Raw genomic sequence first — 60,948 nt, forward strand, 5'->3', positions numbered from 1 at the left:
TTGGTTAAAAAGATAACATAATCTTACAATAACCAGTGAAGAAATTATATACAAGACTCATCCTAACACATGAAGTAGAAACACCTGGTTCTGTTGCTCATGGAACCAGAGCTCACTGATTTATGCTAAAGTGTTTAGTATTGTATACTCTATCCACAAAAACACATAGCTTACATATAAACAAATTATTTTAAACAACCTAGACTTCCATAATGCAAAAATAAACTTGTAAATTAATGAAAAGAGAATCTTGAACCCACTCAATTCTGAAAAACAATTGGTCAACTATTAAAAACACTCTTTTGGACATATAAAGTTTCAACCTATAAAATATATCCACAACGGATATGTATTTTAAATCAGTAACACTGAGTATGTAAGAGAAAACTTTGAGAATAAATTATAATCATTATAACGTTTAAAAAAAGGATTTCAATTACTATTCACGTAAGTGATGAAAAGAAATATATTTGTGATTATATTATATTATGATGGCTTCACATACATGTCTTTAAACACATGTACAACACATGTACACATTTTCAAAAGTATAAGAAACAGTCAAAATTCCGTTGACAGGCAGATTCTCAGCAAAATGACAAACTTTGTCAGTCACTGTAAACAAAAGCAGTGTCATCTGGAGGGGTAAATAAAGCTTAGAGACCTAGGAAGCATCATAAAATAGATGCCTTCTGATAAAAATGAATGAATACATAAATGGAACTACTTTGATTTCCATTACAACATAACATCTCAATGCATATGGTAGAGTCTGGCTTTCTGTTGGATTTCTGACCTCACTTTGTCCTCTGACCTCCCTCATTCTTACATACCTGGGTGCATGGTGGTGGCTCCTACTTGTTTCTTCTCATCTGAAGGCTCTTGTCTTTGCTCCAGAAATGTGACCAGGTATGGCTTAGAGAAAGCAAGACCTGTTTGTGGGAAAAAGGCATAAGATTGATTGTGTGCTATTCACCTGGGAAATAACATGTCTATTCCAGGATTCTGCTATTGTGGGCATGGGGAGGATATACTGAACATCATTTCCTTCATTTATGAGAAAAAATATTAAAAATTAAGGATATAAGGCCCTGGGTTCGGTCCCCAGTTCCGAAAAAAAAAAAAAGAACAAAAAAAAAAAAAATTAAGGATATGCCTTGTGCTTGTGAACATTACCACCAGAGTAAAGGATACTTCTAAGAAACAGCCAGGTTAAAAACACAAAAAGGAAAAACAATTATCTTAGTTACATCAACAATCTCCTAAGTTCTCCCTGGATGAAGGCCCATAAACCTCACTGTTGGAAAATACAAGCTCCCATGAAATTTTTTATGAAATAAATTTAATATTCACCTTGAATTAAGAATTCACTATGAGCCAGGCCTGGTGGCACTTAATACTGGCACTTGAGAGGCAGAGGCAGAAGGGTCTCTGAATTCAAGCCAGTCTGGTCTACAAAGAGACAGCCAAGATGGCAAAGAGAGAGCCTGGCTCAAAGTACAAAATAAACAACAACAAACCCATACACATATGAAGTGGGTTGGCCTAATGTTGTTTGTATTTTAATGTTACTTTGGGGTCCCCAAGACGGGTTGTCCCAGAAAGTCTGCACGTAAGATGCTGAGTGACCCTGGCCACAAGTGACTTCTAATGGGTAAGTAAAGATGCTAACAGTCAACAGCTGGGTATAAGAGACATGGATGGGGTTTAAGTTTCTCAGGCTTGTGGGGAGAGGTGGACCAGAAGGAAGAAGAACATGCAGGAGAGGTGGCAGCAGAAGCTACCATGGGTTAAGGGTCAAGAGAGCATGGCCCTGAGGGCTGCCCAGTTAAGAGTTAGGAACAGCCCAGATGGAATATCCTAAATAATAAGTAATAACTTGGGGCTATCGATAGGATAGTGGATTCTAACAGCATGGAGGGTAGGCAGCTGCCCAGCTACGGTGCTGCTTAGAGCTTATTACAAATATAAAGGCTATGCGTGTGCCTTTCATTGGGGAACTCAATATCCAAAGGCAGGGATTTTTAGATACTTTATACAATACACACATACACACACACACACACACACAAGAATTTACTGACGGAAGTGATCCTTACCCAGGAACACAAGGTTGCTATAATTCTCCAGCATCACATCTCTGTACAGATTCCATTGAGCAGGGTCCAGACATTCCCACTCCTCTGCAGAGAAATCAATGGCTACATCCCTGAATGACAGCATTTCCTGAAATAAGGACAATCAATATCAGATTATAATAGTAACTAACAATATAAATACCAATAAGCATGTTGTACCTATGAATACATTCTGAGGAAGTATAGCAATAACAACATTTTGTTAATATTTAAAATAACTAGGTATCACTCTCATTCTTTCACTTCTCCTTTTCTACCATGTGTTTATCTTTCTTAAGCATGTATTCATGTGTTTACCATATTCATAATGCAGCCTTTGAAATCCTGACAACTTTATCTGCTGAATTTTAAGAATTATAATTTGTGATTCTAATTACTATTCTCCCTTATTTAATTATTTTTACATTTTAGTGTTGGATTGCTTTCATCTCATTAAAAAAAGTTCTCAAATGGTCAATGACAGCAGTACATTATTCCTTTTGTTCCATAGCTAGATAATAGAAAATCACAGATTTACATGTTTAAAGGGGTATTCTGCTATAGGTAGACTCATCATTGTCTTTATATCAACTTTTAAATGGTCATTTCCTTGAACACTTAATGTTATTAAGTTTAAAAAGTCCACAGTTCTTCGGTCAGGTGTTGTAATGCATGTCTTTAATTTCAGAACTTGGGAGGCAGAGGCAGGTGATCTCTATGAGTTCCAGGTGAACCTGATTTATACAGCAAGTTCTAGGGCAGCCAGCACCACATAGAACCTGTCTCACAACAAACAAACAAAAAAAACCCAACAACAACAACAAAAAAACCCAACCAAGCCAAATATGTCTTCTAATCTTCTATGATATGTACTACAAAATGGTGACTTATACTTACCATTCTGGGCAACATTTACTATTAAGCTTCTTCTATTTAACTGTATAAGAGCACTGACTGACCAATATTTTCGGCCTCCCTTTCCTGATGGGCAAAAATCATTATTTCTCCAACTTCTGTAAGTTAAAATTCTTAAGACTCAACCTATGTTTGAGGTCATGTGATTTTTTATCTTTCTGTATCTGAAATAATAATTTTCACTCTCTTCTATATTGACCCAAGTTGTAGCATTTCATTGTTTTGTGTGACTGAAAGATTATAAACATGTGCACCACAAATGTCATTGTCAAAAAATCAAGTAAATTATAGAATTTAGATTTCAGCCACACTTGGACAAACTCAAAATTATAGAAAAAGAAATATAAAGTAAAATTTAAGCACTTATACCAAAAGAATTCTGAGATTAGTTTTGCAACTGAAATGAGTACAGGGAAGCTCAAGGGTCAAGAAAACAAATATAGTAAAATAATATTTACCCTTGCTGTGGCACTAGTGATGGTAGAAAGAAACCACAGAAAAGCTTTAGAAAGTCTATGTGGCTCTGACAACAGAAAATGGGCAACTGTGCAGAGCCTGCATCACATGAGGATGGCACTTTTGTTCTTTTTAATGACATTTGTTTAATGACATGACAGCACTTAGACAAGTGTTTAAGAATAAGAATGAGATAGTTGATTCCTCATTTCCAGTTACTTATAATTTTTTTTAGATTGACTTGTCAACATTCTCTTAATAATTCCCCTTTATAAATTCCCTGCATGGATGCCATGTATCTTCATACATACAAGCTACACTTAGTGATTCAGGAAAAGCCATGATCCTTTGCTTTTCTTAAGTGAGCCTGCAAGGCAGAGTTGGGAAGATAGCCTCCAATTTCCTAGCTCCTTTCTCAGGATGTTAATCCTGCAGGGTGATGGCTCTTCTAGTCACCTGCCAGAGCTCTCTGGATTCTCGAATGAAAGACACAGATGCTAGTTATGCTAGCCAAAAAATCCTGTTTACAATGTCCTATACCTAGGCTAAAGGAAGCCTGTCCCCAGTTGGCTCTGATTGGGAAATAAAGTTGCCAATGCCCAGTGGTAGGACAGAATGAAAGAGGTACGACTTTTAGGATTCCTGGGCAAGAAATGCAGGGGAGAAGAAGACGGATTCTGTTATGAGAGTGGGTAGGGCAGACCATGCCATAACAAGGAAGCAGAGAGATTAACGTTAAGAGTCTGCCGATATATAAGAACCCGGGAAAGTGGCTCCAGGGGCCACTCCCCCGATTGGGTCTGAGGTAGCAGAGATGAAATATAGATTTAAAAAAATGTTAACTAAGGAATACCAGAGGGGAGTGTGTGCTAGCCATGGGAAGGTTTGGAAGTGTCCAGCCATTGAGCTAATAAGGCATATTAAAAATAGCACTGCGTATGTGTGTCTTTAATTCTAGAATCCAGAGAGCTCCTACAGGTGGTAAAGAGGTGCCATTACCCACTGAGAGCCAGAGCGGATTAACAATTCACCGCTACAGAAAGGCTTCTAATTTCTTACAAGACATTTGAAGGTCCTATACATTCTAACTCAAGATGGGTGGTCACTGTTATTCCCAAAGGCCAAATAAAAATAAGTACTATAAGGAATACAGATAGGAAACATGGATCAGACAAAGGAAAAACAAAACATCCCAAAGATGCCTACCCATGTTAATAATCTAAAGAATTCAAACAACTAAATAAAAAGGCACGATAATCACTCCATATGTAACAAGAATATCGGAAACCACCATGCAATAAACTATGAGAAGCACAGTGACACAGCTGAAAATGCCATATTGAATGGCAAATAACAAAGGAGCTCCAAACACTAGAAAAAGTCTGGCAGGAGGAAGGATGCCTCAGCAAAGAGGAAGCTGCCAGAAAAGCATGAAAAAAAGACACTAAGAACATGGAAGACCTGTGGGGAGACTCAGCAGGTAAAGGTGCTTGGAGTGCACTGTAAGGACCTCAAGTGGGTCCCTAGTAACAAGGTACAGTGTTTCTTAAACTCTGCCCCTACATAAGCATAGCATGATATGTGGTCCTACATATACAAACAGATTCAATAAGGAAAGAAAATAATATAAAGAAGAAAGTAAAAGAAAGGACTGGGGGGGGGGGGGACGACCCTGAAGAGATCCTGTAAAGTATTTATGGAACACTCTACATAGAATAAAAAAAGAGGACAAAATCAGAATGGTGTTACATGTTTGTAATCTTAGTTCTTGGATGGTATAGGCAGGGATACCAGGTGTTCAAGGGCAGCCTCATCTGCATAGGGAGTTTAAAGCTAGTCTGTGAGATACGAAGAGGTCTCTTTAAAAAAAAAAAAAAAAGCAAATAAAAAAGGAAAAAAATTACATTTTAAGAAATGTGGTATTTAAACTTACACTGTGTAAAATAAGTGATGGAAACTAAAACTTCCAACAAATGCCAGTCTAGGTAACACTGAAGAAATTCAAGAAGACGAAGCAAGCTGTGCATGCAAGAGTTCTGGCTTTCCGCCAGGGCAGCCATCTTCCAGTAACTCACCAAGATGACGAACACAAAAGGAAAGAGGAGAGGTACTCGGTATATGTTCTCTAGACCTATTAGGAAACATGGAGTTGTTCCTTTGGCCACATACATGCGAATCTACAAGAAAGGTGATATTGTAGACATCAAGGGAATGGGCACTATTCAAAAAGGAATGCCGCATTAAGTGTTACCACGGCAAAACCGGAAGAGTCTACAATGTCACCCAGCATGCCGTGGGTATCATTGTAAACAAGCAAGTTAAAAGCAAGATTCTGGCCAAGAGGATCAATGTGCAGACTGAGCACATCAAGCACTCAAAGAGCAGAGACGGCTTCCTGAAGCAGGTGAAGGACAATGATCAGAAGAAAAAGGAAGCCAAAGGGAAGGGCACCTGGGTTCAGCTGAAGCGCCCACTTTGTGAGGACTAACGGAAAGGAGCCTGAGCTGCTGGAGCCCATTCCATACAAATTCATGGCCTAATGTATACAAAGGAAATAAAGGACCTGGACTGCAAAGTGTTTTCCTTAGGTTGAAGTGTGGTGTCTTCTCCCTGAAAGAAAATGTTAAAGCAAAGTTTCATTGTCTTTGCTGTTCAGATTTTACTAATTGTTCTTCTAAATGATATTGCTTAGTGTGCAGAAAATATATTCTTGATTAGAAAATAGTAAAAAAAAAAAAAAAAAAGAAAAGAAAAGAGTTCTAACAGGAGCAGGAAAACAACAGCTCCTTTACCCAGGAGGTGTGTCTGTAAAATCCTTAACAGTTTACCTCAGCAGAGATAGCAGGGAAGCTGAGGGATGTTGTGTCACACAGGGTGGAAGGAAAAGAACAAGAAAAGCATGGATACACAGACCAAGTTGGTCCCTAACAGACCTGGAGAGCAGAGAAGTCAACAGAACAAAAACCGGAGCCTGTGGGAGAGTTGGAATGAGGAGAAACTTATGCATTACAAACAGTCAAAGCAGCAGAGGGAAACTGCAAGGAGGAGGATGTCAGCAGACAGACTTGCAAGTCACTAGTAGAATGATAAAAAGTCGCTAAACCCAGTCCCCCACCAACTCCCTCCCTTGCAGGGTTTTTTTTTTTTTTTTTTGAGGCAAGGTCTTAAAATGGACCTGGAGGTCATGGAACTCATAATGTAGATGAGGCTGGCCTACCTTTTCCTTCCAAGTGTTGGGGTTAAAGACACATGCCACCTGACCCAGTCACTCTGAAGAAAGTAGACTCTGGTAAAAGCATCTTTATAACGTGAGAGACAAGAAACACATTTTCTACTTTCTTTACCTGTGAGATGGCATAGGCCAGGTTGTGAAATTTAACTTCCCTTCTTTTGAATGGAGGCTGGTCCTAGACACAAGCCTGGACCAATAGAATAGAGAAAAGTAGAAGTCCGAGAACTCTTGCACACCATGAATGTGTCCCTAAAAGACATTCCTTTGTTGAAACCGAACAGTCCTGACTAGCAGGAGCTTATGGGGAAGTAAAAGCTAGGTGCAAATAGAAGACTGGATTCCCAATTAGCTTCTAGCTACTAGTGACTCCCTTTTGGACACAGAATATCTATGGATTAAAGAACATGTTGCCTTGGGGGCTGGAGAGATGGCTCAGCGGTTAAGAGCACCCGACTGCTCTTCCAGAGGTCATGAGTTCAATTCCCAGCAACCACATGGTGGCTCACAACCATCTGTAAAGAGATCTGATGCCCTCTTCTGGTGTATCTGAAGACAGCTACAGTGTACTTATATATAATAAATAAATAAATCTTTAAAAAAAAAAAAAAAAAAAAGAACATGTTGCCTTAAAACCACAACAAAGTGTGAGAAAGTAGCCAACCCACAGGTCTCTGGCCCAGCTTTTGACCCCACATGGATGTCATAACATGCAGCAATCAGTAATTCTTGTTTTTAGCCAACACATCTTATAATAATATAACTTAAGAGTGCCTATTTGGAACATTGGACATGGTAGGGGAGACCATAAGTGTTATTTACTTGCAAACTAATATGCTTCTAAAATATGTATTCCAAGTAAACAACACATGTTTTGCTCTGTATGTTCAATTTACAAATCTACCAGTGGTTTTAAATATTCAGTACAATGTTACTACTTGTTCCTAAAGAAATATTAAGTGCAGCCCATCCTGTAAACAGCTGAGGCTGAGAAGCTCATCCGTTTAATTTTTATTTAGCCACCTCATAGAAGATAATAGTTGTATGTCTTTGAAAAAGTCTGCCAAACCATCTGACTCATACTTTTCAACTCAAAATATGTCACTGCATTTGAGAACAACTACAGATAGACTCAAGAATGGAAATATTTATAAACCAAAAGGAGAAAATGCTAAAAATCTGTGCTTCATGTTTTTCACTCTTTGCATGTTTCTGTCTCCCATTCAAGTCTACACATATAACTTCTGTATCTTCTCTCCATGTTACCCAACATATGTCTCACAGATCACCAGAAAATGAACATCATCATCCCACAAAGTTTCCTTTTGGAGTTTTCCCAAGAACAACATGTCTAACACAACAATGGTCACTATATGTGAGTTTCTAAAATGAGTAACTCCTTCCCTCTTATCTTTACTTGCACAAACATTAGAATACAAACAAAAGAGCCTTATAGGAAAAGGCAAAACTGCACATCATGGGAGTCTGAATTCCTCACCCAAAGAGGAAGAAGAAACTCACTTTAGCAGCTTACTGGTTGAATGTGACCCACAGAGAACGCAGTTGTCATTATCCACATGCAGAGCTACAATGATGTTCAGGCTAAGTATAAGAAAATGTTCCACACACAGTTGAACCTGTTGTGCAAATCCTGGGCAAGTCATCCAAGCTCCATAGACAGACAGAGGAGTGTAAACACTGGAAGGCTACATTGATTGCAGTAGAAAACTGGGAAATGATGGATGTCTCAGATGGCATGGAAAGGAGCAGATTGGAAGACTCCAGGAAAGAACAGAAGAACGCACTACGAAGTCATAACAGAAATGAACTGAAATTAACAAAAGCACGTTAGTGAAAAAATATTAAATTCCAGGCCAAACAGTCAAAAGAACTTCTCCACCACATGTAGAAATTTTGAAAATCAGCAAAGTGTCGGTTGGATGGGTTTCTGTCTGGTTGCTGGTGCTAAGTCAGATGACAGGGGCCATAAAATGTATTTAGCGTATCCATAAACTACTATTTTAAAATATTTTTCACAAGGCTCATTTCACCTAGGCTGACCTTAAACTTTCTAAGCAGAGTGAAACTGTGAACTCCCGATTTCCTACTTCTACCTCCCAAATTTCCAATGGCAGGGTTACACCTCAGAATATGCTGCAATTGCAGGTGCGCTTACTTAAAATTATGCCTACATGAAGGGTCTGCACATTGTAAGGGAGCATGCTCCTGCATCTATGCATTGTAAGAGCTTTGATGCATAAGGCAATGAAAACAGTGATGTTCCTACAGATTGGCGACATTTACTGGGAAGTATCTGTATTTTAATTATAGTTACAAAATCCACAGAAAATTCTGATACATGAGCATGGTGGTCATACAAGACTTAAGAGAAAAAAAAAATGCAGTGAAATTAACGAGACCCAATGTCTGTTCACCTTAACTGACTTCGATATTGTTCGAGTGGCTATTCTAGGAAAGCTTAATAACACTTGTTTTTTTTTTTTTTTTTTTTAATACCATGTTTTGTTTGTGACAGGTGTTTTGTGTAGCCCTGGCTGTCCTGTAACTTGCTCTGTAGATCAGGTTGGCCTCAAACTTGGGGATCCACATGTCTCTGCCTCCCCAGTGCTGTGATTAAAGGTGTTTATCACCACCACCATTGCTAAAAACACCAAGTTCCTCATGAGTAGACTTTTTAATGCCATAAGTCAGTTTCTAGCACATAAACACTTGGTTTGACTGACGTGTAACAAATTAGGCACACAAAAGACTGAGCAGCCTACCCTGTACAAACTACAGGACCCCGAGTGAACCGAAGCTCTTCAAATTCATCTTTTACTTTAAAAAAATTTTTGTTTTTGTTTATTTTGTTTATTTACATTTCAAATGTTATCCCCCTTCCCGGTTTCCCCTCCAACCCCCACCTCCCATCCCACACTCCCTCCCCCCATCTTTTACTCTTTTGACACAGTATAAATACTGGGATAAAGAGTTCAAGAAGAACTGTTTAAGGAGAATCATGGAATGCAGATACCACATCTAGTGACAGTCAGTTTTAGATGTTCTACACAGTAGACAATGACAGACTAAAAGCATGGATTAGAGAGTTTTGTAAGCATTCTGTCAGGTATGCGGAGCTATTTCTCTTTCCCAGAGAAACTCAAGCACCTTTGTCTGTTTACTGTCAATTCCTAGATACACTTGTAGCTTCATTACCATCTCGTAAGAATTAATGACATCATAATTCCCAATGGAATTGGATGAGTTATTATTCTTTAGTACAGTATAGGATCAGTAATTTCTTGTTGTGCAAAACTAGAGTTTTTTTCTTTAGAGAATCATTCTAGGTCTACATGGGAGTGTTAGGCTGAGGATTCAGGTCACAGAGGTGATCATGAAGTATTCCTATTTAAAACAGCAGTTCATAAATCTAACTGTGCTCCAAAGAAAACGAGACTATCAGCTCACACATCAATCTCCCTCGCAAAACTCTGGGTTCTTAGAAACTAGTAACTTTATAAACTTCTATCAACGCAAACTAAAAGTACTAGATCGACTATAAAGCACAGGAGGGATCGTACCTCCACTTGGTCTAGGTGTCCTGAGAAAACTGACAACAGCAAGGAAGGTGTGGGCCAACTAGTCCACAGCCAATCTGTAATGTGTGAGCCCACCATCACCTCCAGGTGCAGGCTGTGAGCTGACACGCTTGGCCGAGCAATCCTGGATTTTCCACACTTCCTGATTCCTGTCCTAACAATCCAGCCCCTATAACAGAAGCTCAGTGTGGACCAAGGCAGCCTCCTGTGCTCACAGAGCATTCACTTCCAGCACCAACCGCACGACCTCTCCCAGGCCCCAACAGGCTTCCAGGCGCTGTGGCCCAGCCTAGAACAGCAGGTCTCCACCAAGTCTGTTCTTCCCGCCTCGGGGCCAGCCCTCCTCCGCTTCCTCAGAGCTGGACCCGCCCAGGGTCCCTGCAACCTGCATGGGTGCGTGGCACCCTGGACCAACCTCCATGTCAGCGATGCAACCCGAATGCGGAGCAGGACCAGAGAATCGCCCAACTTTGCGAGAAAATGCACTAATGCAGACGCAATGCGGAAGTGCCGTTTTCACAATGGCTCCTTGTGAAGCGTTACAGCGGAAGACTACACTTCCCACAGGTCTGTGCGACGAGGCGCCAGGAACTCAAGCTGGTGACTTGCTTGTTTCCTGTGTATCGCCCCCTCTGCAGGTGAGGATGGATGGGAGCTCGAGCTGCCCCTGCCTTGGGACAGGCATAGGGAATTGGGCTGCTTTAAAACTCCCGGATTCAGAGAAAGGACTGGAAGAGCTTGAAGGGGCTCGAGACCACATATGAACAACAATGCCAAGCAACCAGAGCTTTCAGGGATTAAGCCACTACCCAAAGACTATACATGGACTGACCCTGGGCTCCAACCTCATAGGTAGCAATGAATAGCCTAGTAAGGGCACCAGTGGAAGGGGAAGCCCTTGGTCCTGCCAAGACTGAACCCCCAGTGAACGTGATTGTTGTGGGGAGGGTGGAATGGGGGTAGAATGGGGAGGGGAAGCCCATATAGAAGGGGAGGGGGACGGGTTAGGGGGATGTTGGCCCAGAAACCGGGAAGGGGAATAACAATCAAAATGTAAATAAGAAATAATCAAGTTAATAAAGATGAAAAAAAAAAAACCAAAAAAAAATCAGACCATATACAGAAACATATACATTTGGTGTCCTATATTTGTATTATATACTCTAAACATACACATATCTCACAGGAGAAAGTCATCATATGGGAAGAGGTACTTCTCAACAGAATAAACACAATCACAAATAAAAAAAAAAAACACTGAAAATGCAGATTCTGATATAGAGGCTCTGGCTGAGGTCTGATTTTCGAGCATGTACAGAGTTCGGTAATGACAGCACATGATGGACCTCAGTTTAAGCAGCCAATGGAGACAACAAGGAAGGAATTACAAGCATTTTAAAAATCCCAGCAAGTATAGACATAACTTTGAATGTTTAAAATACAGTAGATGTCACTCTTACACTGTGATTTCTTCTTCCCTTGCTCTTATTTTTTTCTCATACAGGTATTCATGTATTTGGTATATTCCAAAAGCAAGCTTTGTGATATCTGTGTATAGTAGTACCCATTGCATTACCTAAATACATCCCAGTGGCAGTGGCATTCCTTGCTACCACCCCAATGCTCTGAGTTCCTGAATGAAACACAGACACACACACACACACACACACACACACACACACACACACACACACTGTCTGGGCCACTCCCTACCCTCCATCTACCTCTCTCCAATATTCCTGAGTTATTACTTACAAAATCCTATACTCTCTCTTTGCCGCTGTGGACCCAGTCAGGCATGCCTTTTGGGCTGCTATCCCCTAGCTATTACATGATGGCTATGCTCTCTGTCTTGCAGCTTCTCAGGCATCTTTCCTCTCCTCCTTCTCCCAGTATAGTGGATCACTTCTCCTTCTGCTGTCCCTAGCCTGGGAGTCCTAAAAGTCCCACTTCTTTTTGCCTTGCCCAGCCATTGGCTGCCAGCAACTTTATTTACCAATCAGAACTAACTGGGGACAGTCCCTCAGTGTCTTTCATGTGGAAGTGCAAACTCTCATGAAAATAATTTTGGGGCCCCAACTTAACCCAATATAAGCAGCATTAGCACTGCATCTGTGCCTTTGTCTGCCAAGTCCCAAAATTTTAATTTGTGATGCTACTTACGAGTCTGTGTTATTTTAAAATTTCTACATTATAGTTTTTTAATCATCACATCACATAAAAGTCCCAAATAATCTATGAAAGCAGTAATGTTACTTTTTCTATCTATGATTAAATGACAAAAGCTCTGAAATTTTATATATTAATGAGGTATTTTGAAACAATTGTTAAAGGTATAGTTTTCAAAATCTTCTTATCTGTTTCAATATATTTGCTCATCTTTTTTTTCTTTCTTTTTTTTTTTTTCGGAGCTGAGGACCAAACCCAGGGCTTTGCGCTTTCTAGGCAAGCGCTCTACCACTGAGCTAAATCCCCAACCCCGTATTTGCTCATCTTATCATTTTTTTTTCTGCTTAAAATGTCCAAAATCCTGTCTTCTGGGCTTCTGAAATAGATAGCACATAATAATTATCCACAGTTAACATTCTGGACCACAGTAAACAAGCTTCTTTCTATCTACCTATAGTGGGGTATACAGTGATCATCAGTTCTTCAGGTCTTCTCTTCTAATAGAAGTGATTGGGGTGAGAACGCATTCTATATCCTCCAATTTCCTAGTTTATTCTTCAGGATATAAATAGTGGGACAGATATCCAACTTCTGTCTGATTTCAGACTCGATCAAGGAATTGACTTCTGATTTGCCTCCCTTAGGGAGCTAATTGGAAGGGAAGACCATTATAGTTTGAACGGTATGGTCAAGACCATTGAAAAAGGCTGCAACAGTGTAGAGATGTTCCTATAATACATTTGAGAAATCTTAGATATTTTAGCCTAGAACACTCACTGTTATTCCCAAAGCTCCCAAATCACAAAGCAATATAAAACGTATAAATAGGAAACATGGGCCAGACAAAGGGAAAAACACCCCCTCCACATACACACATCCCCAAAACAAAACACACAAAAGCCAGAATATTCCAAAGATGCACTGAACCTCTGTTAATGTTAATGACTTAAGAATTCAGACAACTAAACAAAAAGTTAAGATAATAACTGTATATGTAATCAAGATCAGAAATCAATAAAGTACAAAAGTATAAGGATGGGGCTGAAAATTCCATACTAAGTAGAAAAACAAACAAATATCCTACCACCAAGTTTGGTCCTGCAGAAGGGAGCCTTGACAAAGATGAAGACTGACAGAAGTTAAAATTAGCATGAAGGCCACCCTGGCAATAAGTACAGAGACAATTTTTGTTGGTGCTGTTGTTACATCAGTTATCAGTTGGAGGTCCTTTGTTTATCCTAGCTTGATGCCTGGCTTAGTGGCCAAAGATGTCTCTCATACCTAGGACTCATAAAAATCAAACCAAATCAAATCAAATCAAATGCAGTGAGGAAGAAGACAGAGACATGTGGACTACCATGCCACCCACAGCCCATGGCAGCACTAGTTCATAGACAGCTGCTTGCCACCATGCCATGCAGCACAGATGGAGGTTGTCACCCAGGGGCCCCACTCACGTGGCCAGCCTAGAGCAGGCGTCAACACAGTGTGCACGTAAAAGAGAGATATATGGTCTTCAACTTAAAGAATTTGAAGAAAATAATGGACACCAAAATTTGAACAAAAGACAGTCCAGAAACCTCTGAAGATAGTTAAGCTTAACAATGGGTTAAGTTAGCTGTTTAAGCTAAAATTCTGATAGACACAGGAGAACAATGGCTCCTGACCCAGGAGCTTCTGTACAATGTTCACTAGATTATCATAGTAGAAACAGCAGTCCAGAGAGCTGAGGGATTACACATCACACACAATAGATCAAAAAGAACAGGGATTGCAAAGATTATATGGATTCATTTCTAATTGTGAGTTGCCAATAATATGCCAGTGCAAATTAAAGAAATTTTAAAAAGCACTGCCTTTTGGAGTCTTTTAACCAAGAATGCATCTGGATTCGATCCTTCTACTTCATGTTCTTCGTGTCTTCTGTCATCTGTCTGTCATATGTGTTAACAGCATAAAAAGCATCACATGGGTGAAGGAATGGAGTACTGTATGGAACCTTTTAGCAGAGTTTTACAAGTGATTAAATTACTTGCATCAACGGATTCCAGCAGACCCAGATAACCAACATAATTGTTTATCAACCAAAATCCATAAATTATGCTTTCAGTGCTTATGATAGATTCCAAGAAGTTGCCTTGAAATTCTGTATTTGCTGCTTTCAGCATATGATACACATGCATTGTTCTGGGTCAGAAACATGGTGAAGTACATGAAAGAGCAGAATGAAGATGGAAACATTATTCTACAAGAGACTAGAGCATAACCGCAATGGAGAATTAGCTGTGAAGATTACCCCTGAATGCTTCCAGCACAGACTACCATTTTTAACTGTTCTGTATGGGAAGTGTCTGATGTGCCTAGACCTCTCTCTTCCTTGTGCAATGTCTGTGTGTGGACAGCAGAAGGCCTGCCATCAGGACATTGTTTAGTGGGGTTTTAACTGAAGCAATTAAAGGCAACATTTCAAGGGTACTTAAGACTGGCAATTTTTCATTTTACCTGGAAAAGTATAAATGCTTTCTGGTCAAGAGCAAATTATAATTCATTAAAACTCAGAATTCTCACTAATTCTCTAATAGAGAGTCCAAGTTTTTCCCATTGAATGGAGGCCTGTCCTAAAGACAATCTATCTGTAAGAGATGCAAACAGATGGCTGAATTCCCAATAATCTCCCAAATATTGGTAACCCTCCATGTCAGCCTTGGGCTATCTATCAAATACAAAACACTGTTGCTGTAAAATTATAAAAACCTTCTTTTGTCCTCACTAGATCTGACACCTTAGTGCCCTATGACATCTTAGGTATTTTCATCTCAGGCAGTAAAGCATCTCACCCACTTTGCTCCATCCCATATCACACTGCGGATGGCTACTCTCTGAGCCTGGCAACAATCTCTCTACCCATCTAATCCCCAAGGCAGGTTGCCACCATACCAGACATACACATCCAAATTCCTTGGCGGTTCAGTGTCTCTAGCCACCACATACTTTCTTGAACTCAATTAAATCACCACATGAAAGAACAATCAAAACAATAACCTCTGATCCAATTGATAATATATAATTGCCCACCTAGATATGCAAAGTCCTGTACACATCTGTCCCTTAAGAATAGTCATAACAACCTGCAAATGTGCAGAGAGGAATCTTAACATCTGCCTCCATGTTCTCTTGGTCTCCCCTCCTGTCTCCTCCTCCTCTCTAAAACTTTTCTCCCACTCATCCTTCCTTCTCATCCAATGATAGGCCTCCTCCTATCTTGTACCTGCCTTTACCTGCACAATGACATCATCCTACAGAATACAGTGCCATAAAAATACACTCTTCTCTGAGAGCAGCACATAATCCTCCTCTGATTTTCAGGATATAGCAGTGTGAGAAGATGGTCATGTACCTTTAGATGTCTCAGGAACTGAAAGTTCAGAGACGGAAATGTCTCACACCATCATGATCCTGATGAGTTCAACAGCTGTGATGAATTCAACTGCTGCATCCATTATTTCCCAGCAGAGAGGAGAGAAATTAATTGCAGCTATTAAGAACATGACTGTTCCAAAAAAGTCTTTTCCCCCTTTTGGGAAAGTTTTGTTTAGCATGATTCAGAATAATAGTGACTCTTTTAGAAAGGTGGATAAGTTCCAACAAGTTGAACAAACTTATCAAGAGTTAACTAGAAGGAAAAGAGAAATTAACATTGAGCAAGAAATGAAAGAAATTATAGAATGGTCACAAACGTTTCCATATTATTCTGAGGGGCCATAAATATAGAGTTTAAATTTTATTAAAACAAAGGTAAATGTTGAATGGATATCTGGTGCCCACAAGTCTGGCAGTATAACTGCAGTTTTCTAAACTATTGTTTGCGGCTGAGAATTGTTTCCTAGACTCTACGTTCAGCTTTCCTCCTTGCAAGGGACATTTGGTGAGGTGATGAATAAGAACTGGATGATTGCCAATTATGATGTTCTTGTTCTAACTGCTTAAATCTATGCCAAGAAGTAAAGCTTTTCGCAGCAGCACACACCTCGAGTTTGTGTCTGTCTGTTGCCCCGAATCCTTTCTCTACCTGAAATCCAAGCCTTGGTCCCTCTGCTGACACACTCCCTTGGGTGGTCTGCAGCAATCAATGAACTTTAAATTTTTGGGGAGTGGTTGTTGCTCAAGACAAGATTCAAAGGCAATATCCTTTTCAATATTTGGGACATCAAGTTATATCCTAAACAAATTGTGGCACAGAAAATTCAAATAAAAAAAGGACATTTTACTTACTTTAAATGATTTTCAAAAGTTTTTAGGAGATGTTATTTGACTAAAACCTCATCTTAAGCTTACCACAGGAGAACTTAAACCTCTGTTTGATATTCTTAAGGGGATGCAAATTTTAATGCCCCTTGAAAATTAACTATTGAGGGACAAATAGTTTTGCAGAAAGTAGAGGAAGCTATTAGTCAACACCAGATACATTATATAGATTATGATTAATTGTTGGCTGTTTGCACCCAAAGTAGTCTTTTGGCAAAAGACCATTGGTGTAGATTCATCTTTCTTCTCCAAAGAAAGTTTTAACACCTTATTATGAAGCTGTTACTATGTTAATACAAAATTATAGGATGGAATCATGAAAGTATTTTGGGAAAGAACCTGCTGAAATATTTATCGCTTATTCCAAACAGCAATTAAATTGGTTATTGCAAGAATACTGGTACTTGGCCTATTGTATTTGCAAAATTGATAATCATTATCCAAAAGAGAAGATGTTACAATTTTCCTTTATGCATGCTTTTGTATTTTCTGTAAATTTACACATGCAACCCACAGAGAATGCTCTTACTGTATTTACAGATGGCTCATCTAAGGGGGGGACAATATATATCATTGGATCACAAGTTTATTCTCTTGAATTTCCCCCTGCTTCAGCACAAATTATTGAATTATGTGCTGTAGCCACTGCTTCTTGAAATGTTGGAAAGTCAGGCTTTCAATTTGTATAGTGATAACTAATATATAACTTATGGTTTTCAATTGCTTGAAATTGTTTCTGTTTTAGATACTACTAATTCTCAGATTTTGCAATTATTTACATAAATACAACCTAATTTAAGAGGATATACTGTTTCTTCACTTTACAGGACATTTAAGAGCTCATACTGGATGGCCCAGACCCCTTAGTGAGGGCAATGCCACAGCAGATTTGTATCCCAGGAGGTTATAAGCTTTACACAGGAACAATTAGCCAAACATTCTTATTCTTTACACCATCAAAATAGTTGTAGCTTGAGACAACAAACAGGCATTTCTAGACAATGTGCAAGTTAAATTGTAAAGACTTGTCCTGAATGTCCTCAATTTCTTCTTGTACCATATAATGGTGTTAATCCTTGAGAACTTATATCTAATCAATTATGGCAAATGGATGTTAACCATATTTCTGGCTTGGGGAAATTAAAATATTTACTTGTCCAGGATCTTCTAGCTTTCATAGTCTCTTTAATAAGTCTGGTATAATTGTGATAGGTCTGCCTTTATATGTTATTTGACCTTTTTCCCTTACTGCTCTCAATATTCTTTCCTTGTTTTCTGTATTTGGTGTTTTGACTATTATGTGGCAGGAGGTGTTTCTTTTCTGGTCCAATCTATTTGGATTTCTGTAGGCTTCTTATATGTTTATGGGCATCTGTTTCTTTAGGTTAGGGAAGATTTTTACTATAATTTTGTTGAAGAAATTTACTGACCCTTTAAGTTGGGAATCTTTAGTCTCTTCTTGGGTTTGATCTTTTTGTTGTGCCTCAATTTCCTGGATGTTTTGGGTTAGGAGCTTTTTGCGTTTTGCATTTTCTTTGATGTTTGTGCCAATGTTTTCTATGGTATCTTCTGCCCCTGAGGTTCTTCCTTCTATCTCTTGTATTCCATTGGTAATACTTTCATCTATGACTCCTGATCTCTTTCTTACGTTTTCTATCTCCAGGGTTGTTTCCCTTTGTGCTTTCTTTATTGTTTCTATTGCCATTTTTAGATCCTGGATGATTTTGTTCAAATCCTTCACCTGTTTGTTTGCGTTTTCCTATAATTCTTTAAGTGATTTTTTATGGTTCCTCTTTAAGTTCTTCTACCTGTTTACCTGTGTTCTCCTGAATTTCTTTAAGGGAATTATTTATATCCTTCTTAAAGTCCTCTAACCTCATAATGAGATATGGTTTTAAATCAAAATCTTGCTTTTACAGTGTGTTGGGGGTATCCAGGGCTTGCTGTGGTGGGGGAACTGAGTTCTGATGATGCTAAGTGGCCTTGGTTTCTGTTGCTTAGGTTATTGTCCTTGCCTCTTGCCATCTGCTTATCTCTTGTGTTATCTGGTTTTTCTGCCTCTGTCAGTGGCTTGACCCTCCTGTAGGCCTGTGTGTCAGCACTGCTGGAGACCAGCTTTCTCCTGGCAGGACCTGGTTACAGAGAACTGTGGCATAGGGTCAGCTCCAGGCACAGGCGGAAACTGGAAGGATCCTGTCCCAGACTGCTCCTTAGTTTCTATGTCCTGAACGCTCTAGTGGGGTTTCTTTTGGGCCAGGAATGTGAGCAGAAGTAGTGGTCTCACCTGTGCTCTCAGGATTGTCTGCACTTCTGAGAATCCAGCTCTATCCTGGCTGGATCAGCTCCCTCTTCTTGCTTTCATAGTCTCTGTTGAGAAGACTGGTGTAATTCTAATAGGCCTACCTTTATATGTTATTTCGTCTTTCCCTTGCAGCTTTTAATATTCTTTCTTTGTTCTGTGGGTTTAGTGTTTTGACTATTGCGTGATGAGAGGATTTTCTTTTCTGGTCCCACTTATTTGGTGTTCTATAGGCTTCTTGTACCTTTATAGCTGTCTCTTTTTTGAGGTTGGGGAAGTTTTCATCTATGATTTTGTTGAACATGTTTTTGGGTCCTTTGAGTTGGGAATCTTTGTTCTCCTCTATTCCAATTATTCTTAGATTTGGTCTTTTCATTGTGTCCTGAATTTCCTGGATGTTTCAGGTTAGGAGTTTTTTGCTTTTTTTTTTTTTTGAATTTTCTTTGACAGTTGTATCAATTTCTTCTAAGGTATCTTCTATACCTGATATTCTCTCTGCTATCTCTTGAATTTCTGTTGGTGATACTTACATCTGTAATTCCTGACCTCTTTCCTAGATTTTCCATTTCCAGGTTTGCCTCCATTTGTGTTTTCTTTATTGTTTTTACTTCCACTTTTAGGTCTTGGACCACTTTATGCTATTCCTTCACCTGTTTAATTGTATTTTCCTGTATGTCTTTAAGGAATTTGTTTCCTCTTTAATGGCTTCTATCTGCTTACCTGCATTTTCCTGTGTTTCTTTCAGTGAGTTATTTATGTCCTCCTTAAAGGACTCTTATCTTCATGAGATAGGATTGTAGGTGAGCTTCCAGATTTTCAGGTCTGTTGATATATTCAGGGCTTGCTGTGGTGTGAGAACTGGGTTCTTTTTTTTTTTTTTTTCAGAGCTGGGGACCGAACCCAGGGCCTTGCGCTTGCTAGGCAAGCGCTCTACCACTAACCTAAATCCCCAACCCCGAGAACTGGGTTCTTAATGATGACCATGTATACTGGCTTCTGTGGCTTATGACCTTACTCTTGTCCCTCACCATCCGGTTATCCCCGGTGTTTACTGGTCTGGGTGACTTTGTCTGGAGTTTGCCTCTTTTGTCACTGGGTTGCTACAGGTCTCCTGGTAGACCTGCTGCACTAGCTATAGCAGATCTACTGTGGTGCCTTCCAATTGGAGGGTCTTCAGGGAGGCAAAGCAGCTGCTGATTAGTTGCCCAGGCTGCAGTAGATCTCCTAAGAGAGCTTCAGATTGTTGCCTCTTCAAAGGAGCAGTCAAACTGTTATCCTGAGAGGATTTTCTTTTCTGGTCCCACTTATTTGGTGTTCTATAGGCTTCTTGTACCTTTATAGCTGTCTCTCTCTTGTTATGTGTGAAGCTGTTTTCCAGGAGGGCCTATGTAATGTGGTTTCTGTTTCCGTTTGCAGTAGAACTCTAGCGAGGCTTTCAGTCTTTTGAGTCAGTTGCCCTGTATGCCACAGAGCCCCAGGGAGGTCTTCAGATTGTGGACCTGGCAGAATGGGAGTGGTATTTGGTGGGTGGGATGGGGGTCGGGGGATGGTGATTCCCTGAGTGCACTGGGTTCCCAGCGGCAGCTGTAGGACTTCAGGAGGCTTCTTACCAAATACCAGCATATAGCCTCTTCCAGGGGAGTAGACTAGTTAGCCATCTTTCCCAGCAGAAAGGACCAGGCAGAAGCTCATCTAAACAGCATTAATGGATGAAAGTTCATCTTTTTATTGATGTGCACAAAATCTGCTCAGTAGGGTGGGTTTACGCCCAGGGATTACTATATTAATTGAATAATGAGAGAAAAGGTATATCAGCTACAGGAAGCAATCCTGAGATGAAGTCTCACTGGGACCTTGCCTCGTAGAGCTCATCTATCACAGACAATGCAAAAATGGTGGGCCACCTTCAGGAATGTCACCTGGTAGCCTTTAGCCTCTCCTAGATCAGCTCCTGACACTGAGAATGTCAGATGGTTTTCAGGAACATCAGAAATCTGTTAATATGGTATTCAAAATGTATTAATTTTTGACAATGAGAAATGTCAGCTTACTAGTATGGCAGCACCTCAATACTGCTTCAAATAAGGTGAAGATCATTGAAAAACCTTTCTATGGAATTTGCTGCAAATGTGGCAAACTGTCAATGGGCATGAAACTGCCCTTGCCTCAGTTGCTCACCATATGTCCTCTAAGCTGTGGACCTGCTGGTCACAAAGAAAGTTGAATATCAAACTGCCAGGACAAAGTAAAGAAGTTCTATTTGTTGCCTCACAGAAAAATCTGTCAGATATTATGGGCCAGCATAATGAAGAAATAAATATGCCAACATTACAGAAGACTTTTGGGTAACTGACTGGCGACCAGAAGTCCCTAATATTTCTAGCTATGGAAGCTGTTTGATCTGTACTTCCTATTTATTCAGGAAATATTTATCTCTCCCAAGTTTCTGATAGAGAAGACTAGACAGTTGTAGTATCAAAGTTGTTTAGGATTTAAGAAAATGCTTTAAAGTTTAGAAATGTGTTTTCAGTTAATGCAAGTTATGATAGAAGCCGATTTAGGTACAGAACTTTAGACTCAAGTAGATAGGATAGTACTTTCTCCAAGGTTAATAAACAGTGTGAATGTAATTCTAAGCATACAGTGTGTTTCTTTTTTTTTTAATTATTTATTATGTATACATCATACAGCTTTCTGCCTGCATGTATGTCTTTGCAGGCCAGAAGAGGTCATTGGATCCCATTACAGATGGTTGTGAGCCACCATGTGGTTGCTGGGAATTGAACTCAGGACCTCTGGAAGAGCAGACAGTGCTCTTAACCCCTGAGCCATCTCTCCAGCCCCAGTGTGTTTCTTATTGATGTTAGCATGGAGCCTTTTATTTAGACAGAAAGTGGGAAAGCTGCAGAATATTTTATCACATTTTTGAGCTCCACGATTGTGAACAGGAAAAAAAAAAAAAAAAACTTGATGTGTGGTTCAGTCCTAACATAGGCAATTGTCTACTATGATATCTTATGCAGTGTTCTAGTGCTATGAAGAGACACCAAACCAGGATAACTCTTATAAAACATTTATTGGGCTTGTTTACAGTTTCAGAAGTTTTGTACATTATCATTATTGTAGGGAGCATGCTAGGGAACATGATGCTCGAGAAGTAGCTGAGAATTTTACATTTTGATCCGTAGTCAGTAAGAAGAGGGAGACACTGGGTCTGAGCTTTTGAAACCTTAAATACAACCCCAGTGATACACTTACTCCAATGATGCCACAGTGCTTAATCCTTTTAAAGAAGTGTTCCTGCCTGATGACTAAGCATTCAAATCTCTGAGCCCTTGGGGTCTTACTCCAACCACCACACATGTAAGAAAGTAAAGGCGACAGGAGCTTAAAGCAGGTAGTCATGTTCCATCCACAGTCAGGAAGCAGGAGATTGCAGGGTTTCTTATACTGCAGTTATTTCCAGCACGTGCTTCTAAATCACCAGATCTTCTGATGTCAAATAAACTAAACAGAAAGTGCAAATCAACAATCAGTCTTGCTTCTCACATGATGCTAGAACTCATGGAGTTAACAAAATTTAAGCATTACTTCTTGACCTCTGTTTAAAACACAGATATAATTCAGTTTGTATGTATACGTGGGAGCCCATGTATGGAGGTCAGAGAACAATCTGTAGAGGTAATTTCCTCTATTTTGTAAGTATTTGGAATAGTAACATGGGTATGAGTCTTGTTGTCTTTTAACTTTGTTCCCAAACTTATCATGCTAGCCATAGTCAGAGCTTTAATCCCCATTTCTTCCCCTTTCCCCAACATTACTCTTCTCTCATAAGTAAAATAGGCTACAACTCGAAAGGTCCACAAAGTATTCAACAATTAAAACACTATGAAAGGCCACAGTCCATGTGTCATGTGAGACTAAGGGTAATCTCTTATGTGTGATCTCTTACAACATAAAAATGAGTGACTACATTTCCAACACAATTGTATAATTGAAGTGTTCTGATTCTAAAACAGAAGAAACAAGACAGCAAGAAAGGATCAGCCCAAAATCCAGAAGAAAAAAGTCTGATAGCTGTACTTTTGACAGGATTATGTGAATGATTCCAAAGGCTTTATTTCCTCAATCTTATATGGTTTCTATTTACCATGAAGGTTTCCACAAATATTAGTGTCTGAAGAAGTATTAAAATATTCTGAATATTTAAACATTTGTATTATTTCACTATAGTTCAAACTACCTTGTGCTGAGAAATATAAGAAAGTTTATTAAAGGATTTGCAACATTTTTCACACGTGGAATTTTAGTCTCTATGAATTAAGATGTTTTACATGCTCCTTAGTAAGTACAAAAGACCTTGGAATATTTTTCATACTTGTGTGCTTTCTCTCACACAGGAATTCTTGAATGTTGCTTAAGACCAGAAGACTGTTAATAGTTTTGGCTGCATTCTCCACAACTATGTTTCTCTCCAGTAGGAATTATCCCATGTTTGGACCATGCTATAGAACTTCTAACATATTTGCCACATTCTTTAGATTTATATGGTTTCTCTGCAGAATTGATTCTTTGATGATACTTAATGTTTTTGTTGAGCATTTCAACATATTCTTTGCATTTGTAAATGTCACCACATTATGAGTTACTTTGTGTAGACATGGGTATGAATTTTTAGAGGATAATCAACATTCCTCACATTTGTATGGTTTCCAATGAGTAAAAAGAATCTGGCTAGTTCTAAAAGAGTTGACTTACACTTCACAATTGTCAGGTTTCTCACCTGTGTGAATTTTCTTGTGTTCAGAAAGTAATTATAGACAACAGAAGATCAGGATACATACTTCATATTTGCAGGGTTTCTCTCTCGAGTGACTTCTCTTGTGGTTTAAAAATAATGTTGTACAATGGAAATTCTTGCCACATACTTCACACTTGTAGGGTTTTTCTCCTGTATGAATTTTCTTGTATACACTGAAAGTGATGGTGAAATTCAAGGCCTTTCAACATACTTAACACACTTCTCTCTTGTGTGAATTTTCTTTTCTTGGCACCAAGCAACATACATCAATATTTTTAAAGATATATTTATTTTATGTATGTGACTGTTCTATCTGCATGTACATACCAGAAGAGGGAATCAGATCCCATTATAGATGATTGTGAGCCACAATGTAGTTACTGGGAATTGAGCTCAGAATCTCTGGAAGAGCAACTAGTGCCCTTAACCCTTGAGACATCTCTCTAGCCCCATGAATTTTCTTATGCTTAGAAAGTCTTGATGGATAATGGAAGGCTTTGCCACATACTTCACACTTGTAGGGTTTCTTTCCTGTATGAATTATCTTGTGTTTAGAAAGTAATGATGGATAATGGAAGGCCTTGCCACAAACTTCACACTTGTAGGGTTTTTCTCCTGTATGAATTATCTTGTGATGAGAAAGTTTTGATGGAACATGGAAGGCCTTGCCACATACTTCACATTTGTATGGATTCTCTCCTGTGTGAGTTCTCTTATGTTCAGAAAGTGATGATGGAAAACGGAAGACATTTCCGCATATGTCACACTTGTATGGTTTCTCTCCTGTATGAATTTTCTTGTGGTTGGAAAGTTTTGAAGGATAATGGAAGGCCTTGCCACATACATCACATTTGTGGGGTTTTTCTCCTGTATGAATCATCTTGTGTTTGGAGAGTAATGATGGATAATAGAAGGCCTTGCCACATAGGTCACAATTGTAGGGTTTTTCTCGAGTATGACTTATCTTATGTTTAGAAAGTAATGATGGAAAATGGAAGGCCTTGCCACATTCTTCACACTTGTAGGGTTTCTTTCCTGTATGAATTCTCTTGTGTTTAGATAGTGATGACGAAAAGCGGAAGGCCTTCTCACATACTTCACACTTGTATGGCTTCTCTCCTGTATGAATTCTCCTATGTTTAGATAGTGATGATGACACATGGAAGCCCTTGCCACATACTTCACACTGGTATGGTTTTTCTCCTGTATGAATGATCTTGTGTTTAGAAAGTAATGATGGATAATAGAAGGCCTTCCCACATTCTTCACACTTGTAGGGTTTTTCTCCAGTATGAATTCCCTTGTGTACTAATAATAATGATACAAAGTGGAAGGCCTTTCCACATACTTCACACTTGTATGGTTTTACTCTTGTATGAATCTTCTTATGTTTAGAAAGTCTTGAAGGATAATCGAAGGCCTTTCCACATACTTCACACTTGTATGGTTTCTCTCTTGTATGATTTTTCTTATGTTTAGGAAGTCTTGAAGGATAAACAAAGGCCATGCTACATATTTCACTATTACAGTGACTCTCACCTAGATGAATTCTCTTGTGTTTAGAAAGTAATAATGGAATACAGAAGACCTTTCCACAAACTTCACAACTGTAGGCTTTTTCTACTTTATGAATTCTCTTGTGTTTAGAAAGTGATGATGGTGAACAGAAGGCCTTTCCACAGACTTCACACTTGTATGGTTTTTCTCCTGTATGCATTTTTGTATGGCTAGAAAGTCTTGATGGATAATAGAATGCTTTGTCACATATGTCACACTTGTAGGGTTTTTTTCCTGTATGAATTATCTTGTGTTTAGAAAGTAATGATGAATAATGAAAGGCCTTGCCACATATTTCACACTTGTAGGGTTTTTCTCCTGTATGAATTATCTTATGATGAGAAAGTTTTGATGCAACATGGAATGCCTGGCCACATACTTCACACTTGTAGGGTTTTTCTCCTGTATGAATTATCTTGTGTTTAGAAAGTAACGATGGATAATGAAAGGCCTTGCCACAAACGTCACACTTGTAGGGTTTTTCTCCTGTATGAATTTTCTTGTGTGCAGATAGTGATGACGGAAAGCGGAAGGCCTTTCCACATTCTTTACACTTGTATGGTTTCTCTCCTGTGTGAATTCTCTTGTGTTTAGATAGTGATGGTGGAAAACAGAAGGCCTTTCCACATACTTCACACTGGTATGGTTTCTCTCCTGTATGAATTCTCTTATGGTTGGAAAGTCTTGATGGATAATAGAAGGCCTTGCCACATACATCACACTTGTACAGTTTTTCTCCTGTATGAACTGTTCTGTGTTTAGAAAGTAATGATGCAACATGGAAGGCCTTGCCACATACTTCACACTTGTAGGGCTTCTCTCCTGTACAAATTTTATGTTTAGAAAGTCTTGAAGGATAAACAAAAGCTTTACCACATACTTCACTGTTATAGTAATTATCTCCTGTATGAATTCTCCTGTGTTTAGAAAGCGATGACAGAGAGCGGAAGGCCTTTCCACAGGCTTCACACTTGTATGGTTTCTCTTCTGTATGCATTTTTGAATGGGTAGAAAGTCTTGATGGATAATCGAAAGCCTTGCCACATACTTCACACTTGTAGGGATTTTCTTCTCTGTGAATTATCTGGTGCTTAGAAAGTAGTGATAAAAAGCGGAAGGCCTTTCCACATACTTCACACTTGTATGGTTTCTCTTCTGAATGAATTTTCCTATGGTTGGAAAGTCTTGATGGATAATGGAAGGCCTTGCCACATATATCACACTTGTATGGTTTTTCTCCTCTATGAATTATTTTGTGTTTAGAAAGAAATGAAGAAATGTGGAAGGCCTTGCCACATACTTCACACTTGTAGGGTTTCTCTCCTGTATGAATTCGCTTGTGTTTAGAGAGTATTGATGGATAATGGAAGGCCTTGCCACATACTTCACATTTGTAGGGTTTTTCTCCAGTATGAATTCTCTTGTGTACCAAAAGTAACGATGGAAAGTGGAAGGCCTTGCCACACACTTCACACTTGTATGGTTTGTCTCCTGAATGAATTTTTTTATGTCTGGAAAGTCTTGAAGGATGTTGGAAGGCCTTGCCACACACATCACACTTATAGGGATTCTCTCCTGTATGAATTATCTTGTGTTTCGAAAGTAATAACGGGATGCAGAAGGCCTTTCCACAAACTTCACATTTGTAAGGTTTTTCTACTGTATGAATTGTTTTCTCTTCAGGAAGTAATGATGGAATATGGGTGTACTTGGTACATTCTTCACACTTGTAGCCCTTCACTCCTAAATCAATTATCTGGTGATTTTGAAACACTTTCGTCCACTCAAAGACTTTGCCACATTCTTTGCAGGTACAGCATTTTTCCACTGTGGAGGAAGGGTTGAGAAATGAATAAAAGTAGAGCAAAATTCTGTAAACTTACAATGCTTCTGTTTAAAAACCAACATATTCTCATACCTGCACTGGTCTCTATAAATGATAAGCTACAGTCAATTTTTAATACCTGCATTCAATGAAGCCTAATTTAAAACACAGAAGTCAAAATTACATAGTGATCCATTGAAAAAAGAATACCATAAAACACAGAACAGGGGAAAAAGGAATATTAATCAAAGTCACATATAAAAGGAAAACATAAAATTAAGTAAGAAAACCCATTATGTAAATACAAATCAGCCCCTTACACAAATACAGAAATCTTATGACTAGATAAAACCAAAGTATAAAAAATTCAAACTGTGAAAACACCAAAATAAACAATATTTCTATATTTTATATATGTAATATTTTATATGAATATTATATACATATATGTAGTACTGTAGAGTTTGGATTTCAAAGTTACAAATAATAATTCAAGGGTTCAAGAAAGAAGTTCACCCATAGCTCCCTGCTCCCAAACCCGTGGGAGAGAGAGCTCACCACCCGGACAGGTGGGCACTACTGAGACTGCAAAGTGGGAGGGACCACCAATACTGCCCACCCCTGCCCACATCACTGGCCCAAGAGGAAACTGTATAGGGCCTCTGGGAAGCTGAAGATAAGGGCACTCCAGCGGCAGGTCCGCTGCGGTCCAGACACCTGCCAGACCTGAAGGGACCCGGTCAACAGCTCCCTGCACCCAAATCCCCTGAGAGGGAGAGCTAAACCTTCAGAGGGGCAGACATGCCTGGGAAGCCAGAAGAGACTACAATCTGCCCACATTTCTGACTCTAGAGGAAAACACCTAATGCCCTCTGGAACCCTGGTGCATGGGGGCCCCAGGAAAAAGCTGCGCATGCCCTCCTGGTTGCTGCCCGCACAGAGAGCTCAAAAGCAGTGCCCCAGGAGCAACTTCAGCCGCAGGACCACTGGTGAGACCAACTTTTATGCTCCTAGACCCTGCCTGGTGGACTCAGGACACATGCCCACAGGAACAGCTGAAGACCAGTAGACAGGAAAGATTACACACCTGAAAGCAGAACACTCTGGTCCCATAACTGGCAGAAAGAAAACAGGAAAACAGGTCTACAGCACTCCTGACACACAGGCCTATAGGACGGTCTAGCCACTGTCAGAAAGAGCAGAACAAGGTAACACCAGAGACAATCTGATGGTGAGAGGCAAGCTCAGGAACCCAAGCAACAGAAACCAAGACTACATGGTATCATCAGAGCCCAATTCTCCCACCAAAGCAAACACTGAATATCCAAACATACCAGAAAAGCAAGATCTTGATCTTAAACCACATTAGATCATGATGTTGGAGGACTTCAAGAAAGACATAAAGAACTCCCTTAGGAAAATGCAGGAAAACATAAATAAACAAGTATAAGCCTATAGAGAGGAATCACAAAAATCCCTGAAAGAATTCCAGGAAAACACAACCAAACAGGTGAAGGAATTAAAAATGGAAATAGAAGCAATAAAGAAAGCACAAAGGGAGACAACCCTGGACATAGAAAACCAAAGGAAGAGACAAGGAGCCATAGATACAAGCATCACCAACAGAATACAAGAGATAGAAGAGAGAATCACAGGAGCAGAAGATTACACAGAAATCACCGACACAACTGTCAAAGATAATGTAAAATGGAAAAAGCTACTGGTTCAAAACATACAGGAAATCCAGGACTCAATGAGAAGATCAAACCTAAGGATAATAGGTATAGAAGAGAGTGAACACTCCCAGCTCAAAGGACCAGTAAATATCTTCAATATAATCATAGAAGAAACCTTCCCTAACCTAAAGAAAGAGATGCCCATAAACATACAAGACACCTACAGAACTCCAAATAGATTGGACCAGAAAAGAAACTCCTCCCACCACATAATAGTCAAAATACAAAATGCACAAAACAAAGAAAGAATATTAAAAGCAGTAAGGGGAAAAGGTCAGGTATCATATAAAGGCAGACCTATCAGAATCACACCAGACTTTTCGCCAGAGACTATGAAAGCCAGAAGATCCTGGACAGATGTCATACAGACCCTAAGAGAACACAAATGCCAGCCCAGGTTACTGTATCCAGCAAAACTCTCAATTAACATAGATGGAGAAACCAAGATATTCCATGACAAAACCAAATTTACACAATATATTTCTACAAATCCAGTCCTACACAGGATAATAAATGGTAAAGCCCAACATAAGGAGGCAAGTTGCACCCTAGCAAAAGCAAGAAACTAATCATCTTGGCAACAAAAAAAGAGTAGAAAACCACGCAAAAATAATCTCACAGTCAAATACAATTATAACAGGAAACAACAATAACTATTCCTTAATATCGCTCAACATCAATGGACTCAACTCCCCAATAAAAAGACATAGATTAACAAACTGGATACGCAATGAGGACCCTGCACTCTGCTGCCTACAGGAAACACACCTCAGAGACAAAACAGACACTACCTCAGAGTGAAAGGCTGGAAAACAACTTTCCAAGCAAATGGTCAGAAGAAGCAAGCTGGAGTAGCCATTCTAATATTTAATAAAATAGATTTTCAACTAAAAGTCATCAAAAAAGATAAGGAAGGACACTTAATATTCATCACAGGAAAAATCCACTAAGATGAACTCTCAATCCTAAATATCTATGATCCAAATGCAAGGGCACCTACATACATAAAAGAAACCTTACTAAAGCTCAAAGCACACATTGCACCTCACACAATAATAATAGGAGATTTCAACACCCCACTCTCATCAATGGAAAGATCATGGAAACAGAAATTAAACAGAGACATAGACAGACTAAGAGAAGTCATGAACAAATGGACTTAACAGATATTATAGAACATTCTATCCTAAAACAAAGGATATACCTTCTTCTTACCACCTCATGGTACTTTCTCCAAAGCTGACCATATAATTGGTTATAAAACAGGCCTCAACAGATACAGAAAGATAGAAATAATCCCGTGCGTCCTATCAGACCACCATGTGCTAAAGCTGGTCTTCAACAACAATAAGGGAAGAACACCCACATATACATGGAAGTTGAACAATGCTCTATTCATTGATCACCTGGTCAAGGAAAAAATAAAGAAAAATTAATGAAAATGAAGGAACAACATACCCAAACTTATGGGACACAATGAAAGCTGTGCTAAGAGGAAAACTCATACCTCTGAGTGCCTGCAGAAAGAAACAGGAGAGAGCATATATCAGCACCTTGACAGCACACCTAAAAACTCTAGAACAAAAAGAAGCAAATACACCCAGGAGGAGTAGAAGGCAGGAAATAATCAAACTCAGAGCTGAAATCTACCAAGTAGAAACAAAAAGGACCATACAAAGAATCAACAGAACCAAAAGTTGGTTCTTTGAGAAAATCAACATGATAGATAAACCCTGAGCCAGACTAACGAGAGGAAACAGAGAGTGTGTCCAAATTAACAAAATCAGAAATGAAAAAGGGGGACATAACTACAGAATCAGAGGAAACTCAAAAAATCATCAGATCTTACTATAAAAGCCTATATTCAACAAAACTTGAAAATCTGGCGGAAATGGACAATTTTCTAGACAGATACCAGGTACCAAAGTTAAATCAGGAACAGATAAACCATTTAAACAACCCCATAACTCCTAAAGAAATAGAAGCAGTCATTAAAGGTCTCTCAATCAAAAATAGCCCAGGTCCAGACAGGTTCAGTGCAGAATTCTATCAGACCTTCATAGAAGACCTCATACCAATACTATCCAAACTACTGCACAAAATTGAAACAGATAGAGTGCTACCGAATTCTTTCTATGAAGCCATGATTACTCTTTTACCTAAACCACACAAAGGCCCAACAAAGAAAGAAAACTTCAGACCAATGTCCCTTATGAATATCGATGCAAAAATACTCAATAAAATTCTGGCCAACCGAATCCAAGAGCACATCAAAACAATCATCCACCATGATCAAGTAGGCTTCATCCCAGGCATGCAGGGATGGTTTAATATATGGAAAACCATCAACGTGATCCATTATATAAACAAACTGAAAGAACAAAACCACATGATCATTTCATTAGATGCTGAGAAAGCATTTGACAAAATTCAACACCCCTTCATGATAAAAGTCCTGGAAAGAATAGGAATTCAAGGCCCATACCTAAACATAGTAAAAGCCATATACAGCAAACCAGTTGCTAACATTAAACTAAATGGAGAGAAACTTGAAGCAATCCCACTAAAATCAGGGACTAGACAAGGCTGCCCACTCTCTCCCTACTTATTCAATATAGTTCTTGAAGTTCTAGCCAGAGCAATCAGACAACAAAAGGAGGTCAAGGGGATACAGATCGGAAAAGAAGAAGTCAAATGTCACTATTTGCAGATGATATGATAGTATATTTAAGTGATCCCAAAAGTTCCACCAGAGAACTACTAAAGCTGATAAACAACTTCAGCAAAGTGGCTCGGTATAAAATTAACTCAAATAATCAGTAGCCTTCCTCTACACAAAAGAGAAACAAGCCGAGAAAGAAATTAGGGAAATGACACCCTTCATAATAGACCCAAATAATATAAAGTACCTTGGTGTGACTTTAACCAAGCAAGTGAAAGATCTGTATGATAAGAACTTCAAGACACTGAAGAAAGAAATTAAAGAAGATCTCAGAAGATGGAGAGATCTCTCATGCTCATGGATTGGCAGGATTAATATAGTAAAAATGGCCATTTTACCAAAAACGATCTACAGATTCAATGCAATCCCCATCAAAATACCAATCCAATTCTTCAGAGAGTTAGACAGAACAACTTGCAAATTCATCTGGAATAACAAAAAACCCAGGATAGCTAAAACTGTCCTCAACAATAAAAGGACTTCTGGGGGAATCACTATCCCTGAACTTAAGCAATATTACAGAGCAATAGTGCTAAAACCTGCAAGGTATTGGTACAGAGACAGATAGACCAGTGGAATAGAATTGAAGACCCAGAAATGAACCCACACACCTATGGTCACTTGAGTTTTGACAAAGGAGCCAAAACCATTTAATGGAAAAAAGATAGCATTTTCAGCAAATGGTGATGGTTCAAGTGGAGGTCAGCATGTAGAAGAATGCAGATCGATCCATGCTTATCACCCTGTACAAAGCATAAGTCCAAGTGGATCAAGGACCTCCACATCAAACCAGACACACTCAAATTAATAGAAGAAAAAGTGAGGAAGAATCTCGAACAACATGGGCACTGGAGAAAATTTCCTGAACAAAACACCAGTGGCTTATGCTCTAAGGTCAAGAATCGACAAATGGGATCTCATAACACTGCAAAGCTTCTGTAAGGCAAAGGACACTGTTGTTAGGAGAAAACGACAACCAACAGATTGGTAAAAGATCTTTACCAGTCCCACAACTGATAGAGGGCTTATATCAAAAATATACAAAGAACTCAAGAAGTTAGCCCTCAGGGACACAAATAACCCTATTAAAAAATGGGGTTCAGAACTAAACAAAGAATTCACAGCTGAGGAATGCCGAATGGCTGAGAAACACCTAAAGAAATGTTCAACATCTTTAGTCACAAGGGAAATGCAAATCAAAACAACCCTGAGATTTCACCTCACACCAGTGAGAATGGCTAAGATCAAAAATTCAGGTGACAGCAAATGCTGGCGAGGATGTGGAGAAAGAGGAACACTCCTCCATTGTTGGTGGGATTGCAGACTGGTACAACCACTCTGGAAATCAATCTGGAGTTTCCTAGAAAACTGGACATTGAACTACCTGAGGACCCAGCTATACCTCTCTTGGGCATATACCCAAAAGATGCCCCAACATATAACAAAGACACATGCTCCACTATGTTCATAGCAGCCTTATTTATAATAGCCAGAAGCTGGAAAGAACCCAGATGCCCTTCAACAGAGGAATGGATATAGAAAATGTGGTACATCTACACAATGGAATATTTTCCGCTATCAAAAACAATGACTTTATGAAATTCATTGGCAAATGCATGGAACTGGAAAATATCATACTGAGTGAGGTAACCCAATCACAGAAAAACACACATTGTATGCACTTATTGATAAGTGGCTATTAGCCCAAATTCTTGAATTACCCTAAATGCACAGAACACATGAAACTCAAGAAGGATGACCAAAATGCGAATGCTTCACTCCTTCTTTAAAAGGGGAACAAGAATACCCTTGGCAGGGAATAGAGGGGGCAAAGATTAAAACAGAGGCAGAAGGAACACCCATTCAGGACCTGTCCCACATGTGGCCCATACATATACAGCCACCCAATTAGACAAGATGGATGAAGCAAAGAAGTGCAGGCTGACAGGAACTGGATGTATATCTCTCCTGAGAGACACAGCCAGAATATAGCAAATACATAGGTGAATGCCATCATTAAACCACTGAACTGAGAACAGGACCCCCGTTGAAGGAATCTTAGAAAGGACCGAAAGAGCTTGAAGGTGCTCGAGACCCCATATGAACAACAATGCCAACCAACCAGAGCTTCTAGGGACTAAGCCACTACCCAAAGGCTATACATGGACTGACCCTGGGCTCCAACCTCATAGTAGCAATGAATAGCCTAGTAAGAGAACCAGTGGAAGGGGATGTCCTTGGTCCCGCCAAGACTAAACCACCAGTGAACGTGATTGGTGAGGAGAAGGCAGTAATGAGTGGAGGATGGGGAGGGAAGCACCCATATAGTAGGGGAGTGGGAGGGGTTAGAGGGATGTTGGCCTGGAAACCGGGAAAGGGAATCACAATCGAAATGTAAATAAGAAATACCCAAGTTAATAAAGATGAAAAAAAAAAAAGAAGTTCATGCATATCTTCAGGCATTATATGTTGGTGCAGTATGTAAAGATTATCCCCATATTATTCAAACACTGATTTTTCTGCCTCACATTTACTTGCCATTCACGCATGGTAGTGTAAAGCTTATTCTCAGAATTTCCTTCATCAAGTTAGTGTAAAGATTGTTCCCATTTTATTACCTAACTTGTCAATAAAACTGATCCGCTAATAGACCAACTGCAGAGAGGAAAGAGTTGGATACCTGCCAGTCCAAGGAAGAAGAGACAGAGAGAAGGTGGCAGAGGGGGGAAGGAGAGACAGAGAGGTGGGGGAAGGGGGAAGGAGAGAGAGAAAAAAGGTGGGGAAGGGGGAAAGGAGAGACAGAGAGAAGGTCGGGGAGGGGGAAAAGAAAGAGAGGGGAGGGAAGGAAAGAATTCACTATAAGGAAGGGGTCCTGTGAGACATCATGTAAGGACACATGAAGCCCAGAGAGTCAGAGCAATACAAAAATGTAAGAATCCTGAGAATTTTGTCTGGGAGGTAGGAAGATTAACTTAGAAGATTAAAATTGATTATTAACTGCCCAGTAAATGCTTTGTGAATCTTATCAAATAAATCTTATACTTTATATCTCTTTCATTTTGGAACTAGCCAGAGAGAGAGAGAGAGACAAATCTTCACTTTTAAAAATGCAGGAACACATACTTACATAAAAAATAAACATTCAAGTTAAGATTACTTAGAAATGGCAGAGCTTTGGCTGTCATAAGAGCACAAGTTAATCTCATGGTAGAAGAAAACACAGCTTATTAGACACACATCTGTAACATTAGATAATGTCCTTTTCACAGAAAATGATAGAAAAGTAGAGCTGGAAAAGATGATTTATACCACAATATTATGCCTCAGTGACTTAATATTAGATCTTAGAATTTCCCACTCTGTTCTCTGATTCCTTCCTTTAGACATACCTGGATGCTTAATGGTAGCCGTTCCTCCTTTCACATCTGAAGGCTCTTGTGTTTGCTCCAGAAACGTCACGAGATATGGCTTAGCGGAAGCAAGTCCTGCTTGTGGAGAGAGGGAAGAGCATTGTTAGGTATTCTTCTGGGGAGTAAAGAGAGAAGATAAAATAAAGGCGTATAATAGGGGGTTAGCTTTTCACGTTTCCTGATGGGCACTCCAGAATCCTGACGAGAAACTTAGGACTTGTGGGTCTTGAGCTTCATATCCCTTAGTTACCAGGACAACTCTTACTTTTTTTTTTTTTGGTTCTTTTTTTCGGAGCTGGGGACCGAACCCAGGGCCTTGCGCTTCCTAGGCAAGCGCTTTACCACTGAGCTAAATCCCCAATCCCTACCAGGACAACTCTTAAAGCCAAAGTATGTGACAGTCTCTGTAAGGTGTACCACTTACTTTCTAATAAAAATGAGTCATTTAAAAGGGGAGGGGAGAAATCAACACCAGAAATAATAGTTCTAAGGTATATAAATAATTTTAATTTTCCTAAAAAGTGGTCTTATGAACCTCATTGTTGGAAGGAAAAGCTCCCATGAGGTACTGTACAAAGGGAACAACTTTCATACTGACGATTAATTAAGAATTCTTCATTTCCATGTAGCAGTAGGGAATGCAGAACTGGAGGTAACCATTGGAGGGTCCTAGTTGCCAGGGAAGTGAGAGGCTCCCAGGACTGAATGGGGACATTAGCTGAAATGCACAATGCAGGGGGTATAGAACATGTAGAGACCATCTCCAATAGATAGGCATGATCCCCTGTCAAGGGATGTTCCCCCCCCCACCCCCCGAACTCAAAGTTTTTAACCCAGAAATGTTCCTGTCCAAAGGATACAATACACATGGACAAAATAATGGAGCAGAGATAAAGGAGGGGCCATCCAGGGACCCCCACATCTGGGGATCTATCCCTTTTGAAGACACCAAACCCAACACTGTTGCCAAAAGACATTTGATGACAGGAACCTGTTGTGGCTGTTCCTTGGCAGGTTCTGCCAGCAACTGACCAATGCAGATACTCAGACCCAACCATCAGACTGAGCTTGGGGAGCCTGATGGGGCGGAGATGGGGGAAGGGCTGGTGGAGCAGAGGTGGACTGCAACCCCATATGAAGAATAATATCAGCTGGTTGGACTACTCAGAGCTGCCAGGGATTAGACCAAGGAGTGTTGGATCCATAGCTCCAGATACAGAAGTAGCATAGAATGCTTTATCTGACATCAATGAGAGGGAAGGGATGCTTGATGCCCCAGTGTAGGGGGATGCTAGAGTGGTGGGGTGGGATTGGGTGGGTGGGCAGGGGAGCACCCTCATAGAGGCAAAGGGAAGGGAGAAGAGGGCGGATGGGATGGGAGGGGGTTGTGGAGGGGTAACCAGGAAAGAGAATATTATTTGAGATGTAAATGAATGGAATGATGAATTAAAAAAAAAAAAAGAGTTCTTCATAGAAGTATCCTCCTCACCCAGGAACACAAGGTTGCTGTAATTCTCTAGCATCACATCCCTGTACAATTTCCACTGAGCAGGGTCCAGGCATTCGTACTCCTCTGCAGAGAAATCAATGGCCACATCCCTGAATGACAACATTTCCTGAAAAACAAAAAAATGAGGAAATGCCACACACTGTTGTCTTAGTCTGGAGCTTCTATGTGTTCAAATGCTAAATACTATACCACATGATCTGGTAGCCACAAATCAAGCAAAGTCTAACATACACAAGTATTTACTGTGTAAACCTTGCTCCCAATTTAAAACTATTGGTGAAATAAAACTGGCAACAACCAATTATGGGGAAAAAATAGAGATTTATAGGGCTTCAGTGACTGGGCTGGGGGTCAAAGATAAAGACCAAAATGAGGAGAAGGAGAAATAGGGAGGAGAAGGGGAAGATGGGAGGACATGAGGTCTCCATTAGACATGATGGATCAATAGCACATGCCCAAGTAAAATGACCTCCAACTCTCAAGAAATACTGATACAGCAGAGATAATTCAGGAAAGACTCTGTCAGCAAGGAATTAGGGAGAACAGCAGAGGAAATAGTCTAGCTTTAGGAAAACAGATTAGGCATTAATCCCCCAGTAATTGAGCAAAAGCCAAATAAATAAATCATAGTATGAGTCTCATTCATTTGGAAGCTATACTAGGATAGGAATAACCACAATTAACTTACACATCAGGCTAATTATCAACATCACTAATAGGATACATACAGAGGCATCATGCGCTTCTGCATATAAATCTAAATGTGGCCCTAAGTGAGAGCAGTGCTGTAAGTACTTCTGATATAGGTAATACATCCCTAAAATAGGTAACATCACTAAAATACTCCTCATGTGGTATTGGGAGCAACACAAGATTCATCTTTAAAGGAAGTGGATCACAGAAGGTCCTAGAAATATTGATGGTATAATACTTTTAAGAACCATAAACTGGAGAACAAGGGCAACTACAAAAGTGTGTTAGGGCTGGAGAGATTGCAAAGCAGTTAAGAGCACTGGTTACTCTTCCAAAGGACATGGGGTTGATTCTTAGATGTCACACGGATACTCACAACTCTGTATAACTCCAGTTACAGAGGATTGAGACAATCTTTTAGACATGAAAGTTACCAGGATACAACACATATATGCCATAGTTAAAACTTCTATTCCTGCCATTAAACTTCATGACCAAAAACCAGCTTACAGAGGAAGGGGTTTATTGGGCTTATATTTCCATAGCATGGTTTATCATTGAAGGAAGTCAGTACAGGGTCTCAAACAGGATAGGAACTTGGAGATGCTTTAGAAATAATTGAGGGGTTCTGTTTACAGGCTTTCCATATACGGCTTGCTCAGCCAACTTCTTTATAGAACCCAGAGCCACCAGCCCAGATGTAGCACCTAACATATTAGGCTATGCCATGTTCCATCAGTCACTAGGAAAATGATATACAGGCTAACACACAGCATTCCCTAAATTGACATTTTCTGTACACCATCAAGTCTCAGCCCTCACCAGCCTCATACTAGCTGTTGGGGCTGGGAGCTGGGACCTAAAGGGATACTGAGATCTTCAAAAAGCTCCCTGGACCTGCACGTCAGGTAAGTGGATACATCAGAGACGTGACTGGTGGGGTTACTGTAATGCTCACTTGAGGAATGTGCTTTAAAAACAAGAATTTTGTTTCCCCTAGGTTCCATGGAGATAGGTTCCCCCAATCGCAGGTGTGGGGGTAGGCTTGATTTCTATTGCAAATGATGTAACATTGCATATGTTAGTATTCCTAACACTTCTTGGGACTGTGCCTCAGGGATCACAACTTGTGTAAGTTTAGAAGTTCTTAAAGGCAGTCATGACTTTTGTGTGTAGGTTCAGATAGTGTCCAGATTGGAATCCTGATGCTAAAGACTTAGTAAGACACAAAAGAGAGTTGAGAATTACTCTGGCAATTATCTTAGGGCTGAGTTTAGGTGCTGCAAGGGCAGCTACAAGGACATCTGCTGTTGCCCTACAACACAAGGCTTATAGAGAATTCAGGGCTGCCACTGACTTAGATATAAAAAGAGTAAAAAAGACTATTTAGCTGACCTCCAAAAATCCCTAATCTCCCTCTCAGAGGTAGTCCTTCAAAATACGAGAAGATTAGACCCGATATTCCTTAAAGAAGGAGGTCTGTGTGCAACACTAGAGGAAAAATGTTGTTTCTACCTAGATCATTCTGGGGTTGTTTTATTCTTAAAAGACGGAGGATTATGCGCTGCTCTCAGAGAAGAGTGTTGTTTTTATAGAGACCATTCAGGTGTATGCTAAAATTTAGTTCTATGATTAGAACTAGCCACTAGAAGAAGTGGGGAATGAAAGAATAAAAACTGCAGCCAAGAAGTCAGAAGTTTAAAAATGCTAACTCACCCCCAAGAAGCCATAAATACCTCAAATTCCAGACCATGCTCTCTGCCTATAAGTAGGTCACATTTCTTGAGCCCAGTCTCTCAGGAACTAGATAAAAGGGCATAAGATAAGGTCCTTAAATACGTGATCCGGACCTAGTAAAGATAACAGGAAACTTCTCCCAGGAACTAGCTGGCCATAAAGTTAGATTACAATCTTAAAAGCAATCTTGAGAGACAAGCGTCTCCTTGTGATTTTTTCACTGGTATTCTAGACATTTTCTAGTGACGCCATACCCCCTTGGGTTATGGCTTCTTTCTTTAAATACCCACAGCGCCCCTGCAGTGGAGTCTCAACCTAAGTACACTGGTTCCTATCAATAAGCCTCGTGTTATTACAGCAAGGACGGTCTCACATGAGTTCTTGGGGGGGGGTCGTGTCATCCTGAGACTTGAGTGAGGGTCTCCTCACTCTGGGGGTCTTTCACTTCCTTTCAAGTTCACATGTACCCTTCCCATATACAATAAATAAATGAATGAATTAACAGTAAAATTTTGATAAATATACTTTAGTATCCCATTTGTATTATAATACAGCACACATTGCTCACAGTTCTCACAGTACAGAGCTGTGGTAATGGAGAAGGTACTTCTTAACCCAGTATGCACACTCACAATGACAAATACAATGAAGATGCAGATCTGACCTCTGGGCTGAGGTCAGCATCCTGAGTATGTACAGAGAGATGCAAATGACAGGGCACCAAGAGACCTGAGCATGAGCAGCCAGCGGGAGTCAGACCCTCCTGGGACCTGTCAGTGTATGGAATCCTTTTGTCCCTAACAAAGGAACACCCTGACCTTTCTGTTTGACCTGGGTGGTACACCACTGTAAAATCAGTTTCTGTTTTCTGTTCCTGTTTCTTTGTTCCTGAGTGTGTAAGCCTGTTTTTCTACTGTGCTTCCAGGATTTCTCTACCCAGTGAACTTGAGGTATATATTCTCTGAATCTCAGTAAAAGATTTGGCATTCAAGTAACAGAATGACCCAAGTATGTGGTTTTGGTTAAACCTCACAGGTCTATCCGATTCTTGGTACCGTGGTGGTGCAGGTGCCAACAAGTGGGTAGAACAATACATGAAGAATTTGTTTGCAAATGGAATAAATTATACTAACAAAATAATAATTGAAAAATTTAGCAATGAGTCGAGTCAGTCAGGATCTATCCAGACCCAAAGCTGTCTCAGAGGCCCCATGAACGGACAATGGGTACTTTAGTCTGTCTTGTTACAGCAGTGGCCAGACAAATCTGACATAGGATGCAGTGTCATGAAGGAGTCACTATTGCAGGAGAGCCAACTCTTCTCCTGGACCTGGGGATATCTGCCCTAAGGCAGCTGTGTGAGCTAGGTATCCTGTGCTCTTATTGCCAAGATTGTGTGACTTAGGTCTCTGGTGACCTTGGCCATTTCCCATCTATTAATACTATATCACTTGTTGTACTTCTTAATAAACACACTTGCCTTTTTGTCATCAGTTTATACAAAACATCCTGTTCCCAGATATCGTTTTGTCTTCTTTATGTCTTTCAACCCTGGTCTACCCATTCCACACCTTGCCATTTGCGATCTTAAGTCTATTGGATTCAGGACAGCATCTGTACCCTAGCATTCCTTCATCTTATCTAAATAAAGAAGGAGATTCATTGATCAATATTCTGCCAGCTTTCCTTTTCTTAAATTACCAGCCAATGGGATAAAAATTACATCTCACATCTCCCACTTGACTTACAATCCTTTACATTCAACATCTGACTGATATTGTTACATTTCTGGGGCAGCATAAACAGACAGAAGATAGAAAAGGAGTCTGATCTTTGACATACAGGAGTCACACACTTGATTAGTTCACACACTGACAGACCCACTGTCATGGGAAAGTGAGGAATATAAAAACAGAGGAGAAAGAGGGCTGCAACCATTTATCCGGGGTTTGAGAGTGAGGAAATTTGTAGCACAAAGGCCACTTTTCTCTGCTGAAGTTTCTCTATCAAACTGTTTCCCTAAGTTGAAACTGGTTGACCATTCAGATCTGTCTCTTGAAAGAGTAAGAAGGCTGGCAAAGTTACCTGTAATCTCAGAGCAATCCTGCTTTACTACCAAGCAGAGTGGATCAGTTCCAGTGACTTCAGCCAGACAAGCTCTTGATATAGGTAAGTCAGTCTGATAGCATAAGAAGCACAGTCACACAGCAAGTGGGACTTGTCTATTTAGGCCTGAAACAGTAATGTCCTTTCCCATTTGATAGAGTCTTGCTTTTAAAAACAGGAATCCTATGGGAATAAAGCTGACCTTCTGCAACCTCATTTGTCTGTTAAGAGCAATGCTTTTTAGGACAGCATGAAAATCTGCAACCATTGACAGGGGCAGAATGAGGGGCTTGGGAATGAGGCACAAAGTCCAGCTTTCTCTCCTGAAGACTCTCCTTGATCAAACTGTTTTCCAAAGTAGACACAGGTTAACCCTTCAGACATCTGTTTCTTGAAAAGGTGGGTAAGTTGGCAAAGTCACCTGTGACCTTAGAACAGTCCAACTTTATTACCAAGCAGAGTGGAGCAGTTTCAGTGATCTCAGCCAGAAGTGCTCCTGATAGGTGAGTCAGCCACAAGAAGCTTGGTCACAGAACATGTGGCACTTGTCTTTTTATGTCTGAAATAGTAAGGTCCTGCCCCATCTGATGGAGTTTTGCTTGTAAAAACAGGATTACTATGTGACTACAGCTGACTACTACTACTTCCTCAATCTTATTTGTCTGCTACAAGTCAGAGAGCTATGTTTTAGGGGACCACCTGCCTCTCAAGATAATCTGTCTTGCCTAAGCAGACAATACCAGAAAGGAGAGACTGCAAATCTGCATGGGGCTCCTAGAGCAGCATCCATTTCCTTATTCCCAAGCCCCTTACCTATGTCTTTAAAAGTGTTCAAGCAAGTTTTCTTCCCTCATATAACCCCCATCCCATGTTTCTAGGAGAGTTGGTGCCCATCTCTGTGTGCACTAACAAGCAGCCCTATCTGCTGTTCTTATCCTATTTCCTGCCTTTCTTCTCTTTGTTCTGTGCTCACAAATCTAAAATTTAACATCATCCGTATTTTCACAAATGACCATATTGCATACTGTAACATCACTGAATTAGATCACAAATTAAGCTGTGAATTAAGGATCATAACAGAGAGAAACAGTACCACAATTCCCTAATTCTTTTACTTTCATGATGTCATTAAAATTCAAGTTAAAGATGTTCATTTGTAAGCACATTAAGGTGACTTCAAAATCACAGAAAAGGAGAATATAAAGAAAAATAATGTATTTGTGTTAAGGAATATAAAGCTGTTGTATAATGGGGAAAAAAAGGAAGCTGTTATTAAGGCAGATACACAAAACTAATAAAAAACATTTTGCGACCGGAAGTCCCACACCCAAGGATCCCGGCCCGCAGCAGCTCTCTGCTCCCAAACCCCGTGGAAGAGAGACCTCACCGCCTGGTCAGGTGGGCGCTCCTGAGGCTGCAGAGCGGAAGAGACCACCAACACTGCCCACCCCTGCCCACATCCCTGGCCCAAGAGGAAACTGTATAAGGCCTCTGGGTTCCCGTAGGGGAGGGCCCAGGAGAGGCAGGACCCCTGCGCCTGAGACACCGCCAGAACCTGAAGGAAACAGACTGGATAAACAGTTCTCTGCACCCAAATCCCATGGGAGGGGGAGCTAAACCTACAGAGAGGCAGACACGCCTGGGAAACCAGAAGAGACTGCACTCTGCACACACATCTCGGACGCCAGAGGAAAACACCAAACGCCATCTGGAACCCTAGTGCACGGAAGCTCCCGGAAAGGGCGGCGCATATCTTCCTGCTTGCTGCCGCTGCAGAGAGCTTGTGGGCAGCACCCCGCGAGCAAACTTGAGCCTCGGGACCACAGGTAAGACCAACTTTTCTGCTGCAAGTGACCTGCCTGGTGAACTCAAGACACAGGCCCACAGGAACAGCTGAAGACCTGTAGAGAGGAAAAACTACACGCCCGAAAGCAGAACACTCTGTCCCCATAACTGGCTGAAAGAAAACAGGAAAACAGGTCTACAGCACTCCTGACACACAGGCTTATAGGACAGTCTAGCCACTGTCAGAAATAGCAGAACAAAGTAACACTAGAGATAATCTGATGGCGAGAGGCAAGCGCAGGAACCCAAGCAACAGAAACCAAGACTACATGGCATCATCAGAGCCCAATTCTCCCACCAAAATAAACATGGAATATCCAAACACACCAGAAAAGCAAGATCTAGTTTCAAAATCATATTTGATCATGATGCTGGAGGACTTCAAGAAAGACGTGAAGAACTCCCTTAGAGAACAAGTAGAAGCCTACAGAGAGGAATCACAAAAATGCCTGAAAGAATTCCAGGAAAACATAAATAAACAAGTAGAAACCCATAGAGAGGAGACACAAAAATCCCTGAAAGAATTCCAGGAAAACACAATCAAACAGTTGAAGGAATTAAAAATGGAAATAGAAGCAATCAAGAAAGAACACATGGAAACAACCCTGGACATAGAAAATCAAAAGAAAAGACAAGGAGCTGTAGATACAAGCTTCACCAACAGAATACAAGAGATGGAAGAGAGAATCTCGGGAGCAGAAGATTCCATAGAAATCATTGACTCAACTGTCAAAGATAATGTAAAGCAGAAAAAGCTACTGGTCCAAAACATACAGGAAATCCAGGACTCAATGAGAAGATCAAACCTAAGGATAATAGGTATAGAAGAGAGTGAAGACTCCCAGCTCAAAGGACCAGTAAATATCTTCAACAAAATCATAGAAGAAAACTTCCCTAACCTAAAAAAAGAGATACCCATAGGCATACAAGAAGCCTACAGAACTCCAAATAGATTGGACCAGAAAAGAAACACCTCCCGTCACATAATAGTCAAAACACCAAACGCACAAAATAAAGAAAGAATATTAAAAGCAGTAAGGGAAAAAGGTCAAGTAACATATAAAGGCAGACCTATCAGAATCACACCAGACTTTTCGCCAGAAACTATGAAGGCCAGAAGATCCTGGACAGATGTCATACAGACCCTAAGAGAACACAAATGCCAGCCAAGGTTACTGTATCCTGCAAAACTCTCAATTAACATAGATGGAGAAACCAAGATATTCCATGACAAAACCAAATTTACACAATATCTTTCTACAAATCCAGCACTACAAAGGATAATAAAGGGTAAAGCCCAACATAAGGAGGCAAGCTATACCCTAGAAGAAGCAAGAAACTAATCGTCTTGGCAACAAAACAAAGAGAAGAAAAGCACACAAACATAACGTCACATCCAAATATGAATATAACAGGAATCAATAATCACTATTCCTTAATATCTCTCAACATCAATGGCCTCAACTCCCCAATAAAAAGACATAGATTAACAAACTGGATACGCAATGAGGACCCTGCATTCTGCTGCCTACAGGAAACACACCTCAGTGACAAAGACAGACACTACCTCAGAGTGAAAGGCTGGAAAACAACTTTCCAAGCAAATGGTCAGAAGAAGCAAGCTGGAGTAGCCATTCTAATATCAAATAAAATCAATTTTCAATTAAAAGTCATCAAAAAAGATAAGGAAGGACACTTCATATTCATCAAAGGAAAAATCCACCAAGATGAACTCTCAATCCTAAATATCTATGCTCCAAATACAAGGGCACCTACATAGAACCCAGATGCCCTTCAACAGAGGAATGGATACAGAAAATGTGGTACATCTACACAATGGAATATTACTCAGCTATCAAAAACAACGGCTTTATGAAATTCGTAGGCAAATGGTTGGAACTGGAAAATATCATCCTGAGTGAGCTAACCCAATCACAGAAAGACATACATGGTATGCACTCACTGATAAGTGGCTATTAGCCCAAATGCTTGAATTACCCTAGATGCCTAGAACAAATGAAACTCAAGATGGATGATCAAAATGTGAATGCTTCACTCCTTCTCTAAAAGGGGAACAAGAATACCCTTGGCAGGGAATAGAGAGGCAAAGATTAAAACAGAGACTGAAGGAACTCCCATTCAGAGCCTGCCCCACATGTGGCCCATACATATACAGCCACCCAATTAGACAAGATGGATGAAGCAAAGAAGTGCAGACCAACAGGAGCCGGATGTAGATCGCTCCTGAGAGACACAGCCAGAATACAGCAAATACAGAGGCGAATGCCAGCAGCAAACCACTGAACTGAGAATAGGACCCCCGTTGAAGGAATCAGAGAAAGAACTGGAAGAGCTTGAAGGTGCTCGAGACCCCATATGTACAACAATGCCAAGCAACCAGAGCTTCCAGGGACTAAGCCACTACCTAAAGACTAAACATGGACTGACCCTGGACTCTGACCTCATAGGTAGCAATGAATAGCCTAGTAAGAGCACCAGTGGAAGGGGAAGCCCTGGGTCCTGCTAAGACTGAACCCCCAGTGAACTAGACTGTTGGGGGGAGGGCGGCAATGGGGGGAGGGTTGGGGAGGGGAACACCCATAAGGAAGGGGAGGGGGGAGGGGGATGTTTGCCCGGAAACCAAAGAATTATTATTAAGTATTAAACAAATTAAAAAAAAAGAAATGTAAATAAGAGATACCCAAGTTAATAAAGATGAAAAAAATAAAATAAAAATAAAAAAAAATTTTTGTAGCAGGTACACTGATTGGTAGGTCATTCCTGTATTTTTTTTCCTAAAAACCATATGACTACATACATAGAAAAAAAATACGCAATACAAAAGATCATGCTGGCATTTCCCCTCAATAGCCTACAAGATTTCTAGAAACATTTGCCAATATACATTACTTAGATGAACACTAGGACCCAGATTTTAGAAGTATAATCATAAACTTCATCAAAGACTACAAACATTTTTTAAAGGTATGAAGAAGCATCTCAATGCCCTTAAAAACAATGAACTTAAGGAGAAAAAGACTTGTGTAACGGCCAAGAAAACAAAATTATCAGAATGATGGAAATGACAAAATAATCTATGGTTTGAAACTGGAGTTCAATAAAAAGAAACACTGAAAAAGACTCTAGCAGAGGTGAAGACGGAGTCCAAAAGCTAATAATCCAAAAGAAAATTAAAAGAAAAACTAAGAATAGAGTAAATCAGCAGAAGATGGCATATAAGGGCTTACAGATAAATTAGATGATCTAGATAAAACAAGCTAAGAATGTGAAATAAAATAAGAAAAAAATCTGCAGAAAGGAAATATATGGGAAATGTCAGATACTGGGAAAAGACCAAATCTTCAAATTACAGACTCAGATGAGGGAGAAAAAAACCCCCAGGCAATGGCATAAATATGAGCTTCAAGACCATAAAATAAATCTTCCCTAAACCAAGGAACTACACACCAATAGTAATTAACACACGCACGCACGCACGCACGCGCGCACGCCACTAATTGGACAAGATCAGAAAATAAAATCCTCATGGTACACTGAGACCTGCAAGTGAAAGAACACATTTATTAGGATATCAGCCATTTCCTATGTGGAACTTTGAAAGCCAAAAGAGCTTGGAGTAATGCATTCTACCTCCGAAAAGACAATGACATCCAACCTAAGCTATTGCACACCGTACAAGGCCCTGCAGTAGTTGAAGGAGAGAAAACAATCAGAAAAGAAAGAGAATTTAAAAATTATATTTTACAAACCAAGCATAAAGAAAATACAGAGAGCACCACTTTAGGCTCAAGAGAGAAATGGGCATAGCCAAGACACTGTGGAAAGGAATCAGAAGCCAAAATTACTAAAACACAAAGGGCCACTGAGAACACAAACAATACTCAAAATGAGGAGCACAGCGACAAGTAATACTCACATATCAGAACAAGTGATGCTCTGTTGTACATTCAAAAAACACAGGTGGGGACACATGGTCAGAAAACAAATCGACTTTTATGTTGTCTATAAGAAGGAGATATGAGTGATATCTTTTACATTTTCCAAACGGGACAGGTTTTCAAAATATTCCCTTGTGATAGTCTGAATTCTTTGTTATCTATTGTGATGTCGCTTGCTCCTTTCTGATCCTGATCATCTGGATCCTGTTTCCATTGGTTAGTTGGGTCATGTGTCCCTCAATGTTCTTTACCTTGTTAATGAACCTATTGTGAATTTGTTGATCGTTTGAATCTTTTTCTTTGATCTACTTTCAATTATTTATCTTCTGGGTCTTTTTGTTTAATTATTATTATTATTGCCATTGAGAGGATTTGGATCTTTGGATCACACAATTTCTTCACTGTATCATTCAGTCATTTGTGTGTATTCTTTCTTTCTTTCTTTTTTTTTTTTCATTTTTAACTTGATTTCCATTGGAGAATTTATTTCTCAATAATTTACAACCTGAGATTCTAGGAATTAGGACTTTAAAAATACATTTTCGGAAGGGCACGACTCAGCCCGCAACAATCAGCAGTCATGAAGGGAGCTACCATTTCCCGTTCCCTGGTCCCCAGGTACCAGGCATGTGCTCTCCACATACACCTTCAGAGAGTTCTGACCACAGCCCAGAGAGTACAATTCTGCTTTTCTCCATTTGAAAGAAAACAAACCTGAAGCTCTGAGAGGCCTCAGAGTTTTTTCAGGTCATTAAATAGCCAATAAAAGCCCAGGCTGGAGCTGGAGAGATGGCTCAGAGGTTAAGAGCACTGACTGCTCTTCCGGAGGTTCTGAGTTCAATTCCCAGCAACCACATGGTGGCTCACAACCATCTGTAATGGGATCTGATCCCCTCTTCTGGTGTCTAAAAACAGCTACAGTGTACTGATATAAAAGCCCAGGCTGGGACTCACGTGGCCCGGCCATCCACCAGTCAAGAAGCTGTGTTTCTGCTGCTCACTCCGCTGACATGGCTGCCATCTGCAAATGCTCCACAGAGCTCTTTTCCTCACACTGGAAGTTTAAAATATCCTCACTGAACTCAACTTACCCCAGCCAACTCAAAACTCGTTCCAAGAGGAGAATATCCCACACATTCATGGCTTGTCCATTAAGATGCTTTAGGAAGAAAAGAATTTTTGAAAAGCAACACCTGTCTTTTTCACTGCCTAATTCATACACCTCCGCTGATACAAATAACTGTTTTTTGTTTTGTTTTGTTTTTGTTTTTGATTCTTTTTTCTTCTTTATTAACCTGAGTATTTCTTTCTTATAGTTTCATGTAGGCAATTTGACCTATAATCTTCACCTACAGGATTGCTTTCAATCCTAGAGGTTTAGTTTTCTTGTGATTTCATTTTCATTGCGATGTACATTTTACAGATAAATAAACAAAATTAAAGGTGAAGAAATTAACAGCCTCAATGGACTCAAAACAAATGGGGAAATTGTAATAAGTTTTCCAGCTTAAAAAAAAAAACTTATGTCCTGATTAAAAGACCTGCAAGTAATCTTTCTTTAACCATTAAATTAAAATGAACAGAACAAGCTACTTCGATGAAGTTAGTATCACTCTAATAACAAAATCAGGTAGAAACAAGACAAAAACTATAAAGAACACTAATAGCCAATATCCATAATGAATCAAAGTTGTCAAACAAACAAAAAATTTACATATATATGTAAATATATATTATATTATATATTATATATATAACAGACACATGTCAAAAACATTATCCACCATGACTAAGTTGGTTTTATCCCTTAAATGCAGGGGCTGTTTATCATATGCAAGTGAATAAATGCAATAAATGACATAGAATATAGACAAGAAACACACGGTTACCTCAAGAGGGGCCGAAAAGCCTAGGACAAACTCCAACATGCTTTCAGGGTAAAAGTGCTACAGAATTAAGGCTAGAGGATTGTTCCTTCAAGGGTAGAAATTTAAAGCTGTTTTCCCTACAAAGCTTAGAGCATATCACTCATCTATTTAGTCAGTTATGATGTGTATCTCACTGACTTGGTTCCTCTAGGACATGATGTATATTTTGTGGTGCTTACAGTACTGAGGTAATTATCACCAGAAGAGCTTACACCTAATTGTGCTAGTGCATGAATATGCCTAAAACAAACAAGTGGAGGTCAGAGTCCCCCCATTTGAACAACTGCTGGTGAGTTGTGCTGGGCAAATTGCCTTCCTGCCTCGCCTGCCCTGATGTTTTGCTGGTCATGAAGCCATGAATCCTGCAGGAATGCTGTCTGGAAGCATAAGAAAGAGAACGGAGAGTACATATGACCTCATGGGGAAATTGGGAAGAATTGTGGGGTGATAATTAATTAGGAAAGTGGAAAAACATAAATATGGATCTGAAAAGGAACCATGGAGCTCTTACCCCAGCTCTCTAATAGCCTGCAGCCACTCTAGGCAACCCAGCAGTGGTCATGATGATGACAAAACCACCCAAAGATTCAACAAAGAAAGAGCATTTCAGGCAACTTTCCTTATGAACACTGATACAAAAATACTCAGTGAAATACAAAGGAAATCCAAGAACACATGAAAAATATCATAATCAAGTAGGTTTCATCCCAGGAATTCAGAGGTGGTTCAACATATGAAAATCTGTCAACTTAATCCTTCATATAAACAAACTGAGACAACTAAAAGTTATGTAGACAATCTCCTCAGATGTTGAAAAACCCTTTGAAAAGAAATCCAAAACTCCTTCATGTTAAAAGTCTTAGAGAGATTAGGGATACAAGATATATACCTAAACATAATAAAAACAATATACAGCAAGCCAATATTAAATTAATGTTAACTTAAATGGAGAGAAACTTAAAGCAATTCCACTAAAATCAGGGACAAGACAAGGCTGTCCACTCTCTCCATGTCTCTATAATACACTTCATGAAGTTCTAGCTAAAGCATTAAAACTCAAAAAGATCAAGGGGATATAATTTGGAAAAGAAAAAGTCAAAGAATAGCTATTTACATATAATCTGATAGTATATATCAGTCAACCCAAAAACTCTACCATAGAACTCCTAGAGCTGATAAATACCTTCAGCAAAGTGGCTGGATACAAAACAAAACAAAACAAAACAACAACAACAACAAAACATAAACAAAAAAAAACAAAAAAACCCCAAAAAACCCCCCAAAAATAGTAGCCCTCCTTTATACCAGCCATAAACCGGCTGAGAAATCAGGGAAAAGAATATCCTTCACAATATCCACAAATAATATAAAGAATCTCATGTAACTCTAACAAAGCAAGTGAAAGACCTGTATGACAAGACCTTCAAGTCTCTGAAGAATGAATTTGAAGAAGATATCATAAGATGGAAAGATTTTCCATGATCCTTGGTAAGTAGGACTAACAGTGAAAATGGCCATGTCATCAAAAGCAATCTACAGATTCAATATACATCCTTTAAAAGTTCCCACACAATTCTTTCAGACCTTGAAAGAACAATTCTCAATTTCGAACTCAAAAAAAAAAAAAAAAAAACCAGGATAGCTAAGTAGCTAAGAACTCCTGGAGGTATCAGCATCCCTGATTTCAAGAACTACAGAGGTGTAATAATAAAAAAAACCTGCATAGTATTGTCACAGAAACACACAAGTTGATCAATGGAATAGAGCAAAAGACCCTGAAATAAATCCACACACCTATGGACACTTGATTTTAGACAAAGAAGTCAAAACCATACAATGGAAAAGAGAAATTATCTTCAAGAAATGGTGCAAATATAATTCGATGTCTGCATGTAGATGAATAAAAATAGGTTCATATTCATCACCCAGCACAAAAGTCAAGTCCTAGTGGATCAAAAACCTCAACATAAAGCCAGATACACTAAATTTAATAGAAGAGAAAGTAGGGAGTAGCCTTGAGTGCATTGGTATAGGAACAACTTTCTGAACAGAACACCAATAACTCAGGCACTAAGATAAACAATTAATGAATGTGATCTCATTAAATTGAAAATCTTCTGTAAGGCAAAGGACACTGTCATAATGGCAGCCTCCAGAATGGGAAAAGAGTTTCAGCAATCCTATATCCCACAGAGGGCTGATATCCAATTTTATTAAGAACTTAAGAAATTAGATACCAGCAAACCAAATAACCCAGTTAAAAAATGAGGTACAGAGCTAAGCAGAAAATTCTCATTGGAGGAATCTCTAATAGCTGAGAAACACTTTAAAAAGTTTCTTTGGTCATCAGGGAAATGCAAATCAAAGTGACTCTGAGATTCTACCTTACACCCTGCAGAATGGCTAAGATCAAAAACTCAAGCCACAGCACATACAGGCAAGGATATAGAGCAATGGAAACACTCCTTGGGAGTGCTAAGCTATATAATCACTATGGAAATCAATGTGGTTGTTTCTCAGAATATTGGGAATAGTTCTACCTCAAGAGTCATCAATATCACTCTTACCACCAGGACACTTGCTCTACTACATTTGTAGCAGTTTTACTCATAACAGTCAAAAACTGGAAACAACACAGATACCCCTCAAGGGACAAATGGATAAAGAAATTGTCCCATTTTCACAGCAGAATATTACTCAGCTATTAAAAACAAGGATATCATGAAATTTGCAGGCAAATTGGTGGAACTAGAAAACTTAGGTTTTTCAAAACTTAATTTAAGTAGAGTTCTTGAATGTTTCAACCTTCCTTCTAGCCCACATGCCAGTGGTAGGAGACAAAAAAGGTTGATAGGAAACAGGGGTTATGGCCCTGTTTAGAACTAGTTCCTTGGGAACAATTCCACTCTTGGTTGTCAGAATATCAGCACTCCAGTTACAAATCCTCAAGCATGAGTCAGTACAGGTGGCAAGATCCAACAGAAAGCACAAGGGACCACTGAATTCATGGGAAACAGTGGTAGCAGCCAGAACACCACAGAAGTTCATTGGTGAAGTTTTCACTGTGTAGTTAAGACTAGCAGAGCTTTGCAAGTCATATCAATGCAAGAGCACCCTCTCACTGTTTGTGGGGTTCTATTTATCTTTTTTCTAAACATCACCCAGCTTCTCAAGCATTGGCTCTCAGCAAAACATCACATGCCTTTTCACAAGCCAACTTTCAGCAAAATATCTCATACCCTCTGACAAGACAGCTTCCAGCAAAACATTAGACAACACAATTGATTTTTAAAGAAACTAAAAATTTCCACTTCATCTTCCTGAGTGAGGTAACCCAGAACCAAAAGGATATACATAGTATATACTCACATATAAGTGGATATTAGCCACAAAGTACAGGATAACCATGATACAATTCGCAGATCCAAAGAAGCTAGATAAAAAGGAGGGCCCAAGGGAGGATGCTTGATTCTCACTTGGAAGGGAAATAAAATAGTTATCAGTAGTGGATGGAGGAATAAAGATGGGAGGGGAAAGGAATTGGGAGGGGTATGGGAGTGAAGGATCAGGTGTAGAGAAAGCTTGAGAGAGAGGGTTGAAAGAGTAAATAAAATTTGGTGGTGGGCTGGGTTGGGGCAGAGGATCACCTCTGTAGCATTCTGGAGACCTGAGATAGAAGAGGCTCCTGGGAGCCTATAAGGGTGACTCTAGCTGAGACTCCTAACACTAGGGGATATGGAGCCTGAAGGGTCACCTCCTGTCGCCAGGTGGGACTCCCAGTGGAGAGATGAGGATGCCAATTCAACCAGGAAACCTTCAACTCAAAAAGTACATGGACAAAGATAGAGCAGAGACTGAGAGAATAGCCAACCAATGACTGGCCCAACATGAGACCCTTTCCATGGGTAAGAAGTACTACTGATACTCTGTTAGGCTTGTAGACAAGCCTGAGAGGACCCATCCAGCAGCTGACCAAAATAGATGCAGAGACCTACAGCCAAACATTAGACAGAGCTGAGGGAGTATTGTGGAAGAGAAGAGGGAAGGATCACAGTAATGGGAGAGGGTAGGGACTCCACAAAAGACCAACAGAGTCAAATGACCTTTGGGGGGTTCCTAGAGATGGAACCACGAATTACAGACATGCATGGGCTGGACTCACCATATGACTCCTGTACATTTGTAGCAGAATGGCAGCTAGGTCTTCATGCAGGTCCCCCCAGGACTGAAGTGGGGGTTATCCCTGACTGTTGCCTGCCAGTGGATCCTGATCCCCTATCTAGATTGCTTCATCTAGCTTCATTGGAAAGGTATGTGCCTACTCCTCCAGACTTAATATGCCAGTGGGGTTTGTTAGAGGGGGAGGGCTCCCCCTCCTCAGAGAAGGAGAGTAGAACATGGAGAGAGAGGCTATGTGAGGGGGACTTGGAGAAGATGGGGGCTGTGATTGGGATGAAAAGTGAATAAATACACAAATGAATGGAAATGAAAGAAGGAAAGAGAAGTGTCCTTGAACTCACTGACAGAAATATTTTAACTTAAAGGCAAAAATGACAACAACCTGTACTTCTCAGGTGTATTTCTTTCTTCTTTTGATGCCCATCAAAATCAATACAAATAAGGTTTCTGTATTCATTTTGTGACCTCTGACATGCACACCGCCAATACTAGGAACTGAATGACATCACCTAACACGTGCTTTCTTCAGAGTTTCCCAGAACAACTTGTGAAACACGACAAGGTTCCTGCTTGAGTCTGTTAAAAATCAGTAAATCCTTCATTCATGTCATCACTCACAGTAACATTTGGATGAAATGAAAAGAGTCTTCAAGGAAAAGGGCAGGAATGCACACCATAGGAGAGTGGACGCCTCCCTGAGGACGAGGGAGGGATCCCACCTTGACAGTTTACTGGCTGGATGGTGCTGACAGCACATATGAAGAACAGTGTTAGATGTGGTTGGTACTTTCCATCTGTAGAGCCAGAATGCTGTTCTGGAAAAATTCATGCAATATCAGAAGAAACAACCATGAGGTCATGACAGAAAATAATGCAGAACAGGACACAAAGAAAGCTAACTTTTCCTGCTAGTGAAGCAGGACAGAGAGAATAACTCTCCCCCAGTCTCCCCACCTCCCTGCACAGTAAACATAAACAAGATCCTAATCTTCAACACAAGGTATTAGCAAAAGGATGCTAGTGAAAAGTCAGATTTGTAAGGTTTCATGATTAGGAAGATGTCAATTAGAAAGATTTCTGTCAGGTCACTGGCGCTCAAAACTGAGGGCAATCAGAAGTAATTACTATACCCAATATACTACATTTTAATAATCTTTTAAAACATGGGGACTCATATAACCTAGGCTCACCTTGAATTGGCTTTGAACTCCAGGATTCCTGACTCCTCCTGAAAACTCAGAAATGAAACACAGATTAAGTTTTAGCTCACTTTTCTACCATAGGGTTGTTTAGTACAAAATATACACTTATTTGGTACCTGTAAGTTATATATAAGCATGCCGCTGTACCCTCTCTATGTTGTAAGGAGTGGGTTTTGATGTAGAAGGTAGCACATGATTCTGACTTCATATACTGCTTTTTTCCCCCTACGGATTAGCAACATTAACTAGGAAATGTCTGTTATCCTAGATATGATTACAAACTCATTGGAAATCCCAGTAGATAGGACAAGGTGGTCTGAAGCCCATGCTTTCCGAGAGTAGACTTGAATGCCGTAAGCCAAGCTCCGGCTCACTAACACTCTGTGTGACTGAAGAGTGACAATATAAGGAAGGTCACCCGAGATAGGGGGAGGGTCTGTAGAGGAGAAATCCTGAAAAACAAAACCCTGTGTCTGGCAGTGAATGAAAAACTCTTGGAAGGAGTCTGTGTGTGCAGAGACTGATGGCCTGTGTGGAAGTTTATTGAGGAGTAGAGACTAGAATTTTGCAGGTTTAGGGTAGCTATCTTACTTGGGCTGGTTTTCTCTTCAGGACAGTCAGCCCCTGCCTCACTTTGTAGTGGACCACACAGGTTGTGACAATAGATAAAAACCTCTCAGAACCCACTGACTTGGCAGAACAGCTTCTATCAATCCAAAAGCTAAAATCTCATCAGATGGTATCTTAGGTGAATAGGGTATCTCCCATGTCTCATAGTACATGCCTCTATCAGACTCACACCAATGTATTTTAAACTTTCCTTGGTCAATTAAATTATTTTTCTGTAAAGCCATGAAACTGATTCCATGTTTTAGAATGTTATTTGAATTAAACTAAATCTGTGTTCTCAGATCATGGCTACTCAAATGGCTCTGGACTAAACTGTTCTCTTCAGGACAAGAGCTGTGCATTTTGCATGAACAGGAACCTACTATGTGTAAATCATAAGACCCCAAGTGTGCCACGGCTTTCCAAATTTATCTTACAGCCTTTCACAGTAGGAAAAACTTGGGGAATTTTTCCTTAAACTATTACAGGTGCATCAGTAAACCTGAATATCACATTGAGGGACAAAGAAAAATTTAGGAGAGTTCAGACACTGCTGATAATGTGAGCAGATGGAAGAAAATCATGTGATGAGAAAACAACGTACAAGTCCTGGCAGGTTAGAGAGAGCAGTGCTCAGAGCTGGGCAGATTAGCAGGGCTACTTCCCCCTTCCCTTTCAAACATTTCAGCCCCACTCAGCGAACTTTCTCTCATCACACCAAGTCACGTTCACATCTAAAAAGGAGTCCAAATTCTGGACAGAACACCTACTCAAAACTGTTGAGGTATTACTGTCTAGTGAGTTTTATTCTGATGTGTAAGATTCATATTATCTGGACTATGCAAACACAAGATCATACCAATTACAAGATTATCCTATGGCTATATAGACATAAATTGTGATGATTCAGGTCACAGAAATATCTATTAGAAATTCCCATTCAAACTGAGACATCCGTAAGTGTAACAGTTCATCAAAAAGAAAAGTAACACCCCACACAAAGGTTGCCCTCAGAGGATTCTCTCTCCTTGGACAGTAGGAACTTTAGGAAGCTGTGTGAGCTCAAACAAGGAGTAGTCTCCAAGGGCATTAAGTACATAAGGCGCTAAATGTCCCCGTGTTCTGTATTCCCTGAGTATCTGATTACAGCCATGTGAGCATCTGACAGCTAGGTAGAGCACATTTCCCCAGTAAAGATGAGCGAGTTCCCTTCAGCATCTGAGCAGAGGCCGTCAGCAGACCCAGCCTGCCCTTGCAATCCTCTTGTTCCAACCTCGTTCCCGGTCAAACCTGCGTCCAGGGGCAGTGGCCCAGCCTAGTTCAGCACAGCACCTCCAGGTCAGCAGCTTCCCCTGTCTCCCAACCAGCCCAAGTTAGCTCCCTCCGCGTCCTACCCGCCACCCTGCACATTTCCTCAGATATGTAGAACGGTGCTGCTCCCTGCACCAACCTCCATGTCAGAGATCCAAACTCACCGCTCAACAGGACAGTTGCAAAAATTTGAGGAATGAAGTTTGAAGAAAGAATACGGAAGTTTGATGCCAGCGGCCCTTTCTGATGACGTCACAGCAATAAGGACTTCATTTCCCACAAGTCAGTTGGAAGGATTTCCAGGAAGTCACAGAAGAGGATTTGTGCTTTGCCTGGATTCAAGCCCAAGGATGAGCAGGTGAAGATGGAAAGAAACAGGCTTCAGCTCATGGGCTGCCACAGGGAAATTGGACTTTTTTAAAGTCCTTGATCCCAGCACACAATGTTAGCCTATGAGCCGAGCCTTTCACAATAATGTTTATCACATTTCTTTTCCTTGTTATTTCTTATAAAACATTGTGATTTTAAAGCTCAGATCTAATTATAGAATCTACCAAATGGAAAATTCATGCTTTGATGGTTTAATTAAAATATGGAAGCAGAAAGTTAATGTAGGGTTGAGCATTATCTCTTTAAGATGCTATTGAAACCATCCCAGGTGCTCAAGACAGAAGAGTTGGAAATCAGAGCTAGTTACCACCAGGCGTTTTCTGAGCACATGCTCAGTATGTCTTCCAAGAGCAGGGCACAACTCCTGGGATCATAAGGCATCAACCACAAGGACTTAGCATTTCTGAGCATAGCTAGTTTTCCAGTATGTGTATGTGTGTGAGGTTTGGTCTGTTGCTGTGGATCGTAATGTTAAATTCTATACCCAAAGGTCGAAGCCTACCGTGGACTTTTCACATTTACAAGATTTTGTTGGGCAAACCTTGTTCCTTGATTTAAAACTATTAGTTAAATCAAATTGTCTACAGCCAATTACTGGGGGGATTAGAGGGAGGTGGGTTTTTAGTTACCTGGTAGGAGGTAGAGAATAGAGAGACCAGGAAAAGGAGGAGGAATGGGGAAAAGAGGACAGAGCTGCCATGGGCTCTTCTGCATACGGCAAGGGAGAGACCCCACCTCCTGACCTGCTTCCTGTAGCAGTACTACACCTCAAATGAGGCCACACCTGCTAACAGTGCCACTTCCAATGGACCAAGCATGTTGAAACTACCACCATCTATATCCTTGTCACATAATAATCAAAGCACTAAAGATTAGAATCAATTCCTCAGTAAATAGACATAGACTAAGTTTTCAATAAAAAGACATAAATTAACTGAATGGATACAAGGGAAAAAAAACCATCCTGCTACCTATAAGAAACATACCTCAACATCAAAGATAGCTGTCACCTCAGAGTAATGTTTTATAAAAAATGTTTTCCAAGCAAACGAACCTCAGATGTAAGCTCGTGTAGCTATTCTAACATGTAACAAAATAGAATTCAAACCAAAATTAATCTAAAACAAACAAACCAAATATGGAGGAACACTTCAAACTCATCAAAGGAAAAATCCACAAAGATGTTTCAGCTCTTAACATCTACATAGCAAATGCAAGGACACTCATGTCTGTAAGAAAATGTTGGATTGCCAAGCTTAATCCCATACTGGTCCTACCACAATAATTGTTGGAGAGTTCAATACCCTACTCTCACCAATGGACAGGTTGTCCAGCCAAAGGTTAAACAAACAAAAAAATACTGTCACTGACACTCATTATATCAAATGGGCCTGACAGATATCTACAGAACCTTTCTCCCCAAAACAAAAGAATATACCTTCTTATCAGCTCTCATGGAACTTTCTTCCAAATTAATTACATACTTTGTCACAAAGCAACTCTCGATAGGCATAAAAAAATAGAAATAACCCACTGCATCTGTTCAGACCACCATGGATTAGACTAGAATTTCAAGAAAAACACAAAGGCTAAAGTCTAAAGGGAAACTAAACTCTCTCCTGAATGAAAATAAACTTTTAAAGTACACCTAGGCCAATAATTCTTAATTATTCAACAACAATAGAAATAAAGGAAATGTTTCAAAATTCATTTTATGAACCCATGGTAACTGTGATAACAAAACCACACAAAGATTCATTGAAGAAAGAGAATTACAAATAACCCACATAAACATAGCTGCAAAAATACTCAAGAACATTCTTTAAACCCAATCTAAGAACACATCAAAGATGTTATACAGCATGACCAAGTAGGGCTTCCTCAAAGACATGAAGAATAATGGTTCCACATTAAAAAAAATTTAGTCAGTGTAATATACTATATAAACAAACTTAAAATAAAACCACATGATCATCTCATTAGACACCAAAAATGCCTTTGACAAAATTCAACACAACTCAATGACAAATGTCTTGGAAAGAGTGGAGATACAATGGACATAGCTAAATATAATACAGGTGATTTACATCAGGCCTTTAGCCGATGTCTTAGTGAAGGTTTCTATTCCTGTAGAAACATCATGACCAAGAAGCAAGCTGAGGAGGAAAGGTTTTATTCAGCTTACACTTCCCATTGCTGTTCATCATCAAAGAAAGTCAGAACTGGAACACAAGCAGGTCAGGAAGCAGGAGCTGATGCAAAGGCCATGGAGGGATGTTACTTACTGGATTGCTTTCCCTGGCTTGCTCAGCTTTCTTTCTTATAGAACCCAGGACGACCAGCCCAGGGATGGTACCACCCACAACTGATCACCACCCCCTTGATCACTAATTAAGAAAAGGCCTTACAGCTAGATCTTCTGGAGGCATTTTCTCAAGGGAGGCTCCTTTCTCTGTGATAACTCCAGCTTGTGTCAAGTTGAAACACAAAACCAGCCAGTACAGCCAACATCAAATTAAATGGAGAGAAACTCAAAGTAATTTCAGTGAAATCAGGAATGAGGAAAAGGTTCCCCATTCCCTTCATATCTGTTCAATACAATATTTGAAGTTGTAGTTAGAATATTTAGAATACTGAAGGGAATAGGGGATTGAAAATCAGAAATCAAAGTATCATTATTTGCAGAGCAATACAAACTACAAATGAAGTGAGGAAAAAATCAGGGGACCAACACCCTTCAAAATTGCCACAAATGATATAAAATATCTTGTGTAAATTCTAACAGTGAAATGGAAGACTCTTTTGACAAAACACCACATCATTGAAAAAATATACTAAAGAAGATATCAGAAAGTGGTATTTTAGTACTCTCTAGGACCAGCAAATTTCAGAATAATGACACAGACACTTATTAATATTTATCTTATCTTAGGGCTTAGCTGGCTACCTCCAAGCTAGCTCTTCTAACTTAACCTGAGTATTCTAAAGATTTTATTTATTTATTGTATGTATGTGGGTCCACTGTAGCTGTATTTAGACATACCAGAAGAGGGCATCAGATCCCATTACAGATGGTTGTGAGCCACCATGTGGATGCTGGGAATTGAACTCAGGACCTCTGGAAGAGCAATCAGTGCTCTTAACCACTGAGCCATCTCTCTGGCCCTAACCTACATATTCTAGTCCACATCTACCACATGGTCTGTTATTTATTTTTTTTTTCGGAGCTGGGGACTGAACCCAGGGCCTTGCACTTGCTAGGCAAGCGCTCTACCACTGAGCTAAATCCCCAATCCCTAGTCTGTTATTTTTCACTCAGTCGTGGCACCTGTCCCTTCCACCTCAGTGTGATGCTGGAGAATCAGCCTAGTAACAGATTCTTCCCACAGAGGGGCCTATGTGCTTTTAGAAGGATAACTATACACTGGGGGAAAAATCAGATTATTCAGGATCTATTGGATACTTGTTCTGACTTGATGCTGATTCTGGGAGATTCCATGAAACATTGTGGCCTGTGACATAAAGTAGGGACTTTTGGAGACCTGGTGATAATGGAGCTTTGGCTGAAGTCTGACTCACAGTAGGTCCCATACCTCCCTGAACTCCATGTGGTTATTTCCTCACTTCCAGATTGAATAACTGGGATAGATATGCATAGAAGTGGCCAGTTGCTCAGATTGGTTCACCAGCCTGTGGAGTGAAGGCTATTATAGTTGGTAAGGCTAAACAGAAGCCTCCTAGTTGCCTCTGCTAAAGAAAATAGTGAATCAAAACCAGTATTGTATCCCTAGAAAATTGCATAAATTAATGCCACACTCAAGGACTTGAAAGAAGCAGAAATGGTGGTCCCCAAAGGATCTCCCCTTAACTCTCCTGTTGGCCAGTGCAGAAGACAGATGGATCATGGAAAATGACAGTTAATATTGAATATGAAACCAGGTAGTAACTCCTACTGCAGCTCCTGTGTCAGAGGTAGTGGTGTCCTTAATTGAGCAAATTAACACATCTCCTGCTACATGGTATGTACCTATTGATATAGCAAATGAATACCTTTTTCTCAGTTTTGTCCATAAGGACCCCCAGAAGCAATTTGCCTTCAGTTTGCAAGGCCAGAAATATATCTTTGTAGATTTTCCTCAAATATGAATTAACTCTCTTGCCCCATGTCATAACCAAGTGAACAGGAGGTAGCAACTACTTTGAACTCATTGGCAACACATATGCATATCAGTGGACAGGAAATACATCCAACCAAAATCGAAAGGACTGTTTACCTCAGTGAAATTCTGAGGAGTCTAGTGGGGGCGTGTAGAGATATTTCTTCTAATGTGAAGGATAA

General features: G+C 39.9%; 2 protein-coding genes across 17 annotated transcripts in view; both read right to left on the minus strand.

Annotated features, from left to right (window-relative positions):
• The window catches only part of Zfp748 (zinc finger protein 748), a 16,008-nt gene extending 5,169 nt beyond the window's left edge, over positions 1-10,839 (minus strand). Inside the window, 3 exon segments of the mRNA NM_001401867.1 lie at positions 834-932; positions 2,100-2,226; positions 10,732-10,839. Of these exon segments, the coding sequence (NP_001388796.1) occupies positions 834-932; positions 2,100-2,226; positions 10,732-10,737 (232 nt within the window). The 5' untranslated portion in view covers positions 10,738-10,839.
• An 11,307-nt stretch (positions 10,840-22,146) lies between these two features.
• Zfp729b (zinc finger protein 729b) lies at positions 22,147-56,473 on the minus strand. 16 transcript variants are annotated; one of them, XR_015639534.1, is made up of 6 exons: positions 56,384-56,473; positions 54,288-54,325; positions 36,630-36,756; positions 35,120-35,215; positions 23,934-27,274; positions 22,147-22,596 (listed from the first exon to the last, which is right to left on the minus strand). XR_015639534.1 is itself a non-coding variant. In XM_087589009.1 (6 exons), exons 3-5 carry the CDS (start codon positions 36,751-36,753, stop codon positions 24,240-24,242), a joined length of 3,255 nt encoding a protein of 1,084 aa, XP_087445135.1. In that variant the 5' UTR covers positions 36,754-36,756; positions 54,288-54,325; positions 56,384-56,473; the 3' UTR covers positions 22,147-22,596; positions 24,218-24,239.
• Between the last annotated feature and the right edge of the window lie 4,475 nt (positions 56,474-60,948).

This window comes from Rattus norvegicus, chromosome 1 (assembly GCF_021556685.1).
Source record: "Rattus norvegicus strain SHRSP/BbbUtx chromosome 1, alternate assembly SHRSP_T2T, whole genome shotgun sequence".
Lineage (NCBI taxonomy): Eukaryota > Metazoa > Chordata > Mammalia > Rodentia > Muridae > Rattus > Rattus norvegicus.

Coding starts and splice junctions, on each gene's coding strand:
- Zfp729b (XM_087588982.1), bottom strand. CDS start 36,753: ATGTTGTCATTCAGGGATGTGGCCATTGATTTCTCTGCAGAGGAGTAC. Junction 35,219..36,629: donor CAGCAACCTTGTGTTCCTGG/GTGAGGAGGATA, acceptor TCTCTCCACAAG/CAGGACTTGCTTCCGCTAAG. Junction 27,275..35,119: donor GGCTACCATTAAGCATCCAG/GTATGTCTAAAG, acceptor CTTCCTCCACAG/TGGAAAAATGCTGTACCTGC.